The 64,631-nt window shown below is 39.8% G+C and overlaps 1 protein-coding gene across 1 annotated transcript; it reads right to left on the bottom strand.

Moving 5' to 3' along the window:
• Window positions 1-410: 410 nt before the first annotated feature.
• HCK (HCK proto-oncogene, Src family tyrosine kinase) lies at window positions 411-43,663 on the bottom strand. Its single transcript, XM_016428512.2, has 13 exons — window positions 42,809-43,663; window positions 34,668-34,785; window positions 33,464-33,500; window positions 32,088-32,193; window positions 31,411-31,509; window positions 30,688-30,791; window positions 22,486-22,635; window positions 21,888-22,040; window positions 21,367-21,549; window positions 20,577-20,653; window positions 11,384-11,537; window positions 8,067-8,198; window positions 411-3,101 (listed from the first exon to the last, which is right to left on the bottom strand). Exons 1-13 carry the CDS (start codon window positions 42,907-42,909, stop codon window positions 2,899-2,901), a joined length of 1,617 nt encoding a protein of 538 aa, XP_016283998.1. The 5' UTR covers window positions 42,910-43,663; the 3' UTR covers window positions 411-2,898.
• Between the last annotated feature and the right edge of the window lie 20,968 nt (window positions 43,664-64,631).

Below are 64,631 nucleotides of genomic sequence, written 5' to 3' on the forward strand. Positions count from 1 at the left end.
CAGAGTAGCATAAAATCCTCAGCCTCATTCTCTCATCCAAAGTCATCAACAGGCAGTGGCAGGACAAAAGCCAAAATGACTGGCGATGGCCAGGGGTTCAGTGGATGACATTGACCTCTTCAGTGATAGACCAAGTTCTAATCTCTTTACAGCACCTACTTCAGCTGCTTTCATTGAAACATATTGTTTTCATATGCCCATCTCCTGATTCATCCAAAGCATAAAAACCTTAAGGTTCTCAGCCCTGAAAAAAAGAGGATTAACTCTACTGGGGCATCTCAAACCTCATGGGGCCATTGATCTTACAGAGATTTTGGAGAAGAGGAAGGGAGGGTTTAATTGACAGAGTGCCATCAGGGAGAAAGGAGTCTAGTAATAAATCATAAAAGGGGAGAGCAGACAACAGAAAGCAAAATTTACACCTCTTTATTGTAAGTTAAAATAGATGACAAGGACCAGGACCTGTTGTGGTATCAGTGCCCTGGAAAAGGTTGCATGACAGGCAGAAGGTGCTTGATAGAGAAAGAAGAGGACAAATCTATTTAAAAAAAAACCACCAAAAGAGACAAAGATAAATCAAAACCTTTCATTTTAAATAATGTCACAAACTCCCAATTCCATACAACTTTGCTTATATCTCTCCATTTTAATGATTTCATCCTTTCTGCTATTGTAGCCATATTAGATTATAGACTCATTGAGGGCAAGGTCTTTGCCATCTCCATGCTTGGACTATTCTACATATCTGTAAAGTTCTTGGCCTTTTGAATTCTTACTAATTTTTTAAAACCTGTTTCAAGTGCTACCATCTCTAAGACTCCTCTCCATCCTCATGGTTTAACAGCACTTAAAAAACTTCTCTGTAGCATTTATCATATAACATTATAAATGCAAAAGTATCTGAGTTTGTATCTTATATGCCTACTAGATTGTGAGTTTTTTAAGCACTGGGAGTATGTCTTAGCCAACTTTAGCTTTCCCCCACTTTGCAACACTGTGTTCTGTTCACAAATGTGTGGCATGGTGCTCTGGGCACTTAAACTGTAGGCTAAATAAACAAATCTCCAAAGGCAGAATGTCTTGCACATAGTAGGCCCTCAACTGTTTGTTGAATAATCAATGAATCAGAATATTAAAAAAAACTTAATAAGATTTTGTTTGAGGCAAGACATTCAAATATTATGCTACTCTTTGTTGTACACAATGGTTATATTGATCCACCACCAACAGGAAGTGTGCTCTGGGTGGTTTTTTCCCCTAAGTAGGTATTGGCTACACAGGGCTATTTGCTTTCTTTTGTCATATATCTCTCATGATTAGGGCAGGAATATGCATGATAGATAAGGTTCAGAATCATGGGATTATTGAGTATAGATGTCTCTTTGAGACTGGATCCAATCTTTATCAAATTCAATGACCCACATATCATTTCTCTGTCCTTAGATGCCCCCGAGGCCATCTCAATGAAGAAAAGGACAAGAAATCCACCTCAAATAGAACTGAATAATACAAACTATAATTGTTTTTTAAATTTCCTATTAATGCCCACAGACCCAACTCTGAAGTACAGAATCTAGCCAGGGCAAGTCTCCAATGGGGCCTTGAGAAAAGCTGAGTATGTGGCCAACTTACAGTATGGCCTGAATGCTTTAGCTGATCTTGGATCCCCACTGGAGGCTATTTTTGTATTCTTTCAATAAATAGGAAGGAAAAGTTCAAGCTAACTACATTTTCCCCTGTTGTTTTCTTGCTTCTTCCTTAATCCTCTTGGGAGGAAGACAGTTTGGAAGTGAATCTTTAGCTTTCCATCTTTGCCTCTGGAAGTAGTAGCTGCCAAGGGGCCTGGAGAAACATCTGGGAAAGGCCAACTCACATTTCTATCTTTTGCCCTCTTAAGTTCTTGTCCTTCAGTGGGGCTGTCCTGTGCCAAGCTGATCCAACATCACTTCCCATCGATCCCAACACCCCCTTCACCACAAATGCTTTTCTGACAACCACACTGGCCAATTCGAGATGGGAAATAAGGAGGGAACATTCATGCTCTAGTTCTAACAGGAAAACCAAAATAATTTCTCTTATGTCTCATTCTGATATGGTAGGACAACAAATACCTCATCTCTTGAGCAATTTTTAATGAGAAGCTAAGGCTCATAGCTCTTCTGAGACAATAGCATGGACAAACTCTCACTGCTTCCCTAACTTGGTCTCCACCTCTAGCTCTTTTCATAAGGTAGGTAGAGGAAAAAATGCAGTCTCCTTTCTTTCAGCAAGTCTGGTCTCTGGGAGGTCTCCATCCTACGTTCTTGCATAGTGAATTATTCCTCTCAGGAGCTAAGAAGACTTTGGGAATTGGAAAAAGAGGAATGTGTGCCTATCCATAAATTCTGTGGCATTCATAGTGATTTTATTTGTCCATTCGATCCAGCTCTCTGGAAGCTGTGAGTAAAAAACTATCCCAGTCAATTGCCAAAAGCAATATTGACCAACAGTCTTTCTAGGAATCAGAGTCAAAGAATACCATAGCCCAAAGGGCTTTTAGATTGTAGATTGTAGTTATAACTGACAGGGGCCTTAAAATATAGAACATAGGATATTATAACTAGAAGTAACCTTAGAACATAGAATGTTAGAGCTAGAAAGGACCTCAGAGAACATCTAATTCATCCTCTTCACTTTAAAGCAGAAGACCCAGAAAAGGCAAGTGATTTGTCCAAGGGCTCACTGAGTTGGTGACAGAATCAGAACTAGAACACAGGACTCCCAGTCTGAGAGATGAATCTTGAAGTGAGGATGGGAATTAGGAAGCTGAATACAATCAGTTGGCGGTGTGCCTGAAATCTACTTGATAGTATGATGCTACCACCCAAGAATTAGTCACAGTGCTTGGGATGTTCCTCCTTATGGCTGTTTTTGGTACTGGCTCTCAGTGGCAGTGTAAAAGTCCTCTAGCACACTCTGGAGGTACTCAAATGTAGGCCGATCCTCAGGTTTATTCATCCAGCAGCGGGTCATGATGCTGTATAGTTCTTCTGGGCAGTTCTCTGTTCGAGGCATCCGGTATCCATGATCCAAGGAACGGATCACTTCAGGGTTAGACATTCCTGAAAAGCAAGGGGGAAGAGTGAGATAGGAGAGGGGGAAAGCATGAGCTATCTATTCACTCTCACTTAATTTCACTTTTAACTTATGAATTGGAGGGATAGGAAACTAGAGTTTAGAAGGGATACCCATGGCCTAAAATAGTCCAATGTTTACCCCCAACTTTTTTTTCAGGCTATAATATATCTGTAAACTTAAAAAGACCTTCAAGAACTATGTCTTTTCTCTGTTCTCTTATCTAACCAAGAAATGTTTACTCTAAATAACAAAATATTTAGGAGAATATCCTTACTGTTTTCAAATATCTAAAGGACTGTTATGTAAAAGAGGGATTAAATTTGAACTACACAGTTCAAAAGAACAGAATTGGGACTCTACTATGTAAGTGATAGCAAATTTCATTTCAATATGGGGAAGAACTTCCTAAACATTAAAATGGTTTTAAAAATATAATAAGCTGACTTGATAGATGTTGTTTATATGTCACTGATGGTGTTTATTTTTTATTTATTTATTTTTTTTAAAACCCTTATCTTCCATCTTGGAATCAATACTGTGTATTGATTCAAAGGCAAAAGAGTGGTAAGGGCTAGGCATTGGGGGTCAAGTGACTTGCCCAGGGTCACACAGCTGGGAAGTGTCTGAGGCTGGATTTGAACTGAGGACCTCCCATCTCTAGGCCTGACTCTCAATCCACTGAGCTACCCAGTCGCCTCCACTGATGGTGTTTAAACAGAAGCTGGAAGACCATTTATTTGAATTTAGTTTAGAAGGGATTCAGGCATTGAACATGGAGTTGGGCAAAATAATCTCTCTTCTAATTCTGAGGTTCTATTATTCTAGCAATCTCTCTATATCCTTCACTATAGCAATCTGTGTATGATGAATGTATATGTTTATGTATAGGTACGTGTAAGTATGGATGTATATACACAATCCTTTTTTCATGGTAATGGTCACTTGCTAGAATTGGCCTGACTGTTCTAAGTGGGTTTCATAGGGCAATCTTATACTTCTTTGTGTTCTTTGTGTTTCAGCAGAAGTAAACTAGTCATTTTTTTGAGAACACATACTGGAAACTGACAGTAATTAAATTCACAAGAGTCTAATTGATAAACCAAAAGAACAGCAGTTCAGTAATAAAAATACTAGTTAAAATAATATATAGTTTTATATACCCCTATATTGTTAGCAAATACTTTATATACATTATTTTATTTGATCTTTATAGCACTTTCTATGTGATTCATTATCCATGTTTTACAAAGTGAGGGAAAATGAAACTCAGAGAAGGAATGTGACACTCAAGGACAATGAATTAGAATGTGGAATTAAGGAAAGAAATAAGTGTTTATTAAGCACTTACTATATGTCAGGTACTTTGCTAAGTGCTTTACAAATATTATCATATTTCATCCTTGTAACAACCCTGATAGGTTAAGTGCTACTCATTTTTCCAGTTGAAGAAATAGGTAAATAGAGGTTAAATGATTTGCCCAGAATCATAAAACGAATAGGTAGCTAAAGCTGGATTTGAACTCAGATCTTTCAGACTCCTGGCCCAGCACTCTATCTACTGGCTACCTAGCTGCTTCTAAAGTGGTAGAATCAGGAAAAGAACCCAGGTCTCCTAACTCTATCTTTAGGGTTCGGTCTATCACACCCAAGGCTACTAGGACACTCCTATCAGCCAAATTGTTTATCCTTCCCAGAGGAAAGTCAACTTGGAAGAGCTAATCAATAACAGAAAGTTGCTTGGCCACAGCAGAACAGGACAAAGGGAGTTGGAAGGTCTGAGGCTCTAGTTAATTCAGATATTTCCTTCAGCAGAGAACTTAGATGGAGAGAGCATTGGTTTTTGGCACAAAAAAGTCTTGGAAAATGATTAAGCAGTTTGGCAGAAATTAGGCATATACCAAATCCTCACACTATGTATCAAGATAAGCTCCAAATGGATATATGTTATATAAGAGGTCACATCACTGAGAAATTAGAGAAGCAAAGAACAATTATCTTGTATTAACTATAGAATGATGAAAAGTTTCTGATCAAAGAAGATTAAATCACAGAAGGATCACAGAAGATTAGACAATTTCAATTACATAAAATTAAAGAACTTTTGTCCAAAAAGGAACTGTGACCAAAAATTGCTAAATTGTGCCTACCCTTTGATTTAGTAGTACTACTACCAATCCTATACTCCAAGGAGATCAAAGAAAGAGGGAAACAACACATATACACAAAAATATGTATAGCAGCTCTTTTTGTATTGACAAAGAACTCTGAGGGCGGGGGGAGTGCCATCAACTGGGGAATATCTGAACAAATTATGGCATGTGAATTTAATGGAATATTATTATGCCAAAAGAAATAACAAATGGGATGGTTTCTGAGAAACTTTAGAAAATGTATAAACAGATGAAGAGTAAAGTAAGAAGAATTATGAGAATAGTTTACACAATGACAACAACCTTTTGTTGCAAACAACTTTGAAAGATATAAGACTTTTAAAAAAGCCCTTACTTTCTGTCTTAGAATTGATACTAAATATCTCTTCCAAGACAGAAGAGTGGTAAAATCTAGGCAACTTGCCCAGGGTTACACAGCTAGGAAGCGTCTAATGTCACATTTGAACCCTCCCATCTCCAGGGCTGGCATTCTATTCACTGAGTTATCTAGCTGCCCCAAGAAATTCTAATTCATATAATAAACAACCTTAATCCCAGAGTATCAGTGATGAAGCTTGCTATTTACCTACTGACAGACAAAGGACTCAGAATTCAGAATGAGGTACCAATTTTTGGACATGAACCATGTGGAATTTTCTTTTGCTTGAGTTTACATATTTGTTATAGGGGTTCTATTTTTCCTTTTTTTTTCCAATTTGGAGGGAGAAGGAATAGGAATAGGGTTGTTGGTTTTTTTTTGTCCATAAAAACCGAACAGAGAATAGGACAAAAGAATTACAAACAGAATGGCTTTAAAAGTTATGTACTAAGTTTATTACATTCTTTAAAAGAAAAGCAATCTTTACATTTTAGAAGTTCATAGTTTTATGTACAATCTTCTACTGTTCTACAATGCATTTGGAAATGCTCAAAATTAAAATAAATAAGATGAAGATAAACTAGATGATGATCTCTAAAGCTCCTCATTCTAGTTTTTCTATAATAATGATTCACAACTATATAATATTAATCATTTTCTTTACAAAAATCCTATAATGAGATTGGCCAATGTGAAAGTAAAGGAAAATAATAAATGTTGGAGGGGATGTGGCAAAACTGAGACATTAGTACACTGCTGGTAGAGTTGTGAATTGATCCAACCATTCTGGAGGGTAATTTGGAATTATGCCCAAAGGGTTTTGAAAAATGCATACCCTTTGATCTAGCAATACCATTACTAGCTTTGTACCCCAAAGAGATAATAATGAAATAAGTTTGTACAAAAATATTTACAAGGGACAGCTGGGTAGCTCAGTGGATTGAGAGCCAGGCCTAGAGGCAGGAGGTCCTAGTTTCAAATATAGCCTCAGATACTTCCTAGCTTTGTGACCCTGGACAAGTCACTTAACTGCCATTGCCTAGATCTTACCACTCTTCTGCCTTGAAGCCAATACACAGAATTGATTCTTTTTTTTAAATTTTATTTAATTGATTAATTAAGAAAACTTTTCCATGGTTATGTGATTCATGTTCTTTCCCTCCCCTCCTCCCACTCCCTCCCATAGCCAATGAGCAATTCCACTGGGTTTTACATGTGTCATTGATCAAGACCCATTTTCATATTATTGATCACAGAATTGATTCTAAGATGGAAAGTATGGATATTAAAAAAATTCATAGCTGCGCTTTTTTGTGGTGGCAAAAAATAGAAAATGAGGGGACACTTCGATTGGGGAATGGCTGAACAAATTGTGGTATATGATGGTGATAAAATACTATTGTGCTATAAGGAATAATGAACTGGAGGATTTCCATATGAGCTAGAAAGACCTCCACAAACTGATGCAGAGTGAAATGAGGAGAACATTGTACAGGAACTGAAACATTGTGTGATGATCATATTTAATTGACTTTGCTACTGAAAGCAGTGCAATGATTTAGGACAATCCTGAGGGACTTTGAAAAAGAACGCTATCCACATTGAGAGAAAGAACTGTGGGAATAGAAACAAAGAAGGAAAATGGGTATTGGATGTGGGTTTTGGGTTTTTAAAAGATTATAACAAAAATGAATAATATGGAAATAGGTATTGAGTGATAATACATGTATAACCGAGTGGAATTGCTTGTCATCTCTGGGAGGGGGAGGAAAAAAGGGGAGGGAAAGAACATGAATCATGGAACCATGGAAAAAATACTTAAATAAAAACATAAAACATGTCATGATGACCAATCAGGGCCCATTCTTCTCTGATGAGTGTTAGGGACACAGTTGGCAAATTCCATTTCCCTAGTTTTAACTTTTTAATATTATTATCAAAGGCAATCCTCTGTATTACCAACCTTACAAGGCTATTAAAAAGCATAAATGAGATCAAGAGTAAAGTACTTTGCAACTGTAAAGCATTATAAAACTTTAATCAGTCTTGTACACAGGCTACATTTGTCCTCCAAATTTAGTTTACTTAAAATTTAAAGACAGCCTAGAACAGGTGCTATTTTTGGAGTGAATTTATATGATACTTATATATTTTCAAAGGGATTTTATGTTAGGGTTACACCCTACATTTGGGATAACACAATATTATTGTACCTCTGGAAAGATGATCTTTCTAAAGCAATGCATACACCTATTACTTTCTGCTCAATGATTTTTAATGGTTCTTTAATCTCATAACATTGAGTCCAACCTCCTCCAACTAATTTTTAAGGCTCTCATTATTCTAGTTGCACAATCTTTACCCTTTCCTTCATTCCATGGTACAGTTTTTATTTGTTTGTTTCTTAATATCTTCCTTACCTGGGTAGGGGATCCGGCCATAAGTGACAATCTCCATCAGGAGGATGCCAAAGGACCACACATCTGACTTGATGGTAAAGGAGCCAAAGTTGATGGCTTCTGGAGCTGTCCACTTGATGGGAAACTTGGCTCCTGGTGGAGAATAGAATTGAATCAAAAGAGGCAAAGGGAAGCAGCCAGAATGAACCTCAGGGACAGGAGTAAGGAGGGGAGTTATGATGTGAAAGCGATCCCTAAAGGGCCAGCATCTGTTCGCTGGCCCAGAAGTTGTACCATCCTGAAGATCCAATAGTTCCCTGTAGCCTCATATACACCCAAGGGAAAAGAGGCACTTACAGGGTAGAGGTCTTGGGGTGTGGTTAGGGAACTAACTTAAACTCCATGTAGTACTTTTCTTGAATATATCTTTGATTTGATTTGAGGAAATCTTTGATTTCCTTGCTGTGGATACTCTCTTCACTGTTTGATCTCAATTCTTCTATTTAGTAATAATTAGCTTTAGGAGGAATTATGGGAATCAAATAAGATGATGCTTGTAAAATTTATATATATATATATAATATATATATTTGGTAAAATAAGACCATGTAATAATGAGGGCTTACATTTACATATATCAATATTTCAAAGTTCTGAAGAAGTATCTTGAAAACTTGAAAGCATTATACAAAGGTGAGTTATCATTTTTGGTCTAGAACTGTGGTTTCCTTGGTAGAGGGAATTCCCAGTGAGAAAACTCTCTGCTAATGCAAATTGGCTTCTGTTCTGCAATTTACAGTTCTAGAGAAGTTCTTAATATTTTTTTGTGTGTGTCATGGACTCTTCTAGCAGTCTGATAAAATCTATGAGTCTGTTCTTAGAAGAATGTTTTTAAATATATAAAATACAATCCATAATATTATAAGGGAAATCATTTGTATTATTGAAATACATTTACCAAAATAATTTTAAAAACAAGTTCACAGATCCTTGGAGGGTTGCTAGAACTACTAAGAGGTGACTAGGTGGTTTAGTGAATAGAGACCTGGGCCTGGAGTCAGGGTGATCTAAGTTCAAAACCAATCTCAGATACTTCCTGACTATGTGACCCTAAGCAAACCACTAAGCTCTATTTGCCTCTGTTGCTTCAACTTTAAAATGTGGATAATAATAATATCCACTGTGGGATTATTGTGAGGATCAAATGAGGTAATATTTTTAAAATGCTTAGCATGGGTCCTGGTATCTCTCCCTCCCTCCTTCTCTCCCCCCCCCTCTATCTCTGTATCTGTCTCTCTCACCTAGACAAATCACGTAACCTCTAATTGACTGACAAAAGGATCCACTGGAGAAGAAAATGGTAAACCACACCATCATACTTTCCAGGAAAACTGCATGGATAGCTATGATCCATGGGGTCACAAAAGATCAGAGATGATTGAACAACTGAACAACATATTGGTGTCCTCATTTTTCAAAAACTCTTACCTTCTGTCTTTGAATCAATACTATGTATTGGTTCCAAGGCAGAAGAGCATTAAGACTAGGCTATGGGGGTTAAATGACTTGCCCAGAGTCACACAGCTGGGAAGTAACTGAGGCCAAATTTGAACACAGAACCTCTCATCTCTAGGCTTGGCTCTCAATCCACAGAGCCACCTAGCTGCCATATGTTGTGCTGTTGATAATAGGCACGTGGGGTCAGGTTGGTGGCTCATAGATTGAGAGCCAGACGTATAGATAGGAGGTCCTGGGTTCAAATATGACCTCAGAAACTTCCTAGCTGTTTAATCTTGGACAAGTCACTTATCCCAATTGACTAGCCCTTACCACTCTTCTGCCTTGGAACCAATACACAGTAATGATTCTAAGACAGAAGATACAGGTTTAAAAAAAGATTAGTAGGTGATACTTAGATATCATAAGGAAAGGTATCATAAGTGATAAGGCTTCTGAAAGGAAGGTAGTGAAGTGATTTGCTAATGATTTATAAGCTACTGGGAAATGCTCATCAATAATTACAAATCTTATCTAGTCCTGTTACTTTTGACTTCTGCAAAGAAACCACCTCCTTATACTGTCTTTTTGTCATTCATTTTATGAACAGTTCACTGACTGTCTGCTTTGTACTTGAAACATTGAACTGGGATCTTGCAAACCATAAAGACAATTAGAAATTTTCTGTAACTTTCATTTTTCATGGATTCGCTTTTTTCTCTGACTTTTTTGCTTTTCAAGCCTCTGTGCTTAAGTTTTTGATTGTTGCTCAATTATTTATTTTGTTCTTTTTCCTTTTCTCCCTTTTTCTCTCTCAAATTTTTCATTTTGCTCTACTTTCCTCTTCCTTTCTTCTCCCTTCTTTTCTCTTTCCTTTCTCCTCCCTCTCCCTTCTTTCCCCAACTTTTCCTCCCTCTCCTCCTTCCCCTTTCTCTCCTCTCTCTAGTCCCTTCCTTTCTCTCTCCTCTCCTTTTCCTCTGCCTTTTTCTCTTTATATCTCCCCTCTCCTTTTTTTTCTCTTCTTCATTTTTCTCTCTTTTTCTTCATGTTCTTATTCTGGAACATCCCCAACTTGAGCTCTGAATTTCTTTCTTTTTCTCTCTTATTTCACAAAGTATACATGCTGTGAAACCAGTGCCTATCTAAGATAAAACCAACCTTAAAACTTTAAAAAGTTCACCTGGATGCTTTCCTGTCTGCTTCCCAGGGGCTGGCCCAGCTCTCCTGCCTGCTGAAGCTTCTATGTGCAAAGCAGTTGGACTTCTGTTCTTTCATAACTCACCCTGCTCCCTACACCAGGATTCAGCCTGAAATCTCCCCCAATAGACACTAATGGCCTAGGCAGCCAAATAGAAACTCTGATTAGTACAATCAAAATTTTGAACCGAGGGCTGGAGGAAAGAAAGCAATTTCAAAGAGGAGACATATATTCATATATCTAACAAGGCTGTCCCCTCCCTTCATTTTGCAGAGAGGGAGAGTGTCTGCCCAATGCCACTCAGATGGTAAATAGTAGATTAAAAAGGGTTCAAATCCAGACCCTCTCTGACTCCAAGTCCAAAGTTCTTTTGAATGCACCACACTGTCTCCAGCTTCCTTCTCCAACAAATGAGATAATTAAGGCTCAGACACATTAAGTAGCTTGCCCCAAATCACAGTCAGTTAGTGTTCAGGTAAAGTAAGGTCTGAGGTCTTCTAAAGCCCACTTTTTTTTGACCCTCGCTGGTCCACAAAGTTGAGGCCTGAGAAAAAGGAGATGTCAGGCTGGGCATGAAGGAGGTTATAGCTGGATGATTAACAGGTGATTTGGGGAGTAAGAAAAGAGACGTGACAGTGCCTACCCTCTCGAGCATTGTATAGGTTGTCTTCGATGAGCCGTGCCAGGCCAAAATCAGCAATCTTACACACCAGGGCTGAAGAGACAAGGATGTTGGCTGCTCTTAGATCTCGGTGGATATAGTTCCTCAGCTCAATGAAGGCCATTCCCTCGGCGATCTACAATGTCAGAAATAGACAACCATCCTCAAACTTAAAGCTAATTCCAATCAACAGAGGAAGAGATAGCCAACTAAATAAGGGTTACCTTACCCATTGTCTTCTTCCCCTCCCCTAAGACCATCTGGGCTCAGATCAGCTATTGGACTTCATCTAGATTGTGAATATTGAGAATTACCTCAAATAGCATCTAATTCAGCCCACATTTGGACAGGAATTTTTCCTTTATTACAACTTGGACAAATGATCATTTAGTCAACAGCTCACTACCTTACAAGGTGACCCAGTAAATTTTGGGCCAATTCTGGTTGAAGTCCTTTTCTCCACTAAACAGAAATATTTCTCCTTATAACTTCAAACCCTTTGCCCTATTGCTGCTGACAGCAAAACAGGGTACTCTGGAGGGTGGTAGGTTTCAATCCCTGGGGATGTTCTAGTGGAGGCTGGTTGGCCACTTCTCAGAGATATTGTAATGGGCTTGATTCTTGCTCTGATAAAGGTGGGCTGTATCCCCTTCATCACTCTTTCCAGGTTTGACATTCTGTGTTTGTCCCACCCTATACTTGAAATTACTGGATATTAACTTTGTACATATTTTGAATTCATCTACATACATGTTTCCTTCATTAAAATGTAAACACTTTGAGAATAGGGCTTTTTTCTTTCTTTTGCCCTTCTTCTTTTTTTTTTGTCTTATCCCAGAATCCTAAACAGTGCCAGGAGTGTAGTGATACTTAAATGCTTGCTGAATTAAAGGGACCACATAGAATAAGTGTATTCAGGGCTGCTAGGTGGTTCAGAAAGACCACAAAAAATTAATGTGTTTGAGGCAGCGAGATGGCTCAGTGGATGGAGCACCAAGCCTAGAGATGGGAGGTCTTGGGTTCAAACCTGACCTCAGTCACTTCCTGGCTGTGTGACCCTGGGCAAGTCACTTAACCTCAATTGCCTAGCCTTATCACACTTCTGCCTTGGAACAGATCCTTGGTAAAATGTGTTCTCTCTTTCCTATAACAGCCCTTCAGATATTTGAAGATAGCTATTTATCAGTTTTCCTCCTCTGCCCTCATCATCTGTTCTTTTTCTAGGCTTAATATTCCTAGGATAATTAATTCTGCCAGTGTTGTCTCTTGGGCAAGATGATTTTCTACAGCCCTGTAATGACCTAACACTTTTTAACATTTTTTTTTGGCAGATACACTGACAAATACTGACAGTTTACTTTTGGCTTAGGGACAAATGTAATTACAGTGAAACTTCAAAAATGGTCTGAGCTAAAGGGGCTTTAGAAAATAAAGTATTAAATCTGGAAGAGCCTAGGGGATTGGGGATTCAAATCCAAGTCCTGTGACTCCAAAGACAGTGTTCCTTCTTTTGTATCACACTGCCTTAGAATGTAAACACAAAATGGCTTAAAGTGAAAATTTAGAACATAGCCTTAGAGCTGGAAGAGAGCTTAGAGTTCTTCTGGTACAATCCTTCCATTTCACAGAGAAGGAAAGGGGCCCAGTGGAGGGATGGAACTTGCCAAAGATTGACTAAGTTAGAGGCAGAGCTTGAATTTCAAAATCAAGTAAGCTTTCAAGTGTACCATGCTGTCTCACTCAAGAGGAACCTAGTTACCTCAGGTAACTGGGAATGCTTTCCTAGTTCACTTTGAAGGGAAGGAAGCAGACAACAAGGAAAGTAGCTCCTACCAGCTGATACCCAGGGATATTTATCTCTGGGACACAGACTGGACTACAGATAAGTCTAGAACACTGGAGTTGGAGTCATATGTTAGAATCTTGCCTTGGATGCTTCTCTGTGATGCTGGGCAAATCACTTAATTCATCTCAGATTAATTTTCCTCATCTTTAAAATGGGAATAATAACACTTACTGGTGATATTATAAATAAATTAGAGGAGCAAGTAAGAAATAACCTGGAAGGTGTATGAATAGGCGAAGAGTTCATAACCAAACAAGAGAGAGAGGGGTCACATAAGGTAAAATGGACAATTTTGATTATATAAAACAAACCAATGCAGCCAAAATTAGAAGAAAAACAGATAAATGGGAAAAAAATCTTTGCAGTAAATTTCTTTGAGAAAAGTCTCATTTCTAAGATATATATAGGGAACTGATTGAAATTGCATATAAAGATACTTTTCAGAAGAATTCCATTATCAATATGGAAAAAGTGCTCTGAATTGCTAATGTTTTGAGAAGTGCAAATTAATACAACTCTGAAATTCTACCTCAGAATCTTCAGAGTGGCAAAGTTGATTTTTAAAAATGACAAAAGCTGGAGGGGCTGTGGGAAGAAGGGGAAATTAATGTACTATTGATGGAGCTGTGAACTGTTTCAGCCAATCGGGAAAGCAATTTGGAACTATATCCAAAAAGCTATTAAGCTGTGTATACGCTTTGACCCAACAATACCATTACTTGGTCTATATCCCCAAAGAGATCAAAGAAGGAGGGAGAGGAACTATATGTACAGAAATATTTATAGCAGCTCTTTTAGGAAGGCAAAGAATTGGAAACGGGGTGCCTTTCAGTTGGGGAATAGCTGAACAAGTTCTAGCTTATGAATGTAATGGAGTACTATTGTGCTGACAGAAATGAATTGGGTGATAGTTTCAGACAAACCTGGGGAGGCTTGTAAGAATTTATACAAAGTAAAGTGAACAGAAGCAGAATAACAGTTTATACGATAACAACAATGATGTAAAGATTTATAAACTCTCATTAATACAATGACTGATGACAATTTCAGAGGAATTTCAACAAAACAGTCTATATACCTTCTGGTAGAGGGGTGATAAACTCAGAATGCCAATTTTTTTTGCATGTACGACCTATGCAGGAATTTGTTTTGTTTGACTATATGTGTTTGCCACTGGGGCTTTATTTTTTCTTAATTCTTTGCAATTAAAATTTTCTTAATTAATTAATTAATTTAGATTACTTTTCCATGGTTACATGATTCATGTTCTTTCTCTCCCTTCCTCCTACCCACCTCCCATAGCCAATGAGCAATTCCTCTGGGTTTTACATGTGTCATTGATCAAGACCTATTTCCATATTATTAATATTTGCATGAGGGTGATCACTTAGAGTCTACAGCTCCAATCATATCCCCATTGACACTGGGGTTTTCTTTTTCTTGATTTCTCAATGGGGTGGGGTAGGTGCAGGAGGTAGGAGGAAAGAAAGTAGATCTTCATGAAAATAAAATTCAATTAAAAAATAACCACAGATAGAATAAAATATCTAGAAGTTTATCTTCTAAAGCACATCGAGAAACCAATATAAACATAATTATAAAAACATTTTTATACAAACAAAGTCAGATTTAAATAGAGGAATATTAATTGTTCATGGGTAGGCAGAGTCAATATAATTAAAATGGCAATCATACCTAAATTAACCTACTTAGTCAATTCCATACCAGTTAAATTACCAAATAATTATTTTATCAAACTAGAAAAATAATAACAAAATCCATTTGGATTTTGGCAAAAGGCCAAGAATATCAAAGGAAATTTAAAAAAAACATTAAGGAAGTCTAGTAGTACCAGATTTCAAACTATATTATAAAGCAGTAATTATTAAAATTATTTGATTGCTAAGAAATAGAAAAGATCAGTGGAATAGACATATTACAATTATATAAGATTATTATAACCTTGTGTTTGACAAAGGTAAAGATCCAAGTTTTCAGAATAAGAATCCACTATTTGGTAAAAATCGTTGGGAAAAATGGAAAGCAGTTTGGTAGAAACTAAATGTAGACCAATATCTTATACCATTTACCAAGATAAAATCAAAATGGATAAATGATTTAGTTTAAAGAGAAATATTATAAGCAAATTAGAAGAATGGGGAACATATTAACTATCAGATTTCTTGTTTGTATAGACGACTATGAATAAACAAAAGATAGAAACATTATGAAATGTAAAAGGAATAATTTTTAATACATTCGATTGGAAAGTTTTTGTACAAATAAAACCAAGTTAAGATTAGAAGGAAAGTAATAAGTTGAGGAAAGTTTTTATAGATAGTTTCTCAGATAGAAAAATATTTAAGAATATGAACCATTTCCCAATTGATAAATGATAAAAAGATATGAACAGTTTTTGTTTGAAGAAATCAAAGCAATATATAACTACATAAAAAATTCTCTAAGGCATTATTGATTAGACAAATGCAAATTGAAACAACTTTGAGAAATCATCTCCCATCTGTCAGGTTGTATAAAATATAAAAGGGCAAGATGACAAATGTTGGAGATGAGGAAAAATAAGGACACTAATGCATTTTGATGGAACTGTGAACAGATATTTTGGAAAGGAATCTGTTATTATACTCAAGAGAGTTATATAACTATGTATATCTTTTGACCCAGTAATACCACTATTAGGTTTATTTCCTGAGGTGATCAAGGAAAAAGGCAAAGAAACTATCTGTTCCAAAATATTTATAGCAGCTCTTTTTGTGGTGGCAAAGAACTAGAAACCAAAGGGATGCCTATCAATTGGGGAATGCCTGAACAATTTGTGGTATATGATTGTAATGGCATACTATAGTGCTATAATGAATGACAAACAAAATGATTACAAAAAGACCTGGGAAGACATATATAAAGTGATGCCAAATGAAGTGGGCAGAACCAGGAAAACATTGTACACAACAACAACAATAACAGATGGTAATCAACTGTGAATGACTTAACTATTATCAACAAGACAAAGATCCAGGACATCCTTAAGGGACTCGTGGAAAAAAAAAAAAGGATATCCACTGCCCTAGAAGGAGCAGACAGAGTCTGAATGCAGATGGAAATAAACCATTCTTCACTTTATTTTCTTCATGAGTTTTTCTCTGGTGTAACCAATATGTGTTGTTTCACAACATGATGAACAGGGAAATATGTATTATATGACTATATATACAATCTGTATCATATTACCTTCCTTCTTGGGGAGGGGATAAGGATGGGAGGGAGGGAAAGAATATGCATTACAAAATGTCAGAAAATAAATGTTAAAAATTGTATCCACAGGGAATCTTAAAAAACCCCAGGGAATTATTCATTCCTTCTGGCCTCTTAAAAACAGCAACAGCAACAACAACAACAACAACAACAACAACAACAACAACAACAACAACAACCACCCTACCCATCTCACAGAGTTGTTGTGAATCTAAGGGAATAATACCTATAAAGCCTTTAGTAGCTTTGCAAATACTGTTATTCTTACTAGGATTGGTAGTGTGAAACTCCTGGGCAAGAAAACTCCACTTACCAATGCAGGGATGGTACCTTTTTTGCAACTTAAAGTCTTAGTTAAATAATTTGTCTAAAGGCACACAATGTTATATTAGATGGGGCTTGAACCTGATTTTCTAGCTCTGAGTTCAATTCTGAGATCCACCAGGTCAATTATTATTAAAAGAAAGTTTTTGGCTTCATCTAATTGGGGACCTCAATTAATTCGAACTCTTTCCCTCCCAAGAAATTCTTGTAGCCTGAAGTTTTACTCTACTTGCTTAGTGCAGAGGCTCTAGAATAGACTCAAAGATCTATAATCAATATGGTGGTGTCCTAGGTAGGCTATACCAGCAGATGGCAGCAAATGAACACAATTCTCCCAAAACTAAGCAGTGGCTTCAGAATCTGATCCCTGGCTTTGGATTTTCTGAGAATCCTTTAAGGTCTTAGACCTCGAAGGGGCCTTAGAGGCCATCTGTTTCAATTTCTTCATTTTACAGAGGAGGAAATTTGAGTCCCAGAGAACTAAAAATACCAAGTTAGTAAATGGCAAACTCAAATTTTAAACCCAGATTTCTGATTTCCAAAAACTAATGGACTTTCTTTAATATCATGTTCTTAACCTGGGGTATATAGGTTCCTTTTAAATTTTATTTATTTATTTTTTATACTCTTCCCCTCTTAAAATAGGTTCCAAAGGCTAGTCGACTATAGTTAAGTGACTTGCCCAGGGTCACAAACAAGGAACTGTTCGAGTCCAAATTTGAACTCAGAATCTCTGGTCTCCAGGCCTCTCTACCTAGCTGCCCCTCTATTAGCTTCTAAAGGGTACATGGATAGATTTCAGGGGGCCCATAAACTTGGATGGTAAAAAATTTGATCTTTGTTTCAGTAATCACCAACTGAAATGGAGCATTTCTTTTAATTATTTAAAACCATTATTCTAAGAAAGAATTCATAGATTTCACTAGTTTGCCAAAGGGGTATATGGCAGAAAAAAAAGTTTGCTTTACGTTGAGTGCTGACTTTGTAGTCAAGGGCTTGGGATTGGACTTTTGCCTATATTATTTACTACCTGTGTACTTAGGAAAAGTCATTTAATAATATCTCTCTGGGCACTTTAGGTCATTCCTCTGTTAAATGAAGAGGACTGGGTTCGATGACCTCAAAGGCCCCTTCCAACTCTAAGTTTATGCTCCTTTATCCCATGCTACCTTTTACAGGGTGTGTGGCTGGCCTCTGGGGGCTCAATGAAATTTAATAAACATAGATTAATGTTCTAGGATTCAGTGGTTAGGGTCTGAGGCCCTCAGGTTACTCTGTGGTAAGGTATCACTATCAGCATTATTAATGAGCATTAACCAGGGTCGGGATGGTCTTCAGTCAGATTTTTTCTATGCAATAGGAAGGGCACTCAATTAGAGAGCAGGAGGCATGTGTTCTGGCCCTGCCTTGGTATGTGGGCAAGTTGGGAAAATCTCATCTTCTTCTTTAGGGTCTTGTTTTCTTCCTACATCAAGTGAGCCAGCTGGCCTATACATCTTTTAATTCCCTCCTAATCCTAACATAATAAGCAGTGGCTTCAGAATCTGATCCCTGGCTTTGGATTTTCTGAGAATCCTTTAGGGTCTTAGACCTCGAAGGGGCCTTAGAGGCCATCTGTTTCAATTCCTTCATTTTACAGAAGAGGAAATTTGAGTCCCAGAGAACTAAAAATACCAAGTTAGTAAATGGTAGAGTCAAGTTTTAAAGATTAATGATAGAGCCAAGACTGGACAGGAGGTCTACAGGCTTTTTTCAGTGATTGTTACTATTATGTTTTCTATCCTAATAGTCTATATGGTAAGGACCTTTCCTCCACTGACATTCTATGTTTCTAAGGCAGGAACAAACCAGTTTATTGTCTTCCTGAGGCACTGCACTGGAAATTTCCATATTCTTCTCCTGAGAGCCTCTGGGAGGTAGGTCTTCTGCTTGTACATAGTTTGCCAACCTTGGGTTTGCATAGTCAAAGCCCATCTTCCCTCCCTGCATTGTTTTTAGGTATTCTCAGTGATCTAGCCTTTCCATGTGCTCATTGGGGAGTCTCTGGAATCTTCCCATCCACACTACCTCTTCTTTCAAGGCCTTCCTTGATGCCCTTAAATAGAAATGTCTCTTCCTCCTTTAAATGCTCATTGTGCTTTTTGGGGGACCTCTCTCAGGGCTCATATTACAACCTACTTTGTATTTATATCCATATCTTAGCTCTTTACCAAAATGTAAGTTCTTGAGAGCAGGGATGGTATGGTACCCCTTTTCTTATTCTCTGCAGCATTGGTCACAGGCCCTCAAAATAGTAGGTGCCCAATTCATGAATGTGAATGAATGAATGCTCTTGAGTCCAAGTACAATCCTTTCCCTACTGTACCTCATAGAATGTGAGCTCCCTATTGGTGAGGATTGATGAATTCTTTGTATTTATGTTTCTGGCACTTAGCATAGTGTCTGGCAAATTAAAGGTGCTTAACCAATGACTTATTGATTGTTTTATTGATTGACTATACTCTATTTGGATCAGTAATTTGTGTATCTGTCTCCATTCAGACTATCCTTCCCTCTTGTCATCTTCTTTTGTCCCACCCCTTCCTACCTTGGTCTCCATACTTTACTATCTGGCTTGAGGGTATACCCTGCGATGTCCTGGCATTATCTGACATACTTATCCCAACGAAGGAGCCCTGGGCCTTGCTCTTCACCCCACAGCTGAACTTTCTTTGCTGTATTGACTCACCCCGTTACAGTGCAATTGTCTCACTCTTTGTCCTCCCTAGTGCTTAGCAGTCTTTGACACATGAGGAGGGTTTGATAAATGCTTTTATACTTCTTCATGCCTTATCTCTCCTACTACTGTAAGGTTAATGAAGCTATGGCCGGGTCTTCCTTCTCTTGATATCTTCTCCATGGTTCAGTACACAGTAGGCACTTAATAGATGTTTAAATGAAGAATCCAGACAAGTAGAGGACAAGAGGAAGATGCTTTAGGCAGAAGAAACATGTGAGCCTAGACACAGAGGTTGGAAAGCAGACGGCAATACTGAGGGTGGAACGGAGCAGTGAGAAGTCCAGTCTTCCTGGAGTGGAGACTTTACTTAGGGGACCCGTGGGAAATAAAGCTGGAGAGATTCTGGGATACACAGGGGGGTGGGTTGCCTTGAAACCCCAGATGGACTGTATAAGGATCAAATGAGATCATGTATATAAAGCACCTGGCAAGACTTAAAGCATTACCTAAATGTGGACTATTCATGATTATTACTATTATACTACAGACAATGGGAGCCATTGAAAGTTCTTGAGAAGGGAGGATAAAGTGAAAGAATTGGGTCAAGATTGTTGGTATAGAATTAGGCGCTAGAAGGTACCTTAAAACAAAGGCCATATAATATTAGAGTCAGGAGAAACTTCAGAGACCACCTGGTTCAGTCTATTCATTTTAAAGATGAGAATACTGAGGCCCAGACAAATGAAATGTTTTGCCCTGTCAAGTCCAGTATCACCAGGGCCAGAATTGGCCTTAAGAGATTATCTCCACATAGCAGGAAGGGCACCCTATTAGAGGCAGGAGTGAGTAGCAGACAAAGGATCCCGACCCAAATCTAGGGCTTCTCCCACTGAGTTTCTATCCTATGAAGACCCCCAAAGGAAAATAGCAAAGGGGTAGCTGAGGTAGAAAGGTGAGTCCATGACACCACTGGCCTTGCGGGGTAAAGACTTGCCCAAGGAGGCCACTCTCACCTGGGCTGAGAAATCGATGAGTTTTGGCAGAGGCTGTCTTCGGCCCTCATCAGTTTTCAGAAAGTCCAGCAGGCTTCCTGGTTGGGAGGAGAAGGGTGGGAGAGAAAGTTGAGCTGGGGTTCAGGGGCCAGCCAGATCCACTAATCAATCATAGCTCCCAGACCCTATTGTGTAGCTCTTTTCAGGCTATGGCAGAGTAGCTAGGACTTTGAACCCAGATCTCCCAATTCCAAGGCAATACTCTACGCATTATACCCTACTGGGTCTCAGTCATGTCTTCCTAACTAGATTATCGGCTTCCCCTCTTTGGAATCCCTGCAGTTCCCAGCATAGGGAAGGGTAAAGAGCCTTTCCTCCAGCACAGTGAATCAAGGTGATCATCCCTGCTTCCTGCTCTCCCTTCTTCTCACCAAGGACAAGGATATTCCCCTCCCAAATCTTCCTTCAGTGGTGCACTGGAGACTTTTCTCTCTTTTCTATGCTGTGTTCAATGAATTTCTCCCCTAATCCAGTTGCAAATGATCTCTTTCTATTCCTAAATTCTTCAATCATGGCAATGTGAACTATTTCAGTTGGAGTTGCAGGCATTCAAAGAAACAGTGTCCAGGGTTAAGGAGTTTCATAAAAGAGGTATCGAAGTGCTATGTTTGAAGAAAGGAAGAAATGACCATTTCCATGCTTTTGGGAGTAGGATGGACCGAGAGAGTGGAACTGACGGGGACAGAAGTAATGAAAGCTTTCCTAGGAGAGGCATTTGATGGGGCCTTGGTCCCCCCCCATCCCCCCACACCTTTTGCCATGAATTCAGTAATGATGTAGATGGGTTCTTCCTTGGTGACCACTGCATGCAGTTTCACAAGCTTGTCGTGCTGCAGGGTCTTCATCAGGTTGGCTTCGGCCAAGAAGGCTTCCACAGACATGCTCCCTGGCTTCATGGTCTTCACAGCCACTTTGGTGTGCTTGTTGTAGGTAGCTGAAGGGGGACAGAGACTGGGGTAAGGAGGGGTGTCAGAGTGGGGATCCTATTGGGAACTTCCACCCATGCCTCCCTTTTCCTACTCTAAGAAGCCTTCCAATTCATCTCACCCCAAGGGGGAGGATCATCAATTTCTAGATTTCATTTCTCAGAAAAGAAGCTAGTAACATAGTCTGTTAGGACCCAACCTCAAAAGGCAAATTGACTATTGGACTAGCTAGAGTATTTGGTTGCTTATCAGAGAAATTGTTTCCTTAAGGACATTATTCAAATCTGCCCTTCCCTCTCCCATTCCTAGGTCCCAAATCTCCCATCTAGCCCAGCTCAGGACTCACCCATCCAGACTTCTCCAAACTGTCCAGCCCCCAGTTTCTTCTCAAATTTCAGAGATTCCCTTGGGATCTCCCAAGCATCCTTCTCCCAGGGTTTTTGGGGCTTGGGGACCACACAGGCCACTGTTAGCTTCTGGCATAAGCCATCACTTCCTTCTGCAACAGAGCCCTGGTATCAGTTCTGGTGGACATCCACCAGCTGGAAAGGGAGCATCACCAAAGGTACCCAATTCTTTTTAGGGTGGGGTGGGACCAACCAGGCAAGTTGAATTTACCAGTAAATTTTATATTTTAACTTGGATTATTTCTTAGCAGTTGTTGCTGCTATACCCATTCCACCCCCCAAACTTAACACATTCAGATTTAGAAAAGACCTGAAAGATCATTTTCCCACCTCCTCTAAAGGCCCAAAGAAGGAAAATGGCTTGCCCAGAATTGCATAGTTAATAAATAGGAAAGCAAGGATTCTGAACCAAGTGGAACCAAATCTGGGTCCAAATTCAATGTTTTTTTTTTTTCTCTCTACCTACAGCCCCTTCAGACACCTGGGATTCCTTGGTGAGGGCACTGCTTTTGACTCTGGGCTAGGGGGAATACTCACTCTTGTAGTGGGCCACCAGATCCTGCAAAGTACTGAAAGTACTCCGTGGGGAGATATAGAAACCACCATTGTCCAGGGTCCGGATCTTATAATGTTTCACTGCATCCTGGTGCTGGGGATCATAGTCGCGTATTGATAAAGAATAACTGCCTGAATGGGCAAGAAAGAAAGATCTTTTGTCATGAGATCTAAGCACCCCACTATGCTTAGTTATCCCCCAAAATTCTCCTCCCTGCCCCGGGCAGGGGCTCACAGCACCATTCACATCACTTACACAGTCTTTCCTAGGGGACCTAGCTCTGGGGAACTGCCCTGGCCAGTGGGCTACAGAGGAGGAAAGGAACTCTCATTGCTAATTTAGTAATTCCTGAGTGTGGTCATAAATGAAGTTGTTGGCATTAGGCTTCCCAGTGTCCCTCTTTTCCACAACTGCCCCATCCAGGCAGGCTTCTTTGGAAGCAATGTCCTAGAGGTAAACGCACCATGATCCATTGTAGAAGTGACAATCTCATACCTCAAATCATTGATTGCTCTGTAATGACATATGCTGTGTGATGGATAGAAACAACAAACCTTCAAACCCCTCTACTAGCATATACTTCCTGAAAGTCCAGATGACCATGCTTGTGAAGACTAGCCAAATAAAGAGCTCTGGCATCATGGGCTTCCAATTTCTAAATTCTCGAACTCTCAGACTCTGCTCTCATCTGAAATACATGCCACGACCACCAACTCTCCAGTAATACTCTACCACTTTCTGTTTCTGGGCTGGTTTCTGACCCCATCCTTGTCCCTGACCACATAGCCTCTAGATAACCTCCATCAATCGAAATGAAGCCATTTATTTGTGCTCCTTCTCAGCCTCTATTAGGGCAGTGAGAGGCAAAGAGGTAATCTTTTTTTTTATTTCTTCAGTAATGCTTTTTCTCCACTTACACATAAAAACAACTTTTGGCATTCATTTTCTAACATTGTGAGTTCCAAATTCTCTCCCTCCCTCCCTTCACTCTCTCCTCCCTGAGACTATAAGCAATTTTATGTTGGTGATACATGTGCTATCATACAAAACATTTCCATATTCATCATGCTGTGGAAGAAGATATATATATATATATATATTAATATATATATATATATATTTAATCCTGAAGAAAATAAAGTGAAGATTTGTCTGCTTTGATCTGCATTCAGATTACTGTTCTTTCTCTGGAGGTGGATAGCATTTTTCATCATAAGTCCCTTAGTATTGTCTTGGATCATTGTATTGTTAAGAATAGCTAAGACATTCCTAGTTGTTCATCCTATGTTATTGCTGTTGTTGTGTATAACATTCTCCTGGTTCTGTTCACTTCACTCTGCATCAGTTCATGTGAGTCCTTTCAGGCTTTTCTGAAATTTTCTGAAATCCTTCAGGAGGAAATCTTGATGCAAAGAGTAACAATGGAAATTCTCTCCCTCTTTCACCCTAACAGTATATTCCAGTCAACTGGATGATAAACGATTTGAGCTTTGGGTGTGGAAAGTTGCATATGGTGTCAGACGAGGTTGCTGCGTCAATGGGTTTTGCTTTATTCAGTTTCTGTTATAAAGAAGAGTTATGTGTAGACCGCATAGTCAAGCTGAATCTTGTTTCCAAATCTTTTACATTCTGCCTGCTAGAAAGTTGCCCTTCTCTTGCCCTCTACTACAGAATTATTGCCATTCAACCGTTTGTCCACCCATAATCCTATAGGCGCACACATCTGCACATATGCACACACAAATACATCTCTATACAAATAATGACAGCAATTCCTGTTTCTATAACACTTTAATGTTCATGAAGTGGTTTTCTGACAGTAGTCCTGTGAGATAGAAAACGAATATTCTTGTTCTCATTTTGCATATTAGAAAACTTAGTCCCAGAAATGAGACTTTCTAAGGATCATATAATTGATTGGCATACCTTGGTCTTAGATTGTAATCTTTCTGGGTCTAACAACAAAGTTCTTTTCATTTTTACACAAAATTTGAAAAAAGGCACATATATGCATATACATATAAGCACGGATGGACACAACAAATTATGTAAACAAATTCATATCCTCACCCATGCAAGCCTTCTTTTTATCATTTTAAATTATTTTATAAAAAAAAAAAACCTTACTATCTTAGTATCATTTCTGAGATGGAAGAACAGCAAGGGCTAAGCAATCGAGATTAAATGACTTGCCCAGGGTCATACAACTAGAAAGAGACTGAGACCAGACTTGAACTTAGGACCTCTCTACTCCAGGCCTTGCTCTCTGTTCATGATGGTACCTAGCTGTCCCACAACAGCTTACCTTTTTTTTTTTAATCTCTACCATGGTTACTACCCCTGATCAAGTACAACGAAGAAACAGAGCTACATATTGGTTGGTTCAGAGGGGCATAGATTTAGAAATGAGAGGAATAATAGAAAGCAACCAGTCAAAAACCTTGTATTATAGATGAAGAAACTGAGGCTCCAAGAGATGTAGTAATTTAAAGCTTAAAAGTAGTTTAGTGCTTAAAGCCAGAAAGACAGGCAAGTAGCAGAGGCCACAGATTTGAACTCAAGCCCTATGATTAAATCAAGTGATTTTTCTGTTATGTCAATCAGTTACAACCTAACTGTATTACTTAACTGATAGGTGAAATTCACCACTATTCAGAGAAGAAGGTTCGGAACATTTTCCTTTTTCTTTAACCCCTCCTTCTACATTTCCTTTTCATCCCTCTCTCTTCCTTCAAAGGACCTTACTTCTTTACTAAGAAAATTATTAAGGCTACCCAATGTAAGTTTCTCATCTTCTCTATTCTACACCTCAAAATTCTTTTATACTTTTACCTATCCTCTTTTCCTTTTGGCTAATTGGAGGGAAAAGTAGTTCTTTTTCTTGTTGAGGCTAACTCAGTTCCTCTATTTTGCACCCCTGATCCTTTCCCCTCCCATCTCTTCTAGAAATATGCTCTCCATTACTCAGTCCCATCTCTTCTCTCACTTTTATTCTTTCACTTTCTAATGGCTCTTTCCTGCTGTTATACTCCAGACTTGCCATTTCTTACATCCTTAGAAAGCCTTCCCTGGACTCTGTCACTCCTTAAGCTAGTATCCTATAGATCTTCTCTGTTTCACTGCCAAGATACTGGCATCTACTCTAGCTATCTTGACTTGTTCACCACCCACACACTTCTCCCTCTTTTAAAATATGCCTTCAATTCCTACCTCTCTGAAACTACCAAGATTACCAATGATTTTTTCACCTCCAAATCTCATTTCATTTCTTTTCTCAGTCCTTAGACTCCTTGACTCCTTTGCAGCTTTTGACATTATTGGACACTCTCTCCCCTTGTATATTCTTTCAACTCATGACTTTCATGACACTGCTCTTTCCTGGCTCTCCTCATACATGTTTTATGCTCCTCTCCTTTCTTTGCTGGTTTTGAATCCATATCTTAATTCTCAAATGTGCCTTGTTTTATAAGGCTCTGTCCTGGGCCCTTTTCTCTTCTGGTTCTGTATCTCCTTTATTGGTGATCTCACCATTTCCCATGGTTCAATGATCCTTTCTCTTCTGATGAGTCTCAGATCTATATATCTAACCCTAATCTGTCTCTTGGGCTCTAATCCCAATGATAAAATATTTGCTGGATATTTTCTATCTGGATATTCCTTTGGCATATCAAATCTATACATCCCAAGCTGACTCATTCATTTTCCTGACCTCCCAGACTTCCTTTTTTTTCCTCCTTCTTCCTTCTTCCAGTCACCTAGATTCACAATCTCAAAGCCATCTTTCCCTTTTCCCCCTTTCATATCTTTCCATTTTTAATCATCAGCCAAATATTATTTTATATTATTCTACAATCACATTTCATGGCGATCCCTTTCTCTTTACTCATATATCTAGCTGGGGAAGATAATATATACATACAGAGGCTTATATAAAATACATATATGGGGGCCAGTCTTTGCAAATTCACAGAAGTGAGAGATGGAATATCATGTTCAAGGAACAATAATTATGAAGACATTTTATTTTTTACCAATTACAGGTGATAACAATTTTCCACATAAGTTTTCTCAAGTTATATGATCCAAATTGTCTCCCTCCCTTCTCTTCTCTCCTCCTTCCCAGAACTGGTAAGCAATTTGATCTGGGTTAAATATATATTATCATGCAAAACATATTTCCATATTATTCATTTTTGTAAGACAATAATCATGTAAACCCAAACCCTGAGATAAAAACCCAAATAAAGTGAAAAATCATATGTTTTGATCTGCATTCCTACTCCAACAGTTCTTTCTCTGGAGGTGGATAGTATTGTTTGTCTTAAATTCTGAGGAACAATAAGAAAACCAGTTTGACTGGTAGAATGAACAGAGGGGTCTTATCTGGAAAGGTGGTTGAAAGACAGGTTGTTATGGATTTTAGATGCCAGAGGAGTTCATCTGTTTAATTCTACATGTAAGAGAGAGCCACTGTAGTTTATTGCGTAGGGGAGTGACATGATCAAATTTAAACTTTAGGAAGATTGCTTTGGCAGCTGTACAAAGACTGAATTAGAGAGGCAGGGAGAACAGTTGGAAGGTTGTTGCAACAGTTCAGATCTGAATAATGACAACCTGAACCAGGGTAGTGACTGTATGAAAAGGAAGAGGACCATAATCTGAGGGATATGGGAATAGAACCAATGGATATGGCAACTAATTAGATAATGTATGGTAAGTTGGAGTGAGGAACTAAAGATGGCAAGAAGGTTGGGAACTCCAGTAGAGTGATCCCTCACCTATCACAGAAGTTCCATTCCAGAGACCCCCCACAGTAGGTGAAAATCCACGAAGTAGCAACATTACTTTTATTATTTATCTATTTTAAGGCTTTATAAACCCTTCCTACTCTCCTATAAACCTTCCCCATACTCTTATTAACCTTTCCTATACTCTTACAAACACTGAGCCACTCAGTGCCCAGGATACAGAACACAGTGCTGAGGTTGATCACCTTTTATTCCTCAGCCAATAGTGTGCCGTGTACAGTCTCATGTTGGCAAACTTGTACAAGCAGCAGTGGTGTATTGCATTTCCATTGTGTGCAGTACGGTATTCATCTGCAAAATCCTATGATATGGCAAAAACTCAGTGATATGGAATTATATATATATATTTAAAACCCATGATACAATGAAGCTGAGATAAATGAACCATGATATAGTGAGGGATGACTGTAATTGGAATAATGGTAGTACTCTGCACAGAAACAGAGTAATTTGACAGAGGAATAGATTAAGGAAAAATGAGGAGGTTATTTTTGGACATACTGAGTTTGAGATATCTTTAGGACATTGAGTTCTAAATGCTCAGCAGGCAATTGGTGATGTTGGACAAGCTCAGGAGAGAGACGAGGGCTAAATAAAAAGGTCTAGGAGTCATCTTCATAGAGATGATCATTAAACTTATGTGAGCTAATGTTGTCACCAAGAGAGTATAGAAGGAGAAGAGAGAGGGTATAGGATAGAACTATGGGGGACATCCAAAGTTAGGGGACATGGTATGGATAATGATTCAGCAAAGGAGACTGAGAGGAAATAGTCAGATAGATAGGAAAACCAAGAAAGAATAGTGTCAAGACAACCCAAAGAGGTAGGAGCTTTCAGGAAGAGAATATGGGCTAATACTGTCAAAAGCAGTAAAGAAGTCAAAGATAAGAAATGAGAAAAAGGTCATCAGATTTAGCAATTAAAATAGGTGATTTTCAAGGAAACAGTTTCAGTTGAGCAAGGAAATAGGAAGCCAATTGAAAAGGTTTGAGTAATGACAGGAGAGGAGGTGGAAGCTTATGAGGGAAGACAACTTTTCCTAGGCTGAGGAATGGAAGAGGTGGATAGCCTCAGGGCATGCTAGGGTTTTGTGTGTGTGTGTGTGTGTGTGTGTGTGTGTGTGTGTGTGTTTGTGTGTATGTGTGTGTGTTTTAAGAGTGGGCAAGACTTGGGTAGATTTGTAGACAGCAGTCAAAGAGGCAGTAGAAAAATATTTATAACAGTTCTTTTTGTGATAGCACAGAACTGGAAATTGAGGGAATGTCCATCAATTCGAGAATGACTAAACAAATTGTGGGTATATCATTGTAATGGGATACTATTGTGCCATAAGAAATGGTGACGAGGAGGATTTCAGAAAAATTTATAGGAACTAATACAGAATAAAGTGAAAAGAACCAGGAGAACATTATGCATTGTAACAGCAATACTGTACAGTGAATTGTGAATGACTTAGCTCTTCTCAGCAATACAATGAAAACGCTATCCACCGCCAGAGAAAGAACTGATGGAATCTGAATGCAACATACCATCAAAGGAAAAGAGGATGTATAAAAATATGCAAAAGTTTTGAGGTGTAGAATAGAGATGAGGAGCCTCCATTTTCTTAGTAAAGTAAGAATTTGGAGAGCCTCAATTTTCTTAGTAAAGAAATAAAGTCCTTTGAGGGGAAAGAGAGGGATGAGGGGAAAATGTAGAGTCAAAGAGTACCATTTTCCACTTTATTTTCTTCATTTTTTAATGTGTCTTCCATAAAATGAATATGGAAATGTGTTTTCTATGATAGCACATGTATAACCAATATGAAATTGCTTACCAACTCAGGAAGGGGAGAGAGGGAGGGAAAGAATTTGAAACTCAAAAAGTTAGAAAATAAATGCCAAAAATTATTTTTACATGCAATTAGGAAAAAATAAAACATAACTAAAGAAAAAAAGAGAATCAATAGAAAAGGAGAGATGAAAAGCTAGAGAAGTCTGTTGGATGATTGTGTAGGCAATCTGCTGGAGAACATAGGATGGGATCCAGTATACAAACAAAGGGATTGACCTTAGCAAAGAGAAAGGCCACCTCTTTATTAGGGATTGGAATAAAGGAATAAAAAGATAGATGGGGGTTGGAGTGGAGGGAGATCATGTCAAAGGGTTGTGAAATAAAGAGGAGAAAGAAGGGAGCTCAGGTAAATGGGTTCTACTTTCTTGAATAGTCAAGATCTTCAGCTGCAAAACAGGGAGATAGCGTGGGAGAAGTCAATGTTGGGGATGGAACTGAGAATCAATCGGGGAAGAGTTAAATGATTGTTTTGCAGGGAGGGCTCAGCAGAAATTAGAGAGCAATGTCTTATAATTCTATCCTTCTTCAAAGTACACTTTAGGATCTCTCTCTCTCTCTCTCTCTCTCTCTCTCTCTCTCTCTCTCTCTCTCTCTCTCTCTCTCTCTCTCTCTCTCTCTCTCTCTCTCTCTCCCCCCCCCTTACCTTGCGCCTTAGAATCAATATTTTGTATTGGTTCTAAGGCAGAAGAACAGTAAGGGCTAGACAGTGGGGGTTAAGTGACTTGCCCAGGGTCACACAGCTAGGAAGTGTCTGAGGCCAGATTGAAGGCCTGGCTCTCAATCCACTGAGCTATCCAGCTGCCCCCTTGGACCTGTCTCTTCCAGGAAGCTTTCCCTTATCTCCTAACTTCTCTCTGTTCTCTCCCTACACAAATTACCTTCTGTTTACTTCTGTGTAAACATGTTGAATGCCTTTAATAGGATATAAATTCGTTAGAGCAGGGACAATTTTGCTTTTGTACTCTAGTTAGCACAGGGTGTGGTACATAGTATATATCTAATAAATATTTGTTGATTGAATAGTAGAAATATCCCTGAATGTGAAGACAGAAAACCTAGGTTCAAGTCCCAGTCAGGCCATTCACAAGTCATTTCACTTCTGAGTTTCAGTTTCCTCATCTATAAATTGAGATAATATTATCTGTACTCTTTCCCAGGGCTGTTGTGAGGAAAGTAGTTTGTAAACTTGAAAGCCCTATGGAAATATAAACTGCTATTATTACTTCCCACTCAGGTATTTGCCTAAGGAAGGGGCTATGTCCAAATGGCAGGGCTGGGTTGTTCTAGGGGAACCTCTCCTCATTCATCTTCCAGGAATCACAGGATCATAAAATCTTAGAGCCTGAAGGGACCTTAGAAATAAGCCAACTCCCTCATTTTATAGATGTAGAAATGGAGGCCCCAAGAAGTAGAAAGACTTGCCCCAAATCACACAGGTTAGAATTTGAACCCCAATCTCATGACTCGAAATCCAATACTCCTTTCACTGTACCAGCTCTGTACTGATTGCCATCTTGTGTCCTACCACCACTCTGGACTTACCTTTGGTGGTTTCACTGTCCCGAATCATGAAGGAGCCTAATACATTCCCAGGTGCCAACAGGTGTCGCTCTGCATCCTTACGGCTAATGTCTTTGAAGAACCATCTGTGACAGGAGAAGAGCCAAGCATGAAACTACATGTGGTGGTGGTGGTGGTGGGGACTCTAAGAACGAGGGGAGCCATAGCAGAACCCTGATTCCTGGGGCAGGCTGGAGTCACAGAGAATCATGGGAGCTCTGAGTGCCATGTCTTATCTATCTACTAGATTGTAAACTCCCTGAGGATAGGCATTGTGTGTAACTTATTTTTGGATCTCCTATAGAGCTCTGCATGTAGAAGATTCTTAGGAAATGTTTGTGAAATTCATGGAGTGAAGAGAGATCCAGGAACAAGGATTTGAAAGGGTACACAGCTGAGAAAATGTGATGTTGTTTTCACCTCCAGGAAATACCTGGTAACAAGGGGATTTCACAGAGCACCATGGCCTTAGACTACAGGAGAAGTAATTTAAGTTAGACTTAAGTCAGAACTTACTGCTTGGGAGGATGGGTTTCAAAGAGAGGCTGTGACACTTCCTCTGGAAAGATCTTTTAAAAAAGGTTACATCTTCATCTGTCTGAGATGTTCTAAAGTATCCCTGCTCAGATATAGGTCATGATGATCCTTTTAGCCCTGCGCATCTCTGGACTTTCTTAGTGGAGGGTAGGCAACAGGTATACTTACTCTTCTGTCTCCAGTGAGTTGACTTGGGCTACATAGTTACTTGGAATATAGCCCTCCTTCCTCGTAGCAAGGGAGCGAGCTCTCCACCACTCTCCAGATCTGCAAGAGGAGAAAACAAGATCATCCCACTGTGGCAGAGCTAGAATGCTTCAAATCAACCCTCAGCCTCTTTGTTCTCTCACTGAGGATGGTAGAGAGTTCCAGATTTGACCCGATGGTCTGGAATTTGGCATCCAGTGAATAATGGAGTTAGACTAGATTATTTCCAAGGTCCCTTCCAGTTCTAATTTGAATAAGAAATATTCTCATTCATTCAAATTAGGGGTTACATTCTTCTTGGAAGTCCTCTTCTGATACTTCCCTGAGCTTTTCAGGTGACCCTGGGCTCCATATAAGCTCTGGCTGGTCCTAGAGAGCTGAGAACATATCTAGTACAGGTGATGGCTTGCATGACTTATCTGAGGGCCAGTCAAAGTGTGGATAGGCTCAACACCAGGAAGATGGGAACCAAGAGATGAAATTTTGTGGCCACAAAAACTGTATCTTGGGATGAGCTGATGTTGGCTAAGACAGAACTCTTGACAGCAGAGAAGTTTGCTGTCCTTCCCAGGATCTTAACATGAACCCCCTCTGGGAAGAGTCATATTCAGGGAGACAAACACCAGGCCAGGACCTACTTTTCTAGGATTGCCATCTGGTCACCCTTCCGAAAGCTGAGGTCCTCATTGTGAATGGCCTCATAGTCATATAGGGCCACAACTGTAATGTCCACATTCTCAGAGGCTGTTGGGAAATGGAGATACATGTATCATCAGGAAATGTGAGGTCAGGGCCAGGCCTACCTTGCCACCCCACCTATATCCTCTACCCCCCCTTCCTTTTTAAAACCCTCACCTTCCACCTTAGAATCAATACTACATATTGGTTCCAAGGCAGAAGAGTGGTAAGGGCTAGGCAATGGGGGTTAAGTGACTTGCCCAGGGCCACACAACTAGGAAGTATCTGAGACCAGATTTGAACCCAGGGTCTCCTGTCTCTGGGCCTGGCTCTCAATCTACTGAGCTAGCCAGCTGCCCCTTCTAACCCCCTTTCCAACATTTCCCCTTATATTGCCTTTTTCTTTGCCAAAAATTTTTCACTATAAATTTAATAACTACTTCAACAAATGTCAAGAAAAAACACAAATTGAACTGTAGAATCAAAAGGCAGCCTAGTATTAAGAATTCTAGACTGCTAGTTAGGGACCCTGGGTTCTAGTGCTGGTTATGTTTATTAGATGTGTGATTTGGGGCAAATCATTTCAACCCCTCCCTTCCTCTTCCCACCTACCCCATCCTCATTTTCCTTTTCTGTAAAGTCAGAATAAGAAGACTTGTACTTTCTGTCTCATGGGACTGCTGTGAGGAAAGCACAGTCTTATCAAAATCATTGTCCTCAGAGTTGCTGACAGGGCCATCACAGGGGAGAACACGCATTTCGTGAACAATAAAGTACAATGGGAATGCGATGTTATTTTTCTTTTATGCTTTAATAATATATAACAGAATGCACAAATAATATAATGCCTATTATACAAAATAACAGTAACATATAATTTGTTCAGTATCCTCATCTCATGTTTTATGCCTACAGAGAGTTTGGGTGTTACTGTTTATCATTCTAAAATGTGTTCTGTCAAGCAGTGGAGGGCTTAGCATCTCAGTGTCATATATAGAGCACTGAATGAGAAATGAGGGGGCTTCAGTTCTAGACCTGGTTCTACCACCAACTTCCTGTGTGACTTTGGGTAAGTCCTCTCCCTCCCTCGGCCTCATTCAGGAAAAGGAGTAGATTGGATTAGATAGATAAATTTGGAAGTGGGGGGCAGGGGCTGGGGAGAAAGGCAGATAGGAGAAGGGAAGAAGGAAATGGAAGAGGAGAAGGGCATTGGAAAAGCATGGAAACCTTAGTTTCCAGAGCAAGGTGCTTCCTTCCTTGGAGCTTCTCTGTTTCCTCCTCTGTGGAAGTGCTTGTTCCCTATCCCTTTCCCCCATGTGACTCAGAATTCACATACCATCAGAGGAGATGGACTGGTTGGCGCCATTGACTACCTGTAGGGAGTGAAGAAGACCAGGGTCAGAACCAAAGAAAGGATGAGTCAGACCTGATGGGGACCTCAAAATTCAACCTTTTTATTTTATCGAACTGAACATCAAAGCTCAGATAGGGGACGAGACTCGCCCAAAGACACAACGTGGCATTAATGGCAGAAATAGAACTAGAAGTCAAGTGTCCAGATGCCCAGACCAAAGTTCTTTCCACTGTTCAACACTGCCAACTGAGATACTCAGCAAGCTGAGAGCCAGAGGGACGGCATATAATCTCTTGGAGGGTTGGAAGGAAGCAGGAGGGAAGGGGTATATGGGAAGAATTGGAGAGTAGAAAGAGCCCTGAATTTGGAACCAGAGAATCTAGTTACTATCTGTGAATTTGGTTAAGTCACTTCCCCTCTTAGTTTCCTGCTTTATAAATTGAGGGGCAGACTTTTTGTTGTCTAGTCATGTTTCATTTCTGTCTGACTTTTTGTGGCCCTATTTGAGGTTTTCTCTGCAAAGATACAGTAGCTTGTCATTTGCTTGCCTAGCTTATCTTCCAGGGAAGAAAACAGAGGCAAAAGGGGTTTAATGATTTGCCCAGGGCCACTCAGCTAGGAAATGTCTGAAGCCAGATTTGAACTCAGGAGGATGTTTTCCAGACTCTAGGTGCAATGCTCTACCACCCATTGTGCCACCTCTCTGCAAGGGGTAGATTAGATTATCTCCAAGGTTCCTCCTAGGGGTAGCTTGGCGGTGGAAAGAGTGTGTGATAGTCTGGCACTAGAGAAAAAGTGCCAGAATGAAGAGTATATGAAATTGATCACCTCGATGGAGGAGGGGCCCCGGGAGTCAATTTCCTGAGGAGAGAAGACTCTGGCTGAAGAGCAGTGTCAGATTTGGAGTCAGGAAGACTAGTCTCAGTCACTAACTTTGGACTTAGATGTGTACAGATACTTAGAAGATAAGGGTTGGGCTTTTTTTAAACCAACCCAAGAATCAATTATCTTCCAGAGACTTCAGAGCATAGCTGTTCAAGGGAATTGGATACCAATATCATGGAATAAGAGCTTCCACAAACAAGGTAGGGAGATGATAGAAAAGAAAGGATTTCTCATGACACAAGTTGAATTCATAACATAATGGACTACCCACTCCTCCCACCAAACCCGAAAGCTTGCTCACCCTTTTTCCAGGGGATGTTGGATCTGGCACATAGACGGGGCCCTGGTTGTTTGTTGGAGAATCTTTTTTGAAGATCTTTCTGCCATCCTGGTTAAACCTGGACTTCACACACCCCATCCTGGGACAGAAAAGCAGAAATGTAGATCTGTGCCCATAACATTCCTATGGACACAACCAACTCACAGATAATGATACCCTTTTCTGGTATCCAGTATAAAAGACTTTATATGCCAAGGGACAAAAGATAAAAATATGATGGAACTTATTAATGAATATAGAAAACATTTTCATCAGGTTACAACATTCATTTATTTAAAACAAAAGTATAGACATAGATGGACCTTTCTTCAATGTATTAAAGTACAGATTCAGAACTAAGAGTTAGCCTCATTAGCAAGAGAGAAGCATTGAAAGCTTTTCGAATAAGCAAAGGGGTCAAACAAAGATTCCACCTCTCTCCACTATTATTTGACATAATATTGGAAATACTAATGATCGTAATAAGAGAAGAAAAAGAAATGAAATATATAAAAACATCAGCAAAGAAGAGGCAAAATCATTCCTTTTTGTAGGTAATATAATCACTTATGTAGAAAGTCCCAAAGAAGCAGCAAAGAAATGAACCACAATAATTCTTAGCAAAATAATAGGATACAAAATAAATCCACAAAAATCCCTAGCATTTTTATATAATACAATAAAAACACATTACATTATACCTCTAAGCAATGGGAAAAGAAATGCCATTCAAAAATACCTAGAAAATACAGAAAATATTTGGGTGTTACCTAATAAGACACAAAAAAGAACTTATTTCTAAAAATATATTATTAGACATTCTTTACAGATGTAAGCAGAGGGTGTAGAGGCACTCTCAGAGGGAGTCCTTCCCTATTATTCCTCGGGCACTAGATACTCTGATTAATATTCCCCCAACCTACTGGAAATTCCATTTTGAAATTCAGCATGTTATTAATGAATTCCTCAGACATCTTAAGATATTGAAAGCAAGACAGTTTAATTAGTGATAACATACAAAACAACAGGCATAATAGTGGAAACTCTGTGCCTTCTCCACAGAAGTAAAGGAAGACTTAAATAATACTTTGTTCATGGTTGGGCCACACTAATAAAATGATGCTAATACCTAGATTAATTTTTGGACTTTTTTGGTATTATATCCATCAAACTGTTTTGGGTTTCTTTCTTACCAGTCCAAACAACACCAAAACAAATTGAAAGGGTAAGATGGATGAAGAAAATAATGAAGAAAAAGAATAAATAGGGTCTAGTGTTATAAGGACCCAGACTATATTATAAAGCAGTAATAATAAAAATGATTTGTTACTTAAAAAACTGAAATGTAGATCAATGGAACTATCTAGACAAAGACCCAGAAAGCAAATATAGTATCTCCGGATTCTGTAATCCTAAGAACAAAATCTGTTGGGGAACAGACTCCTTATTTAACAAGAACTGTTGGGAAAACTGGAAAATACTAGAGGCAGCTAGTGATGCAGTGGATAGAGTGCTAGGCCTTTTAGGAATAAGGAAGTCCTGAGTTTAAATGTGGTTTCAGACATTTACTAGGTATGTGACTCTGAGCCAGTCACTTAATCCTGTTTGCCTCAGTTTACTCAACCATAAAATGGGGTTAACAATAGCACCCACTTCACAAGGTTGTGATAAGGATTGAATGAGGTAATATTTGGATTTAAAAGCACTTAGCATAGTAGACACATAGTAGGCACTGTGTAAATGTTTATTTCTTTCCTCTACAATTATTAAAGAAGATGATGTATGTTTATATCATTTCATGACTATTCATTGTTTTCACACGCACCCTTGCCAAGGTAGAATATTCAAGACAGCAGAGAGTGAACATAATCTAGGCAATGGGTCAACTGTTAGCTACTGCAATAGGGGCTGCTCTCTGTTGGGTATAAATGAGAACAGCAATGGCATAGTGGATAGAGTGCTGAAATTGATATCCAGAAGACTTAAGTTTCAGTCTCATCTTTGATGTGATGTTAACTTTGACTGTGTGTTAACAAACAAGTCATTTCATCACCCTGAGTCTTCATCTATAAAATGGGGAGTGGAGTGCATATCCTCAAAGTCCTGTGATGATGGGCAGAGGCATTAAATGCCAGGGAAGAAGGGAGAGATTGGGCCAGGCATCAGAGGCTCTTCTCTTAGACAAGGTCTTAGTGGTCAGAGTACTGGTTTCTGAGGTTTGGGTCTTGGGCTGTGTTCTGAAGGTAAAGGAAGGCTTTGCTGTCTCAGATTCTGGTCCTAGAGATGAGAGTCCTTGTGTCTGAACTAAGAAAATCTTAGGCTGAATAAAGATAAATAAATACAAATTTTAAAAGCCTACCGAACTTTGCCCTAGTTAGATCGTATTATAATATCTCATCCATCCCTCTCCATATCCATCCTAGTCCAAGGCCCAGTCACCTCTCGGCTGACTACTGAAATAGCCTCTTGTCAGGTCCCCTTGCCTCCAATCCACACTGCTGGAGTCATCTTTTTAATACATACCTGTGATTGTGTCCTACCCTCCAATCCCTCAATCAATGAACAAACATCTTTAAAGCACTTTTCTATGTACCAGGCATGATGAAAATGCTGGGGATACAAATATGAGCAAAAAGAAAAGCAGTCTCTGCCCTCCAGGAGCTTACACTCTAATGAGAGAAGACAACATATAAAAAAAAAAAAGAGTCGAGAAGCAATGGTGGAGGGGGAATTGGAGGAGAGAATGGAGTCAATAGTCAATAAACATTTCCTGAGCACCTACAATGTGTCAGGCACTGTGGAAGTCCTGGAGATATAAGAAAGGACAAAAGCAATCTTTGCCTTCAAGGAGTTTACAATCTAATGGTGGAAGGTTGCACAGATGAAGCTAAAAGGAATGGGGAGAAGGGAAAGGATACCCTTTGAGGGGGCATGAGGAATTCCTATAGCCAGGGAGGAAATGAGGCAACTGCTCTGGGCACCCTCCTTAAATGGAAGGTCTGATAAGAGTTGTCCCCCATGTTTGCTCCCCACTCTATCCATTCATCTCACCCAACTGCTCATCTGGACTTCATTGTCTCCAGAAACTCATCTTACTCTAAAATCACAGCAAATCTGAAACACCTCCCCAGTACCCTCTGCCTCCTGTGCTCTTCTGATTAGGTAGAAGGAGATACCCAGCCTAAGTCCAGACAATCAGGAATTGTCTTCAAAACAGAGATTCCAGGCAGAACTTGCCTGGGAGAAGGGTTAGGTCTGCGCAGGAAAGGCAGTTGAGTCATGGTGGCTAAGACCTCCCCACTCAAAAAACAAACAAACACAAAAAACCCTTTACTAGATCCCTTTGGTCCAATGAAGAAAGACAGTTATTCAATGCAATGAACTCAGGTCTGAGAAACGAAGGATCTTGGCTGTGACCATAACAACTAGGCAGGTGTTAGGCAAATTCCTTTCCCTCTTTGGGCTTCCATTTCCTCATATGGAAAATAGATAAATGGATCAGATAAGTCTCCTCCTAAAAATCTATGTTTTATTAATAAAGTCCAAATTTTTTTTGTCTGGCAATTTGCTCCTAAGCTACCTTTCTAGCTTCCCTCCGTCTTCCCATTACTCTGTCCGTCTGTCTGTCTCTCATTCTCACTCTCAAAGTCTTACCTTCCTTCTTAGAATCAATACTAAGCATTGCTTCCAAAGCAAAAGAGGCCTGGCTTTCAATCCACTGGACCACTTTACCTGTCCACCACTGCTTCTCTTTCTTTCCCACACTCAGCTCTAGTTAGAGGACTCTTTGCTTATCTCTGAGCACAGCCTTCACTTTCACACTTCCCCACTTCTGAAATTCCTCCTCATGCCCCAATCCTTCTCATGCCCACCCCCTATTAAAGAAATCATCCTACAAGTTCCATCTTAGAGATGGGAAATGTCCCTAATTCCCTCTCTCACCCACCTGATGTAATCTCACGTTGAGCTCCTTAAGTTCTCTTCATATTTTCTTTTTTGAGTTCATGTGTTTTCCTTCTACTAAACCAAGGATTCTTAATCTTTTTGTGAAACTCATGGACTCCTATGAAGCAGGCATTTAAATGCATGAAATAAAATACATAGGATTAAAAGGAAACCAAAGGTTAGTTAAACTAAAGATATAATTATTTCTCATCCAAATTCATAGACTCTTTAAGAGTCTGTGGACCTTGGGTTAAGAATGTGTTTACTAGACCATGATCTTTGTGAGGCCATGAACTCTCCCAATCAAAGACAAAGAATGTTAAGAGCTGAAAGGGACCTGCAAAGGATCTTTGAACATATAGGGTTCCTAATATGTGAACTGCTGATCTTTGTGAGGGCTCATAGAATTATTGCAAGGGATCCCCAAATCTAAAGGCAGTGTAATGATTCAGTATGGATAGTACACTGGACTTGGGTGTCCGGAAGATATGAGTTCAAATCCAGCCTCAGACAATTATTAGCTATGTAACCCTGGGCAAGTCACTTGACCTCGCTCAGCCTCAGTCTCTTCATCGGTAAAATGGGGATAATAATAGCACCTGTATCCCAGAGTTGCTATGAGGATCAAATGAGATAATATAGGTAAAGCACTTTATGAGTTTTCAAAGGCAATATAAAAGGCAACTATTATTGTTATTGTCAATATGTGCACAACACACTTTATCATTTATATATATATATATATATATATATATATATTACATTTCATTTGTGGCTAAAAGGCAAAAAATCCTTTGAAACTGATCCTACCCAAAAGCAACTGGCTGACTTTTGGCTACCTATTTATTCTGATTGCCCAGAACCATCTGATGAGGCTATGAGGACCAGTTGCTTTTTCTCTACAACATATGATTGTGAAAGTAGAATTTTTGCATTTGCATTGCAATCTAAATACTGAAGCAATCAGGCAGGTGGAATAAGTTCTAAGGTTCATAATTTCATCACTTTAACCTGACTTTCAATAATAAAAGCTATAATCTGGGCTCTAGTCACTATTTCATAAAAAAACAGAACAACCAACAAACACCCCTTGTGAACTGAGTAAAGGATGTCTCCTGTTGCAATGTTTCAAATGTACATAGATGTTGTTGTGATTAATAAAATACAAATTCATTTAAAAGCATTACCAAATTGATTGTAGTTTTGTCAGGATTTTTGCTTTTTTTTCAATCAATATATGTAGTAAGGGGCAGGTAGGTGGCTCTGTGGATAGAGAACCAGGACTAGAGATGGGAGGTCCTGGGTTCAAATTTGAACCCAGACACTTACTAGCTGGGTGACCCTGGGCAAGTCACTTAATTCCCATTGCCCAGCCCTTACAGTTTTTTTCTGCCTTGGAACTAATACTTAGTATTGATTCCAAGCTGGGAAGTAAGGGTGTAAAATTTTTTTTAATTAAAAAAAATTTTAAATCAATAAATATAGTGGTAATCCTTAATTTTTTTAATCATTAAGAAATGGTCCCTAAAATCTGAAAAGTTGGGAACTACTGGCCCAGAACAAAGAATGTCAGAACTTGGAAGCATTATTACAGAACTTTAGTCCAATTTCATTATTTCAGATAGATAAACTCAAGTCTAGAGGAGAGATGCTATGGACTCAAGATTTGCTAGCCGAGTGCATGTCCACAGTCACAGTTTCACTTGCTCCCTTACTAACCTCAGAAGTCCAGGATAAGTTAAAGTGGATTACTCTCATTTCCCCGAGGGGTTACATTGCAGCCTAAATAGCAGAAGTGACTTGATTAAGATATACAGAGAACAAGTCCAAAACAACTTGAGTGGCTGGGTGGAACAGCAGAATGCTGAACTGGAGTCAGGAAGACCTGAGTTTAAATCTAGGCTTAAATGCTCACTAGCCATATGACTGTGGGCAAGTCACTTAACCTCTGTTTGCCTCAGTTTCTCCAACTGTAAAATGGGGATGACAGAACCATCTCATAAGAAGTATCTCATAAGGGTTGTGGTGAGGATCAAATGATATGGAATTTGTAAAGCTCCTGATACATATGTGGGCTTAGTAAATAAGTTTTCTTATACCTTCACAGTTCTCATTTAGCTCCCCTTGAAAAGGAAAAACTAAGCAGCATAACCAAACCTCTGCTCTCCATCTACCTCTCTCCCACCCCCTACCCACAGGGAAATGAAAGAGAAATGGTCAGCTATGTGGGAAGGATCTATCCTACCACTTCCACCACAGCTGCTATCAGCCACCTGTCTGTGCACCCCTCCCCTCTCCATGCACACACCACAAACTCCCCTACACTTTGTCTCAGAAAGAAGCTGTTGGAGGAGAGGATGGAGGAAGTGTTCACACTTTTAATTATCACTGAGCATATATTTCTCAGGGTCCAGAAGCAGCACTGGATGATGATGGAGAGCTCTAGCCTGGAAACTGAGAGAACTGTTGTGTGGTGTGTGACTTTGAACAAGTCAGTTCCCCTCTCTGGGTCTCAGTTTCCTTCTCAGTAAAAGGAAGGGATTGGATTAGGCAATTAGAAGACTCCTTCCAATATTGGCATTTTATTTCCCAAGATTCCTTCCAGTTCTAGGTTTCTTTGATTCTGGTTCTAAAGCCTAGGCCTTAGGCCCATCTGCCATGGCATGTTACTAGATAATTACATTCTAGTACTCCTAAGGAACTGACTTGAACTATATTAATGAAGACAGGTTGAAATGAGGTCAGACTCTAGAAGAAATCACTTTATTAGAGTCCCTCCAAAGGCCCTCCAATCTTCTCCATCACAGCATATGTACTTATATTTGATAGAAGTAAGAATAAGGTTCAGCTCACTAGGCAGGAGCTATGAGAGATCCAGACCTGGAAAGCTGGGACTCCTGGGTCCTATTCACAGATCCAGCTTCTGAATGACTATGTGAATAAGATGGGATTGGGGATGGGATAGAGGCTGATTTTGTTCTTTTCTGGGCCCCCAAGAGCCTGTTTGACTCTGTTCCCATTGGGAACAGTGACTAACAAGTGCTTCTTTGAGTAGGGTGAACATGGGGCAGGAGGACAGGATGAAGAGGTTATTCATATTTTTCCTTTGACTCAAATACACTGGGACTTTGGAAGGAGGGTCTAGCTCAAGAGGAGCAGAAGCCGGCTTCAGTTCAACTGCTGATGCCACCCTACCTTAGCACCCAACTACTTCCCTCCACCCCCAATACCACTACCCTGGGAGTAATTTCACAGGCCATAGTCCCTGCCCCCAGCTGCCTAGTCCCTAGCATCCACACAACACTCTCATGCTTCTCTGTAGTTCAGGGACCTCAAGGCCACTTACATGTTACCAGTTGCTTCCTGAGAGAAACAGGAAGAGTATTATCTGTTCTTCCCATTTTGTAGAAGGGGAACCTGAGACCCAAAGAGATTAAAAATCTAATCTCAGATCATACAGCCAGGACTACACCCTGGTTCCTGTTTAGGTCTTTCTCCATTGAATGCTCTTAAATCAGACTATGGAACTGTTTTCCCCCATTCCATCAACATCTTCCCCTTATTTTTCTCCACCTTTCTACCCCTCTCTCCACATCACTTCACTCCTCTCTGTCTTTGTCACTATCTCTCTGTCTGTCTCTCTCTGTTTCTGTCTCTTGTCTCTCTCTATCTTTCTTTGTCTCTGTCTCTACCTGTCTCTGTTTCTGTCTCTGTGTCTGTCTCTGTGTCTCTGTCTCTGTTTCTGTTTCTCTGTCTGTCTCTCTCTGTTTCTCTCTTCATGTCTCTGTCTCTCTGTTTCTTTGTCTCTGTCTGTCTGTCTGTCTCTTTTTCTGTCTCTCCTTGTCTCTGTCTTTCTGTCTCTCAGCCTCTCTGTCTCCGTTTCTCTCTCTGTGTCTTTTTGTCTCTGTCTCTCCCTCTGTCATTATCTCAGTTTCTGTCTCTATCTATGTCTGTCTCTCTATCTCTGTCTCTGTTTCTCCCTGCCTCTGTCTCTGTACCCCTCACTCAATTGGGTTCATATCCTCACCTCCCCATAATTAGTCCTGGACTGGGAGCACACTTGCAGGGATACCCACAACAAGCTGACCAGGTTTACTCTACCCGTTTCTTCCAGCTCTGCCAGGAACGGGGCGGAGCGTGGAGTCGAGGTATCTCTCCTGCAAACCTTCGGGACTCACCTGGCTTTCAGTCTTCCAAAATGGCCCAATTTCTGCGGCTTCAGCCCTGCTCCAGGCGCCCCCACCTCGGTCTTCTGGGGGCCCCGCCGCTTCTGGGGCATCGGGCTCCCCCGGTGGTGTTGACGGAAGGCTGGCGCTGTGGTCCCTTGAGAGACCTCTCTAGGCTCTAGGTCTCTAGGCGTGTCTGCTTTTCCAAGGGATGGAAAGGTTGGGGAAGGGAAAGGGGCAGGACACAGGTGGAATGATGCTCAAGCAGACATCCCAGAGCGATCTTAACCCTATTCTTTCTTCCTCTTTCCCTTTTACTTCGGTCGTGGGACAGTGGCCCCTTGGGGGACAAACAACTGGAGTTACAGGGAAATGAACCCGGTCCTTAGGGGTCCTCTACTGCTCCGCTGAGCATCGGGGATCTAGCCAGCAGGAGACCAGCTCCATCTAGACAGTCTTCTCCCGGCGCCGGAGTGGTTCTAAAGCCGCTGGTAAACTAGAGTTCTGACAGCTACCCAGAAGATCCGAGTCCCGCCCACAGGAGTTCAGACTGCGGCAAAACATTTTAGCCTCGCCCCGAAGCCGTCTAACTTTCCCGAATCGGCTTCCTCCTACCACGTCTTCCCTTGACCTCACCATTCCCCTCCCCCCTTTCCCTTGTCCCCCTGCATGTCGGAGCCACCACTTCCAAGGCCCTGTTTCTCTGCGGTTACAGATTTCCTTCTCTCTGCCCGTCCCGTGGGTTATTCAAACATTATGCAAAGTCTGTAGCACAGAAAGGGCCGCAGAGGCTCTGGGAGACGCGGAGATCAAGCTGTTATCCTTCAGGTTTTTCAACTCTCTCCACTGATAGCTCATTTCTCTTGAGGGACTCCCAACAGATGGTGAGGTCCTTCAGGTGGAACTGTGGAACGTTCCCCTGTTTAGTGCTTTCTCCACTGAATGTTCCTAGAACTGTCTTCCTCCATCCCATGAACGTTCCAATCTTTCTTCCCCTTATTTTTCTTCCCCTTTCTATCCCTCTATGTCAATTCACTCCTCTCTGTCTGTCTGTCTCTCTCTCTCTCACACATACACAAACACAATTGAGTTCATATCCTTATCTCCCCATAATTAGCCCTGGACGAGGAACACAATTTCTGTGACCCTGTGTGATTGTGAGAATCAGTTGAAAGAAGTAAAGATTCTTGGAATAGTGTAAAGAGCCTGGACTTATAGTTAGAGGGCAGGGGTTCAAATCCCACTTATTACCTATGTGACCTGGGCAAGTCATTTGCCCTCTCTTGGTCTTGGTTTCTTCATCTATAAAATGTGGGAATTGGACTAGATGACTCTAATGTCCCTTCTTGGGACTTTATGGGGGAGGGGCAGGAATGTGATTCTTTTTTATACCATAGTAACAGAGGGTTGACTATTTCATAAGCCCCTTGTAGAAATAGGATGTTAGAATTTGACAGATGCATGGAGGTTATCTACTCCAACAGATAGGGAATTTTCTTTGCCAGGTTACTCAGAACTGAATTGTGTTAAGTCCCTAAATAAATCCATGAAACCAATTGCCATTTGAGGGGGTTGAGGGAGAGAAAAAATGGAAGATAATATAATTTCCAAAGACTTTTCTTGACCAATGCTTAATTTGAGCTGGCTTCTTGTTATATCATAAGTTAATTTGGGCAGGGCAGCTAGGTGGTTCAGTGGCTAGAGAGCCAGGCCTGGAGATGGGAGGTCCTGGGTTCAAATGTGGACTCAGATACTTTCTAGCTGTGTGACCCTGGGCAAGTCATTTAACTCCTGTTGCCTAGCTTTTACCACTCTTCTTCCTTGGAACCAATACAGAGTATTGTTTCTAAGGTAGAAGGTAAAGGTTAAAAAAAAAAACAAACAGTTAATTTGGGCAGGGCAGCTAGGTGGCTCAGTGCATAGAGAGCCAGGCCTGGAGATAGGAGGTCTTATATTCCCCTCTGGCCTCAAGCACTTCCTAGCTCTGTGAGCCTGGACAAGACACTTAACCCGAATTTCCTGGCTATTACAACTCTTCTGTCTTGGAATCATATCAGAAGATAAGGGTTTTTTAAAAAGTTTATTCAAAATGGCACAATAATGTCTTGATTTATATATATATATATATATATATATATGTATGTATGTATGTATTTTAAGCACTGGGCCTCATCCCCAAAGTCCTACGGTATAAAATGAGGAGACCTCTTCCATTCCTTCTAGCTCTAATTCTTATTATCTTCTGCATAGGTAAGTTCTTTTAGAGGGCCAATGAGAGTTTAAGGGCACAGCTTCTCACTTTTAACTGGTCATACTGGAAAGTAACAGGAGTGGTCCCTCTTACACCTACAAGCACTAAACAGCTCAGAGAAACTTGGCATTTCCACATAAAAAGAGGTCATTTAGTCCAGTTCCAAACTCAGACAGATAAAGTATAACTGGAGTCTCAAAGCCCATTGACATGGAGCTCTCTACTCATTGGTGGAGATAATTGCCCCTCACCAGCTTGAAGGGTAGGTTGGGGTTGGTGAAATCAGGAAAGAAGAGAAAAGAAAGGGAAGGAGAAAGGGGAAAGGAAATAAATATATAGTCCCTACTATGTACCAGCTCCTGTGCTAAAGAAAATTGTGTTCTTCTAGCTTTCAGCTTTAAGAGAGAAGATGGGTGATGACAACCTGTCTTCAGGTTTCTAAAAGCAGAGAACTCTGGGAAGAAGCTAAAATGAAAGGGGCCTGACAGCCTCTATCACTTCCCTACCCTCAGTTTGCTATACTAAAGACTCTGGAGAATTTTTTCCTTGGGTTAAGAGCTGAAACTCTCAGTAAAGCGGAGAAACTTATTCCCACCTTTAATCTAAATTATCTGATAGGTATATAAATGATATCTAATTTCTGCTTTGCTCTAGACTTGGACAAATGGGTTTCTTTGATATTTGCTACATGTTTTCAGTTGTGGAACTATTATTTGATGGGAAGAGAGTCAAGCCTTGGGGTCCCCCTTTCCCATTAATAAATAATGATAAAGAGTTTAGCTTGGACCTTAAAGTTACTTCCACTTAGTATAACCAAATTTAAGGGAGCAAATAAATATAATTCTAACATAACACTCCTAAGGAGAGCAGAGTGAGTAGCTTCTGATCCCAACTTCCTGGAAAGAATTAAAGTCTTCCTTGGAGAAGGATTTACCTCTCTTTGAGCCACACATATGGCACCTCTTGCTTCAAAAGCATTTATTAAATGCTTACAATGTGTCAAGCACTGTGCTAAGTGCCAGAGATACAAATACAAACAAGAAAGTCCCTGCTTTCAAGGAGTTTGTATTTGAATAGGGAAAGACTAGAAGAACTGCACAGTGGAGAGTGGGGAGGCAGTATTCAGGGAGGAAAAGAATTCTTTTTTTTTAAACCCTTACCTTCTGTCTTGGAATCAATACTGTGTATTTGTTTCAAGGCAGAAGAGTGGTAAGGGCTAGGCAATGGGGATTAAGTGACTTGTCCAAGGTCACACAGCTGGGAAGTGTTTTGAAACCAGGACATTCCATCTCTAGGCCTGGCTCTCAATCCACTGAGCTACCCAGCTGTCCCCCACAGAATTGATTCTAAGATAGAAGGTAGGGGTTTAAAAAAAAGAAAGAAAGAAGAATGATTCAGGCCCTCCTGAAATAGTGTTCCTGACAGATGGTTACCTATCTCTGATAAGTGGTCATACATAAGACTTGGTTTACATACCTCCAGTGACAAGAAGCTCCCTCAGACTTTCTTATATTGAGCCCAAATCTATCTCTCTATAGCTTCTCAGATATTGTTCCTAATTCTACAATCAGGGGCCAAGAAGAACAAATGTAATTTTTTCCATATGCTTGCCTTTCAAATACTTAAGGACAGTTATCATGTATCCTTAAGTATTCTTTTCCCCCAAGTTAAATATCCCTATTTCCTTCAACTGACTTCCAAGCCCCTTCTTGTTCTGGTCACCCTTCTTTGGACATTCTCCCAAAATGGTTGATTCCCTGTGCCACACAATAGTTTGGTGATTTCAACAATGCAGGAACTCCCAGTGAAGAACGTTTACCAACTCAGATAGGCACTTATTCTGCAATTTATCTGTCTGAGGATACTAAGAATTTAAATGACTTGTCCAGGGTCACACAGCCAGTAAAAGTCAGAGGTAACTGTTTCTGTCTCTGTCTGTCTGTCTCTCTTTTTCTGTCTTTCTATCTCTCTGTCTGTTTCTGTGTGTCTTTCTGTGTTTCTCTCTTTCTCTGTCTCTGTCTCTATGTTCTTACTTTCTCTTTTCTCTGTTCCCCCTCCTCCACCCCCAACTCTGTCTCTCTCTATCTGTCTGTCTTTCCAGGCTGTCAATATCCTTCCTAAAATGTGACATCTAGAATCAAACCACTTGAGTACAGTTTTCAAATTTTGTTATATCCATAGAACCTTAGAGTTTAAATAATCTCAAAGACCAACCTTTTATTTTTTAATTGAAAAAATTTATTTAATTAATTAATTTAGGATATTTTCCCATGGTTACCTGATTCATATTCTTTCCCTCCCCTCCCAACCCCACCTCTGTAGTTGACAGGCAATTCCACTGGGTTTTATTTGTGAAAGACCATCCTTTTAGTCATCTCCTTTACAATATCTCTAAAGAAAGCCTCTGTTTAAACCCTTCCAGTGACAGGGAGTTGACTACCTCATAATAAACTACCTATTTTTAAATTGATCTATTGATTTATCATATTTCCTCATGTTTGGAGCAAAGAATTAAAGAAATAGAAGGTAGGAGCTAGACAGGATCATAGATAATCTAGCCCTACAGATGAGAAAATGACATTGAAAGATCACATAAATAAAGGAAGAAACTGAGACTCATACTCAAGCCAGTGTTCTTTTTATGTTGTCTTTCTAAGGTTCCTTCCAGCTCTGATATTCCAAGTTCTATGTTCTTAGGTTGCTGAGCTCTAATGTTCTTGGATGGGAGGAGGGGAAGAGAGAAGACCCAATCCTTAGTGTATGGAGCTCTTATATTTTGCCATCATAACACAATGTGTACCCTATGAGAGGTTAATATTATCTTGCCTACTTAGAACTCTGGGTTGGAAGGTGGGACACTTGGTGTTACATCTAGGCTAGACACTAATTTGCTGTGTTATCTTGGGCAAACTTATAGCTCTGACATGCCATGTTCTTTTTTTTTTTAAACCCTTACCTTCTAGTCTTGCAATCAATACTGTCTATTGGTTCCAAGGCAGAAGAGCAGTAAGGGCTAGGCAATGGGGGTTAAGGGACTTGCCTAGGGTCACACAGCTAGGAAGTATTTGAAGTCAAATTTGAACCCAGGACCTCCCATCTCTAGGTCTGGCTCTCAATCTACTGAGTCACCCAGCTGTCCCCCATGCTTTGTTCTAAGGCCTATTTGAGCTCTTATATTGTGTTCTAAGCTTTTTCCAACTCTGATATCCTATGTTCTACATTCCAAGCTCTCTTAGAGCTTCAAAATCTAATGTTCTAAGCACACTCACAACTCCGATATTCTGAATTTAATTCCTTGCTTTTGTATAGCTTACAGCTTCTTTGTTAAATCAAGATTAAGTGTACTTGTGTGAAATGGATAATAACACAAGGAAGTAGATGTAGAGAATATAACCTAAACTGTACAGTAGTGATGCTAAGAAATACATATGTGGAGTATAAGTCAATGCCATTAGAAGGAAGGAAGGAAGGAAGGAAGGAAAGGAAAGGAAAGGAAAGGAAAGGAAAGGAAAGGAAAGGAAAGGAAAGGAAAGGAAAGGAAAGGAAAGGAAAGGAAAGGAAAGGAAAGGAAAGGAAAGGAAAGGAAGATAAGGAAGAGAGGAAGGGAAGGAAGGAAAAGAAGAGAAGGAAGGAAGGAAGGGAGAGAGGGAGGAAATAAGGGAGAGAAGGAGTAAGGGAGGGAGGGAGGGAAAGAAAGAGGGAGGAAAGGAAATAAGCATTTATTGTGTCAGGAACATAGTCTATGTGCCAGGCACTATGCTAAGCACTTTACAAATATTATCTCATTTACTTCTCATGGCAACCCTGAGAGGTAGGTATGATTATAATCTCCATTTCACTGTTGAGAAACTGAGGCAGATAGATGGTCACACAGCTGGAAGGTATCTGAGGCTGTATTTGAACTCAGATTTTCCTGACTCCAGGACTAGTGCTCTATCCACCGAACCATCTAGCCTATCTGGGCTGAGAATCTTAAAGGGTATGGATTAGCAGAGACCAGAAGCAATGGCATCCCAAGTTGGAGGACCAATTTGAGCAAAAAAAAAAATGATAGGAATATGAGATTTAGTGCTGGGGAAAAGCTTAGATACAAGCTAAGATTACAAAAAAGACAATCTCCTCGATCTAGAACTGGAAAGAATCTCAGAGGTCACCTAGTTTAATCCCCTTTCTTTTAACAGATGAGGTAACTGAGATCCAGACTTGCCCCAAGTCACATAGCTAGTAAGTGTTAGAGGTTGTATTTGAACCCAAGTCTTCTAACCTCTTTAGAATATACACAGCCCAACCCTTTGTTTTGCAGAAGAAACTGGAGCCCAGAGATGTTGTCAGGACTGGCTAAAAGTCATACAGAGAGTAAGGAGCAGAGCCAGGATCCGACTTCAGCAACTCGGACTCAAAGCTGATTGTCTAAAGAGTCTATGTTTTTGTTGTTCTGTTGTCTCAGTTGAATCTGACTCTGTGATCCCATTTGTGATTTTCCTGTCAAAGATATTGAAGTAAGTGGCTTGCCATTTCCTTCTCTGACTCATTTCACAGATAAGGCAACTGAGGCAAAGAGGATTAAGTGAATTACCCAGGGTTACACAGAGTAATTATATGAAGCTAGATTTGAACTCTTATACAAGTCAGGGATTGAACTAAATGATCTTCATGGTTCCTTTCAGCTCTAAATGTTATGTTTAAGGATCTAGTTCCTGGCTCTTTCCTCCTTCATTTTCACTTTCAATCCCTCCCATGGAAAAACTGTCCCCAGGGGGCAGCTGGGTAGCTCAGTGGATTGAGAGCCAGGTCTAGGGATTGGAGGTCCTAGGTTCAAATTTGACCTCAGACACTTCCCAGCTGTGTGACCCTGGGCAAGTCACTTAACTCCCATTGCCTAGCCCTTACCACTCTTCTGCCTTAGAACCAATCCACAGTATTGATTCCAAGATGTAAGGTTTAAAAAAGAAAAGAAAAGAAAAGAAAAGAAAAGAAAAGAAAAACTGTCCCCACAAGGTTGATTGCACCTTCTAGCAGGGCTGGTGTCAGCTCTTTAGAGAAATTATTTTCATATTTCCAGTGGCATTTGCATTTATTGTTCTAGATTCCCCCAAATTCCTTTTGATTGTCCAGATATTCAAAGCAGGACAGACTTGTTCGAGAGAGGGATAGGGAAAGACAATTATTATGGCACAATGCTCCTATGTTCCCTTTTGATTTGCTAGATGTTTCTGTCATTGTATCACAAGATATTCCTATGTGATATTAGTGTAATCTTGCCCTGGGTCGTCAGGCAGGAGACCTGGGTTGAAGACCAAATAAATGGCCACTCATTTTCTGTGACCTTGGGAAAGTTCACTTCCCCTCTCTGAGATTTTAGTTTCTCCTTCTGTAAAATGAAAATATTAAAAACATGTCATTTCTATCACAGAGCTTGGATGAGGGTCTGGTAAGAGGCTAGATGGAAAAGCTCTTTCTGAGGATACCTCAGTGAAGCAGAAAGACCACTGGAAAGAAGAATGAGTCGTGGCATTTCTATTAACCCATTGTGGGACCGCAGGTATACTCTGCTTTACCACTCCGGGTGTCACTTTCTTCTACAAAAATGAGAAGCTTGGGTAATAATTTCAAGTCACATCTGAATAGTTTCTGAGACATTTTTTCCTATGTGCCCTGTGTGCAGTGCTCTGTGTATATATCATTGTCCCCCTTTTACAGATGAATAAACTGAGGCATGGAGAGGAGAGATGACTTGCCCAGAAACACAGCCTAACAATTATTAGGGATACATATACACACCCAGCTGTTGCATATATATCCCTAGCATCTCTATCTATCTATCTATCTATCTATCTATCTATCTATCTATCTATCTATCTATCTCCCTAACACTGCTTAACTGTGTTATATAGCTATATATGTTATAGATAGCTGTGTGTGTATATCCTGAGTCTCAAGTCCAGCATTCTTTTTAGTACCAACAAGAGGCTTCTGACTCTGAAATAGAAGTTTAAGCAACATAGATACACTCATATATATACGGTGAAGAGAGAGTCCAATGAACCTCAGAATGATTAAAGCTATCTGCCCACAGCAAATTAAAGGCAGGGCGGAAATTAGAACCATGGCCTCATGTAAAAGGAGAACATGATGCCCCAAGGGAGTCCTTTGGCCAACTTGTTTATAACCTTCTTTGCCTCTAGTGTTAACCATCTTCAGCTGGTATGAATTGAACATTTCTTTCTTAAAAAAAAAAAAACCAACCACTTTTTTATGCTACTTTTTCTTCTTCTATCAGTTATTTGCAGATATGCCCCACCACACAGCCACCAACAAGCAAATATAAAGAAGAAAAATGGTTAAGTAAAAGCAAATAAATCCAGAAATCATAGTTATGCAGCCTTCTGCATTATTTCATCTGTTACCATATCAAAGAAGTAGATTTCCTCATCTCTTTAGCTTTGTTTTAGGGTTCTTTCTTTTTATATTACTGTAATCTCTCTTAAAGTCTCAATTAAAATCCCACTTTCTACAGGAAGCCTTATCTAAACTCTCTTAATTCCAATACCTTCCCTTTGCTCTTTAATTCCTATTTATCCTGTATATAACTTATTTGGACACATTCATTCCCTCATTTTGTTCCCTAAATTCCCTTTAGATTATAAGCTCCTTGAGGGCAAGGACTATCTTTTGTCTCTTTTTGTACCTCTAGTGTGTTTATAGCAGTGCCTGGCATAGTAGATAATAAATATATAAATATATAATAAATAAATAAATATTTATTAATTGTTCTTTACTTTCTTTTTCTTGCTACATGGGTAATATGGAAATATGTTTTGCTTGACTTCATATGTATAATGTCTCAGTAGTGAGGGAAAAGATGAAAGGATGGAGAGAATTTGGAATTTAATTTTTTTAATGAATGTTAATAGGGGGCAGCTGGGTGGCTCAGTGGATTGAGAGTCAGGTCTAAAGACAGGTGGCCCTGAGTTCAAATTTGGCCTCAGATACTCCCTCATTGTGTGACCCTGAGCAAGTCACTTAATTTCCATTACCTAGCCCTTATTGCTCTTCTGCCTTAGAACCCTTACACAGTATTGATTCTAAGATGGAAGGTAAGGGTTTAAAAAAAGGAATGTTAATAAACAAAATCAATGCCTTAAAAAATAAATGTTTATTGTTTGATAGTTTATATATCTTGTTTTTCCTAGCTTTTATTATTTTATACAGTTCTCATGTTTCTCTGGTTTCCTCATACTGTTTCTTACAGTACAATAACATTCATTATACAACTGCATGTCTCTCTCAGCTGAATTTATTCATTTCCATCACCACTGAACTCCCTCCTTAACTTCTTAGTATGGCTGGAAAACTGGTATGGGTCCCAGGCTACCAGATGGATCATTCAATTTGTGAGCTATGGAAACTTGTCTCCTGATCAGATGGCTGATGTTGCAATGCAAACTAGCTTTAAACTTCCTCTACAAAGAGACCTCAAAAGCTTTTCCCTCAGTTAGGCTTGTTTCTCACTGCTCCTTGATCAGGCCTTGCACTTTAATCTTCTCTAGTGCCTCCCCCCCCTTTATTTAAATCATTTTCATCCTTCAAGGGTCAGTTCACATCTCTTTTCTCTGGGAGACCTTCCTTGACCACCAGAGTCCCCAAAGCTCTTGTTCTCTCATTTCCTATAACTCTTTAACTATTGGTACAGCCTACTGGACTCTGGGAATGTGAATTTTTTCATTTTTCATATATTTTTTATTTTAAAAATATGTTTCCATGATTCATTTTCTTTCCTTCCCTCCTCCCAGAGCCAACAAGAAATTCCACTGAGTTATACAAATATTATCACTTATATCTATTTCCATATTATTCATTTTGTAATAAAATAATCTTTTAAAACCCAAACCCTCAATCATATACCCATATAACCACATCACTGATGCTATGTTTTTCTTCTGTGTTTCTATTCCCACAGTTCTTTCTCTTGATGTGGATAGCATTCTTTCTCATAAGTCCCTTGGGATTGTCTTATAGTTGCAACATTTGATTGTTCTACAATGTTTCAGTTTCTGTATACAATGTTCTCCTGGTTCTGCTCATTTCACTCTATATCAGTTCCTGGAGGTTCCTTCAGTTCATGGGAATGTAAATTAAAACAACATTATAGCAACGACATGTTTCTATAGCATTTTAACGTCTGTGAAACACCTAGCAGATAAAGAAATCAAAACTATCATGCTTACACACATGAAAAAATGCTCTAAATTTCTTATAATCAGAGGGATGCAAATCAAAACAACTCTGAGGTATCACCTCACACCTAGCAGATTGGCTAACATAACAGCAAAGGAAAGTAATGAATGCTGGAGGGGATGTGGCAAAGTTGGAACATTAATGCATTGCTGGTGGAGTTGTGAATTGATCCAACCATTCTGGAGGGCAATTTGGAACTATGCCCAAAGGGCGATAAAAGACTGTCTGCCCTTTGATCCAGCCATAACATTGGAAAATGAGGGGATGCCCTTCGATTGGGGAATGGCTGAACAAATTATGGCATATATTGGTGATGGAATACTATTGTGCTGAAAGGAATAATGAACTGGAGGAATTCTATGTGAACTGGGGGAATCTCCAGGAACTAATACAGAGTGAAAGGAACAGAACCAGAAGAACATTGTACACAGAAAGGTAAAACATTGTGGAACAATCCACTGTAATGAAGTTTGCTACTAGTAATAAAGCAACAATCCAGGACACTCCTGAAGGTCTTATGGGAAAGAATGCTATTCACATTGAGAAGAAGAACTATGGGAGTAGAAATGCAAAAGAAGAACATATAACATCACTTATCACATGTATATATTGGCATGTGATTTGGGGTTTAGGCTTTAAAAAATCGCCCTATTGCAAAAATGAATAATATGGAAATAGGTATCAAGTGACAACATTTGTACAACCCAGTGGAATTGCTTGTTGGCTCTGAGAGGGGGAAGGGAAAGAAAATGAGTCCTTTAAACATGGAAGAATATATTTTTTAAGTTTGTGAAACACTTTCCTCAAAGCAGTCCCTTGTGGGAGGGCAGGTAAATATTATTATGCCCATTTTACAGATAAGGAAACTGAGGCTTCATACAAGGAGTGTGTCTAGAATCTAGGTCTTCTGACTCCAAGTCTTTCTGATCATTCCAAAACATCATTCCTCTACTGAGTATATATCACACACCCAGCCCTGTGCTAGGGGTTAGGGTGAACAGAGAAATGTCTAAGACATGGGCTCTTTCCTTGAAAAACTCACATTTTAGGTATAGCATATGATGGTCTAGCTTGGAACTTAAGAAAGAAAGACACAGAGACCGACCTCACCTAGTTACAATGTATTGATAATAAAGTGAGGCCCTGTGATGGTAGAATAGTAGATAAAACTATTCTGCTTGGAGTCAGAAAGACAAGTTCAAACCCTTCCTCAGACACTTATTATCTGGATGATCCCGGGCAAGTCACTCCCCATCTACCAACCTCAATTTTCTCATTTGAAAAATGAAGGAGTTGGATTTGATGACCTAGAATGTCCCTTCCAGGTCTTATCATGCTGAGGTCTTTTTTGTCCTGGATTCAAGCATCACAGCACACCAGGGTTCCATTTAGGAGCTATCCAGATGTACCAGATCTGCAGCCTGACCTGAGTGACCCCTGAATGTTGTGGCTTAGGCTGTTTTTTTTTTTTAATTCTTGGGAGAACAAGTTACCAAAGCCTTTTTGATCCACATGGATTTAAGGTAAACAGCCTGGGGGAACCGCTGAATATTTTCATCAAGAATAAATTAGAGAACTGCACATGGAGATTGGTAGAATTCTTTTGGTGATGGATGATTACACCTGTCGATTGAAGGGAAAGTCTGACCAAATTGCCTCCAGGAGGCAGAAGGTTAACAATCACATGAAGCTGTGCTCCATGGTCAAAAGCAGTATATATAGTCAGGGCTATGGAAACTCACAAGGGGGGAAGCTTTGGACCAGCAGGATCAGGGAAATCATTATGGTGGAGTAGAGACCAGAATTGGGCTGTGGAGATTGGAAGAATGTGGTTAGGCAGAAAGGAAGAAAAAGAGCCTTCTAGGATAGATATGAACAAACACCGACTGATTGGGAAACACTGTCTGCCCTAGAAAATAGGCAATCTAGCAGCACTCTCGTTAACCCCTAGCAGTACCCAAATCTTCACCATCTCCTAGAAAATAAAGAACAAATATCTCAGCTTGACATTAAAATTCCTCCCTAGGACAATTTGGAACTATACCTAAGGGCTATAAAACTGTGCATACACTTTGATCCAATAATACCACTAGGGGGTCTGTGTACCAGAGACAAAAAAGGGGTGGGGGGACCTATTTGTACAAAAATAATTATAGCAGCTCTTTTTGTGGTGGCAAAGAATTGGAAGTTATGAGGTGTCTATCAGGTGGGGGAATAGCTGAACAAAATGTGGCATATGATGGTTATGGAATACTACTGTGCTGTAAGGAATGATGAACAGGATGATTTCAGAAAGAGCTGGAAAGACCTTCATGAACTGATGCAGAGTGAAATAAGCAGAACCAGGAAAACATTGTACACAGTGAATTGTGATAGATTTTGCTATTAACAGCAGTACAATGATCCAGGACAATTCTGAGGGATTTATGAAAAAGAATCCTATCCACCTCCAGAGAAAGAACTGTGAGAGTCAGACTGCAAATGAAAGCATGTAATATTCACTTTAATTTATTTGGGCTTGGGTTTTATATGATTATTCTCTTATGAAAATGAACAATATGGAAATATGTTTTACAGGAAAATACATGTATAACCCAGATTGAACTGCTTGCCAGCTCTGGTGGGGGTGGGGGGAGGGGGAAGGGAGAAAGGGATATAATTTGAATGAATGTAACTTCAGAAAACTTATATGGAAAATTATTACATGTAATTGGTAAAATAAAATCTTTACCAAAAAAATCCTCTATAACCAGACTCCAAACTTCTCTCTGTGTTTCCCCTGTTGCTCCTCCCCTCAAGCACTCTCCATCCTATCCAGATTAGTGTCCTCTCTGAACTGCACACACAATATTGCCATCATTATTACATCACTCCTCTTCTACTCTATGGTCTACCCAAAACACCTTTCAGAGACACTGAAGTGTTTTGCCATTTTCTTCTCTAGCTTATTTTAAAATGAGGAAAATAGGGAAAACAGGGTTAAGTGATTTGCCCAGGGTCACATAGCTGGGAAGTGTCTGAGGCTGGATTTAAACTCAGGTCTTCCTGATTCCAGGTCTGGCTCTCTATCTATTGTACCATCTAGCCAGTGAAGTATTATAATAGGATTGAAGGGGTTTTAGGGAAGAAACATAGAAGCATTTTGATTTTATTTAACAAGGAAGGGGAAGGTAAAAAGGGAAAGAAGGGAAGGGGAGAGATCTTACTTATTTTACCCTCTAAATTATAAGCTAACTGACTAAAACGATCTTATTTTTAAGTACATTAAAGGCAAAGTCTTCAGGGATTGGTAATCTTACAACAGTCTTTTGGTGGGCAAAGTTCAAAAATGCCAAGAGAAATATCCAAAAGTGGTCTGTTCTATAGGTCCAGCAGAAGAATGAAGATCCGTTCTTTTCCACAGCCAAAGATATTCCCAGGCTTGTAATTTGAATGATGGTTTCTCAAGCTGCTCCAGGAAAATACTCTTCCTCCTCCATCCAGGTCCAAAGAGATTGCCAGTTGCTTAACTGTTTCTCTGGGATTCTATTCCACCAGCTCCAGGGAAAATTCTAATCCCATGTCCTGTCAATCACTCTTATACCCTAAGTTGTATTTCCTATTGTAACACCAGCCAGAACCAAAACTGAGTTGGAAGAATGGGTTAGATTGCATTTGGGAAGCTGCGTTACTACTTTCAACAATTCCAAGCTGATTGCTGCTACAAGACCCATCTCTTTAATACTAACGTTCCATTTGTGACACTGTATTGCTGTGCATTATGGAACTTTATTACCTCAGAAGGATTAAAAGTGTGGCACTCCCCTCACCCCAGGACAATAGAAAGATGGTGGGTGAGTCCAAGGAGTACAGCACATACTATCAATGATAACATATAGAAGTGACATAAAATACATCAGCAAAGATATATATATGTATATATACATATGCATATATATATATATATAAAACCTAAGAAAGAAAATGGGTCAGTCTTGTCCCCTGCCTCGAACCCTGGAAAACGTTCCTGCTCTGATATCAGAGGGCTAATGTTTGAATCCCACCTCATACTACCTGTGTGACCTCACTTAAACTGCCTAGGCCTCATTTTCCTAATGTATAAAATGGGAAAGTTGGATTTGGTGGACCCTGAGATCTCTTCTGGTTCTATATCTGTAAATTTATTAGTCTATGATCTATGAGCCTGTGAATTATGACCCTATGTAGTGACAGTGAGAGATGAGAGGAGAGCACAGAGACCCTGATACCCACAAAATATTAACAGGTCTAGAGAAAGGGCTCCAGTGTGCTGCGGAAATCTTCTTATGGGACATTTCTATATGGGCACATAAAAGACTCTGAAAGGATGAGAAGGTCTGAGTGGATCTCATTTGTACTAGTGGAATGATTTTCAACACCAGTGAGATCATGGATCCATCAAAGATGAAGTTGTTCATCCTTTGTTTCAAAGGACTGATGATAACATGGAGTGACATCTTAACTTGTGAGTGAATTGGATTTAAATGAGGCAGAATTGCCCCAAATCTTTAGCCTCATTCTCTCTTCTAGAGTCATCAAAGTCTAGTGGCAAGACAAAAGTTAGGATGGCAGGTGATGGCCAAGGATGCAGTGGATAACCTTGATGGCTTTGATGTTCGACCAAGCTCTAAGGATTCTACAGTACTTCTTTCATGTTCATGGTGCCATTGGGGAATAAATCATTCTCATCTGCCCATTCTTCTGAGGATTCTTCTGAGGATTCTTTTTAGCTGGGTAGAGTCAGGATAAATTTGATGGAAGAAGTGACATTTGAGCTCAGTCTTGAAGGACATGGAACAGAGGTTCTTAATTACTTTTATGGGCAGCTAGGTGGTGTAGTGGACAGAACACTAGGTCTGGAGTCAGGAAGACCCTGAGATCAAATCTGACCTTGGACTTCATGAACTGTAAAGTAGGGATAATAGCACCTACCTCCCAGAGTTGTTAGAATCAAATGAAATAATCATTGTAAAGTGGGTAACATAATGCCTTGAATATAGTAAATGTTAAATATAGTTAAATGTTAAATAGTATTTATATCATGGACCCCATGGACCTCTCTCTGGATAATATTTTTAAATTAATAAAATTATGAATTATGAATAATGAAAAATATACAGAAAACAAATTCTATTGGAAAAGTTATCAAAATAAATTATCAAAATAAAATTTAAAAACCAAGTTTATAAACCTTAGATTAAGAACACTTGAGGATATCAAAAAGTGAAGATGGGAGATCATAGGAGCTTCACTGTCCTTTGTTTTCATTCAATTAGTCTGTCTTAAATGTGAGGTATGAGGCTGGTGGGATGGGAGGGAGGAGGGTAAGGCAATGAAGGGGGAAGTGTAGACAGAGAAAGTGACATGATGTGAAGTTGTTTTTCTCTCCCAGCTGCATGGACACCTCCAGCTGGTGGCCCGTTTCCCTTGGGGCTGGCAAGTGGTAAGGAGGGGAACCAGGAACATGGTTCGGTTACACAACCTATAGATTGCTCCCTTCAGAAAAGAGGAAGTGCCTGCTGGACTTCCCCATGGGCTGGGTCTGTCATGTTCAGCACTCTTGGGGGAGGGGGCCCCCCAGTTGCTCTGGGGATAGGAAGAAGAGAGGGTGCCAGGGTGTGCTCTGGGCCCAGAGGGCACTGGGGAGGGCCTCTGGGACTTACCCAGCTGAATTACGGTCAGAGATGAGCTAGTGTGAGTGATGAAGAAACTGATTCCTACCACAAAATGTGGGTGGGTGTGAGGAGAGTCAAAGATACTTTTGGCCTATTTCTGGGACAATCATCATCATCATTATGATAACATCAGCTTTCACTAAATATCTTCTCTTATGCCTCCTTGTGGCACAAGGTGGACTATTCCATAGAGTCCAAACTCCAATTAAATCCTACCAAACTACAAAGATTTCAGGTTCAGTAATGCTTCGGTGCTTGTTGTCTAAGGACCAGCCCAAGCTCATAGGATCATTGATTTGGAGCTGGAAGGAAACTTGGAGATCATCTGGTCCAATCCCCTCATTGGGGAAACTGAGACCATGAGAAGTCTGGTGGTTTACCCAAAGTCCTACAGGTGATAAGTAAGGGAGACAGCATATAAAGACAGGCCCTTTGACTCCAAATCCATCATGGTTTGCTCTATACATGCTGCTTCCAATCATTTCAGAAAACCTAATTATGAAATTGATGGGGAATTTTTTGGACACAGTAAGAATAAATAATAATAATAATTAAAAAAGAATTTTTTTATGATATATGAAATAACATAGATGCTATCTATACGTTTGTTGTTGTTCAGCTGTTCAGTCATTGTGTTCTACTCTCCAGGACTCCTTTTTGGAGTTTTCCTGCCAAAGATATTGGAGTGGTTTGTCATTTCCTTCTCCAGCCCATGATGAGGAAACTGAGGCAAACGGCTTTAAGTAACTTGCAGAGGGTCACAAAGTAAGTAAATTCTCCATATCTGAGCACCAGTTTTCCTGATTCCAGCCCCAGAGCTCTATTCACTCCCCTATCTACGTATATGAGATGATATAAATTAAATCCTTTGCAAAATCCAAAGCACTCTGTAAATGTCAGTAGTTATCATGATTATTATTTTGAAGGCTTGAACTCTATGTTGGTGAAAAGAGGTCAACAAAATCACATCTACATCAAGGGCCTAGGTAAAAAGAATAAGACACCATGTTTCTGCATCATTTTACTGTTTATAAGTCCTTTCTTCTTAGTTCCTCCATAAGGTTAATAGTATTATGATCTTTATTTTACAGATGAGGAAACTGAACTCCAGAGAGGTTAAAGGACTTGCCCTAGGTCACACAGCAAATGGCAAATCCAGGTCTTGACCCCAGGGTAGAATTCCTTCCGTAAACCAGGAACTTAGAAAAGGAAATAAATACCCCTCCTTTTTCTTTGCCCTCTTCTTGACCAGATATTCTCCATCCTTGCAAGTCCAGTTCAAAGTCAGTCCCCTCCGTGAAGCGTTCTTTGACAACTAGATGCTACAGAGATTTCTTCCTCCACTGCACAAATTGTCTCTGCCTCTTAAAGGATTGTTGTTGGTTGGTAATCAGTCATTTTCAGTCATGTCCCACTCTTGGTGACTCCATTAGGAGTTTTATTGACAAAGATATTGGACTGCTTTGCCATTTCCTTCTCTAGCTCGTTTTACAGTCAAGAGAAGTGAGGCAAAAAGGGTAAATTGACTTGTCCAGAGTCACACAGCTAATAAATGTCTGAGGCCAGATTTGAACTCACAAAGATGAGTCATCCTAATTTCAAGTTCAGTGCTCTGTCCACTGTGTCACCCAACTGTCCCTCTGTATCCTCTTCTAGGACACAGATCATAAATCGCCTGAAATTATTTAATTGCTGTATCCTTTGTCCTCAAGTAGATATTGACTTCCCCAAAGGCAGACCTGGACCTTCCCCTCCTGCCCCAGTTCCTCCCTTAGTGTAGGTAAGTATTAGGGTTGAGAACATGGTAGATGAGCAATAAAGACGCCAATAAATAAATGGTAATCTGGAGAAGGAGAGAGAACACTGAACTCTGGCTCTGCTATTACTAGCTCTGTGATCTTGGGAAAATCACGTTCTCTTTCTAGCCCTTAATTTCTTCTGTTGTTAAATGAAGGAATTGGTTTCTAAGCTAAGGTCTATGAATGAGCTAATAGAAGTTCCTTTTCTTTTCTTTTTTAAACTCTTACTTTCTGTCTTAGAATTGATAGTAAGCTTCCATTCAAGGCAGAAGAAAAGGAAGAGCTAGGCATTTGGAGTTACGTGACTTTCCCAGGGTCATACAGCTAGGATGTGTCTGAGATTAGATTTGAACCCAGGATCTCATGTCTAAAGTCTATCCAATGAGCCACCCATCTACTTGCCCTGAGCGAATACAATTTCTACTCAATCCCTCTAATTACTGGTCCCTGATGCCCCACAAGCTCCTTACCCCTAGGCAGGGGCAGCTTAGTAGAAGCAAGTCAAATAACATTTATTAATATATGCCAAGGACTCTGCTATTATCTCACACAAGACTCTATTTGTTGAGAGTTTAGGATGTTGCTTGGATTACAGTAGGCAATTAATAAATGCTAGTCCCCTCCCTCCCTTCTCCCTTGCAGGTCCTGTGAGCTCCAGGAAGATCTCTTTTATCTCCCCTTATTACCTGTTTGTTAGTGTCTGGGATTGCTTCAACAGAGGAAAAAGTCTCTTATCTCAACCAGAAACAAGAATGAGACTGTAGGTGCTGGGACTCTCTTGCCCAGGGGGCTTGCCTTCTGGCCTGGGTTCTCTCTACCCATTCATAGAATCTTAGTCTCCTAATTGGAAAGGACCTAGGAGGGCATCTTAATCCATCCCATCTCGGAGCAGAAATCTCCTTTAAGAGATTTAGAACACTTTTTCATGTGTTTATTAATAGTTTTGATTTCTTTATCTGAGAATTGTCTATTCATGTCCCTTGCCCATTTATCAATTAGGGAATGGCTTGATTTTTTTGTACAATTGACTTAGCTCCTTATAAATTTGAGTGATTAGACATTTGTCAGAGGTTTTAGTTGTAAAGATTTTTTTTGTTGCTTTCCTTCTAATTTTGGTTGTATTGGCTTTGTTTGTACAAAAACTTAATTTAATGTAATCAAAATTATTCATTTTACATTTTGTGATATTCTCTATTTCTAGCTTGGTCTTAAATTCTTTTCTTTCCCAAAGATCTGACATGTATACTATTCTTTGTTCACCTAATTTACTTATAGTTTCCTTCTTTATGTTCAGGTCATTCACTCATTCTGAGTTTATCTTAGTGTAGGGTGTAAGATATTGATCCAAACCCAATGTCTCCCATACTGTCTTCCAGTTTTCCCAGCAGTTTTTGTCAAATAGTGGATTTTTGTCCCAAAGGCTGAGATCTTTGTGTTTATCATATATTGCCTTGCTGAGGTAACTTACCCAAGTCTATTCCACTGATCCTCCTTTCTGTCTCTTAGCCAGTACCATATTGTTCTGATAACCACTGCTTTATAGTATAGTTTGAGATCTGGTTCTTGTAGGCCACCTTCCTTCACATTTTTTTCATTATTTCCCTGGATATTCTTGATCTTTTGTTTTTCCAAATGAACTTTGTTATGGTTTTTTCTAATTCAGTAAAAAAGTTTCTTGGTAGTTTAATGGGCATGGTACTGAATAAGTAAATTAACGTGGGTAGGATTGTCAATTTTATTATGTTAGCTCATCCTACCCATGAGCAATTAATGTTTTTCCAGTTATTTAGATCTAGTTTTAATTGTGTGAAGAGTGTTCTGTAGTTGTGTTCATAGAGTTCCTGTGTTTGTCTTGGCAGATAGGATCCTAAGTATTTTATAATGTCTAGGATGATTTTAAAGGGAGTTTCTCTTTCTACCTCTTGCTACGGGGATGTGTTGGAAATATATAGAAATTCTGATGCTTTATGTGGGTTTATTTTGTATCCTGCAACTTTGCTAAAGTTGTTAGGAATCTCCTTTATAACGAGTGTTCGTTTAACCTGTGCTTGAATTCCTCCCAGCCTTATAGCCATACCTGATATACCTCAGTACAATTTCTCTCTTGAATAGATCTCATTGTTAGAAGGTTTTTTCCTTTATCTTGAGTTGAACTCAGCCTCTCAAAGGCATCTGGGTGGTTCAATGCAATGAGAGGCAGGCCTAGAGATGGGTAGTCCTGGGTTTAAATCTGACTTCTGATACTTTGCCTAGCCCTTACCACTCTTCTGCCTTGGAATCAATACACAGTATTGATTTTAAGATGGAAGGTAAGAGTTTAAATAAAAGAGAAAAAGAAATCTGTCTCTCTGCAGCTTCCATGCCCTGGATCTAGTTTTGTCCTTTGGGCCCAAGCAGAACGAGTCTCATCCTTCTTCTGTACAATGGCCTTTCAGACTGGAGTTCACTTTGAGTTTCCAGCCTTTCTGGATCGCAGGTTTGATAGGCTGGAGTGAGGGAGGGTAAGGAAGAAAGCAGAGAGCACTGAGGACAGGGAGGGGCAGAGAGTCTTGGAGCCTCTGAATTGAGAATAAACTTCACCAACTTCACAGTCTTGCTGCAGGCTGACTCAGTCCTATGCCCTGGCCCAGGGGAAGTTCCCTGCTGGTGGCTTCCCTGTCCAGTCTGGGAACCAGCTAACCCTACCAGCAGCTCCAGGGGAGATGTGGAGGGAAGTGACTGCCGCCTGGCTGAGTCAGCTGTGGGGAATGAAGTGGGGAAGTCCTGACCCCTCTGTGGCCAGTGGGTCCTCCTTTCCCGGGGAGAAGAAATTTCAGTGGTCTTTTTTTTTTTAAAGTAAAAGGGAAGTTTGGGGGTGGGGTGAGAACTTCCTCAAAGATCAAGGAAGTTACCCCATCCCTGAGGTAACATGACAGAGAGAACAGCCCTTTCAGCTGGTTAGGAGAGCAGACCCTGAACTGACACTGCTGGGCTTCTCTGACTGTTTCTAGAGTCCTTTAAGATTTACAAAACACTTTCCTCAGGTTGGCAATGCAAGTTACCTTTAGGAGAAACTGAAACTCATTGAGGTTAAATTTCGCCCAGGGTCACGAAACAGAAAGTACTGGTGTGGATTTTAACCCAGGCCTCCTGGCTCTAACCCCAGAGCTCTTCTTGTCACACATAACAACATTGTCTCTGAGAAAACACTCAGGGAAATGTTCCCTCTGAAAGTTACCCCAATACTCTCCCCCTTTCCACCACTCATGGGTCTGACCCACTGCTGACTGTCACGAAAGCGTTGATCTGCTCCAGTTGTGACCTGAGCCAATTTTCCCTTTTTAAGTAGCCTGATGACCCCCTACCACCTCCCAGATTCACCATATTGATACCAAGCTTAGTATGGACACAGGATTGGCTTTTTCACCCTAATGTAGCTTTGAACTGTGGAAAAACTTGGAATAAAATCCAGGTCTCCTAAGCTCTGGTCCAGAATTCTTCCCATTGATCTCTCTGGGCCTCGGTTTCCTCCTTTGTAAACTAAAAGGGTTGGATTAGATCATTTTGAAGATCCTTCCCAGACCCATCAGTCCATATTCCATGATTGCTGCTGAAATTTACCTTGGGATACAAAATGAAAACTGTGTGTAAACATTCTTTTTTTTTTAATAATTAAGTTTATTTAATTAATTAATTTAGAATATTTTTCCTGTAAACATTCTTGAAGAGATTCTGAGTGAAAAGGCTTTTGGTTTTTATTAATACCAGGTTAGTCCCCATCCTCTATTGATTACTTCCTTTAGTGTCCCTTCTTGTTGCCCCAAAGAGAGACCCTGAACACCAAGATTAAATGATCTGACAGGTCACTGAAAGTT

Source organism: Monodelphis domestica, chromosome 1, assembly GCF_027887165.1.
Source record: "Monodelphis domestica isolate mMonDom1 chromosome 1, mMonDom1.pri, whole genome shotgun sequence".
NCBI classification, from domain to species: Eukaryota; Metazoa; Chordata; class Mammalia; order Didelphimorphia; family Didelphidae; genus Monodelphis; species Monodelphis domestica.

Excerpts from the sequence above, each read along its gene's own strand:
- HCK (XM_016428512.2), bottom strand. The coding sequence starts at position 42,909 with ATGCCCCAGAAGCGGCGGGGCCCCCAGAAGACCGAGGTGGGGGCGCCT. Across the intron at positions 32,194-33,463 it reads CCAGTCCATCTCCTCTGATG|CCTCTGAGAATGTGGACATT; the intron begins GTATGTGAATTC and ends ATTTCCCAACAG. Across the intron at positions 20,654-21,366 it reads TACTGAATTCATGGCAAAAG|GAAGCCTGCTGGACTTTCTG; the intron begins GTGTGGGGGGAT and ends CCTCCCAACCAG.